The sequence below is a fragment of the Euleptes europaea genome, chromosome 15 (genome assembly GCF_029931775.1).
Source record: "Euleptes europaea isolate rEulEur1 chromosome 15, rEulEur1.hap1, whole genome shotgun sequence".
Lineage (NCBI taxonomy): Eukaryota > Metazoa > Chordata > Lepidosauria > Squamata > Sphaerodactylidae > Euleptes > Euleptes europaea.
This window is the reverse complement of record NC_079326.1, coordinates 54236435-54308523: the sequence shown is the minus strand read 5'-3', so window position 1 is coordinate 54308523 and position 72089 is coordinate 54236435. Positions and strand designations below refer to the sequence as shown.

The window sequence follows — 72089 nt, the reverse complement described above, 5'->3', positions numbered from 1 at the left end:
CGGAAACACACCTTTAATCACCCTCATCCTTACTTTTAATAGACTTTTTTAAAAAATAGACAGGGTGTTTTGCATAGTAACATAAAAATCAGGAGCTTGCAATGTAAATCAGAGATAATAGTCAACTTTTATGTGTGTGTAAAGTACTGTCAAGTCACAACTAACTTATGGCGACTCCAGAATGGGGCTTTCAAGGCAAGTGAGAAGCAGAGTTGGTTGGCCATTGCCTTCCTCTGCAGAGCCTTCCTTGGTGGTCTGCCTCTCAAGTACTGACCCTGCTTAGCTTCCAAGTTCTGAGAAGCAGAGGTGGTTGGCCATTGCCTTCCTCTGCAGAGCCTTCCTTGGTGGTCTCCCATCCAAGTACCGACCCTGCTTAGCTTCCAAGATCTGAGAAGCAGAGGTGGATGGCCATTGGATTCCTCTGCAGAGCCTTCCTTGGTGGTCTTCCATCCAAGTACCAACCCTGCTTAACTTCCAAGATCTGAGAAGCTGAGGTGGATGGCCATCGCATTCCTCTGCAGAGCCTTCCTTGGTGGTCTTCCATCCAAGTACCGACCCTGCTTAGCTTCCAAGATCTGAGAAGCAGAGGTGGATAGCCATTGCATTCCTCTGCAGAGCCTTCCTTGGTGGTCTTCCATCCAAGTACCAACCCTGCTTAGCTTCCAAGATCTGAGAAGCAGAGGTGGATGGCCATTGCATTCCTCTGCAGAGCCTTCCTTGGTGGTCTTCCATCCAAGTACCGACCCTGCTTAGCTTCCAAGATCTGAGAAGCAGAGGTGGTTCGCCATTGCCTTCCTCTGCAGATCCTTCCTTGGTGGTCTTCCATCCAAGTACTGACCCTACATGAATCTCATCTTCTCATAACGCCTAAACAAATGTAATTGTGGAGATCGCAGGGTACAGTTTCTGAGTTAAAAAAAAACCCTAGAAGAAGTGTCAAAAACACAAAGACATAAATGAAAATTTTTAAAAGCTTCTCAAAGTCTTTCCTTTACATTTTTACAAACAAGATTTCCCAAAACCAAAGCCCAGTTCGTAATGTGAAATCTGAAAACCACAGAGAAACGGCACGGAAGGCAAACTGTTCCCTAGAAGATTCTATTCATGAAACATGCTAATGAGAATAACATTCTCACCGAACATTGGAAGATCCTTGAGCTGTGGTGGCACCTACTGCCAAAGCAATGTTTTTAAAAATCTGCTCATTCAAACAGAAGCCTTGCTGGGCAAAAGCCTTACCTGGTCCCTCCCTGTGGGGACCACGAGGGGGACCCATGGCCTACAGGGTCCCCATAGGTCAGCTGCGACTGGACAGCACTTCCCACCCCCAAACTGTTTTCTGTTCTCTTGGCAGAGTTGCCAGCTCTGGGTTGGGAAATACCTGGAGATTGTTGGGGTGGAGCCTGAAGAGGGTGGGAGGGAGTCGGGACTTCAATGGGGCATAATGCCATAGAGTCCACCTTCCAAAGCGGCCATTTCTCCAGGGGAATTGATCTCTGTCGCCTGGAGATCAGTTGTAATAGCGGGAGATCTCCAGCCACCACCTGGAGGTTGGCAGCCCTGTCAACCTTCAGGTGGGGCCTGGAGATCTCCAAGAATTAGAACTGACTACAGAGATCAATTTCCCTGGAGACAATGGCAGCTTTGGAGGGTGAACTCAATGGCATGGTGTCCCCTTGAGGTTCCTCTCCTCCCCCAAATTCCACCCTCACCAGGTTCTAATCCCAAATCTCCAGGAATTTCCCAGCCCAGAGTTGGCAACCGTAGTTCTTGCTCTTTATGTTCACAAGATTTAGGGTTTTCACATTGGCCAGAAACATGCAGTGAAATGGCAAAGGGGACAAAATCAGCTGCGTTCGTGAGCCTTGAAACACCTTGGCTGGGAGCATAAAAGTTAAAAGATGATGAAATTAAGAGATCTGGAGCATGCACCCTAAAACAGCATGGCATGCACCACCCGTATCAGAAAGGGTCCGTCATGTGTCAGCTCTTTAGTACAGTGATGAATTCGGCCCTAAGTAAAGACGGTCAAAGGGTTTGCAGCTGAAGGGCTTGAAAAAACTGGGGAAACAAGAAAGGTAAAGCAGGACACGCTTTATGCATCAGGTAATAGCCCGTGTTACTCCTGGTGTGGTCGTTGTTCCTCCTGAGTTTTTTTACTTCCTTACATGTTTATGGCGCCAACGAACTGAAAGAAGCACGACGCTCTGCTAATCGTGAGGAAATGTCCATTCTCTTCTTCAGCAAGTTTTACTAGCAGGAGACAAGGAAGCCGAACTGATGCGATTCTGGTTAGGTAAGTATTTCTGTTTACAAAGTGTAAGGGGGAGAGAGAGAGAGAGGGAGAGGGAGAGATGAGGGAGTCTCTCAAGGCGATCACGGTGAGTCAGTGGTAGAGCCGGGATTACATTTTGGGTTTGGGCAGGGAGTGGCCAGTTGAGTGTCCCTTGGCCTGTCATTAGGCCAAACCTCCCAAGTGCCTTTTTCCTGTTTCTCGGTGTTCCCAGGACCATCCCTTCTCCACCTTTCAGTGGTTCTGGGGAGAGGCTGTGGCTCAGTGGTAGAGCATCTGCTTCCCATGCAGAAGGTCCCATGTTCAATCCCCGGCATCTCCAGTGAAAGGGACTAGACAGGTAGGTGATGTGAAAGACCCCTTGTCTGAGACCCCTGGAGAGCCGCTGCCGGTCTGAGTACACAATACTGACTTTGATGGACCAAGGGTCGGATTCAGTATACGGCAGCTTCATGTGTGTTCATGTGTGTTCTTCAGTCAATTCCAGTCCGGTTCTTGCCTTTGCTATACTACACTTTTCCTTCTTTCCTTAACGTTTGCTTTCCCAATGATTTGTTTGATTTCTTTGCATTCTCCTCTATGGTCATCTATGCGTGGGAGTTTTACTTGGGGTTCAATGCTCGCTCGACCCACACTTTCCTGTTGTGAATCCAAAAATTGCTATGCCAGCAAAAAGTCACCACCAAGCTCAAATCTGGAAGTGTCCCCCACCTCTTGAAAATGCTGCTTTGTAATTGGATGATGATGATGAAGAAGAAGAAGAAGAAGAGGAGGAGGAGCAGGAACAGGAGCAGGAGGAGTTGGTTTTTATATGCTGACTTTCTCTACCACTTAAGGGAGACTCAAACTGGCTTACAATCACCTTCCCTTCCCCTCCCCACAACAGACTCCCTGTGAGGTAGGTGGGGCTGAGAGAGCTCTAAGAGAGCTGTGACTAGCCCAAGGTCACCCAGCTGGCTTCATGTGGAGGAGTGGGGAAACCAACCTGGTTCACCAGATTAGCCTCCACCGTTCATGTGGAGGAGTGGGAAATCAAACCCAGTTTTCCAGATCAGAGTCCACTGCTCCAAACCACTGTTCTTATCCAGTACACCATGCTGTAGGGCTTACTGTGAGAATAACGTCCATTTCCCCTCCCCTGTGGAAACCCAAGTGCCGTGGTAAAATCCATTTCACAAAAAGGAGCTCTTTTAAAGAACAGAATGAGGGGTGGGAGAAAGCCATTTTAAAACCCATTTAAAACCCGTTTTAAAACCCATTTTTTATGTGACAAAGAACTCTGACTGGGAGACGAAAGATCAGGAAGCATTTGAGTCCCTGCCCCTTGAAACACTGCATTATAATTGGCTGTAGTGCTTACTGTAAAAAAAGTCACCCCTCACCCCAGCTCCACTCTCCTGCGCTTTGGATTATACATGGAGAGGAGGATGATTTGACCTGGGCTGATCTCAGGAGAGATCGAAGAATCGCGATTTCACAGCAATGGGGAGACCCAGGATTTGTGAGGGATGGGTGTGAAGTCATCTCTGAGGGACAGAAAACCCATGTATAACTCCAAGGAACAACCAAGTCAGTCTTGGGGGCAAACGTGAGTCCAAGTACCCATGCATAAAGGACCTATCTGTCCCTAACACCAGGTGCTGATTCTTATGGGACGATTGTTACTCTGACTTCTCCGACCCTTCCTATGTGATTTCCTTAACGGTAACAAAGGTTATTGTGCTTCGCCCGCAAGGAAATGAACTGGGTTTTGTATAATTAATTTGGTTATTCACAGTGTTGGTTTAAATTGGACGCTCTTTTTAAGTGTTTGCTATTATCATTTGGAAGATGACTGAAAGAGCATAACAAAATAATATCATAGTATGCATATGGATAAGGTTAAAATTGGGGGCAATTAGTTGAGCTGCTGTAATGTCACGGGATATTCACAAACATCCTGAGGGAACGAGCTCAGTGTGACAGAAACAGGATGCCGATAATTGGGAAGGGTATCTAGGAGATCAGAGAGGAGGAGGAGAAGAAGAAGAGGAGGGGGGAGGGGGGGAGGAGAAGTCGGTTTTTATCCCCTGATTTTCTATATTTTAAGGAGTCTGAAAGTGGCTTACAATCACCTTCCTCACCCCGCAACAGACACCTTGTGAGAGAGACTGAGAGAGCTCTAAGAGAACTGTGACTAGCCCAAGGTCTCCCAGCAGGATTCATGTGGAGGAGTGGGGAAACCAGCCCGGTTCACCGGATTAGAGTCTGCCGCTCTGAACCACTACACCTATGACGGCGCTCCCATTTTTCACTGTAGAACAGCTTGTGGTCAGGTTTAGTGTGGAACAACGGGATCCTGGTTCAAGTGTCGTTGGATAGAATAATAGAATCATAGAGTTGGAAGGGACCACCAGGGTCATCTAGTCCAACCCCTTGCACAATGCAGGAAATTCACAACTACCTCCCCACCACATCTCCAGTGACCCCTACCCCATGCCCAATAGAAAGATGTCAGTGATATGGTAGGTTGTTGCTGTAGACCACGCAGCAGAAAATATTATACCATGTTGGTAATATTGTTTGAGACCCAAGATGTCCCCCAAGAATTTGAACCAATATGTGAGATTCAGCTCCCCTATTACATCGCCAACCACTGCAACTGTCGTAGCTTCCACATGGTAACAACCAGCAGAGGAGAGCGACGAGGGTGACCATGGGCCTGGAGAGCAAGCCCTATGAGGAAAGGTTGAGGGAGTTGGGAATGTTTAGTCTGGAGAAAAGGAGGTTGAGGGGGACAGGATCTCTCTCTTTAAGTATTTGAAGGGCTGTCCCTTAGAGGAGGGCAGGGAGCTGTTCCTGTTGGCAGCAGAGGGGAGGACTCACAATAATGGGCTTAAATTGAGGACAGAAAGGTACCAGCTGGATATTAGGGAAAACATTTTTACAGGAAGAGTACGGGGGTCACAGTGGGCTGCAAGGGGAAGGAAGGTGAGGAAGATAGACAAATGGACCATAAAATCCAATCGATATTTTCAGTGGTCTTAAGCATGCTGCTCTCTCTGTTGGATTGTGACTAACACATTTAATTGCCGTGGCTAGTATGACGTCCTCAATTCTCAGTAACACCCCATGAGTTTCAGGGAGGGGATTTTCATCCTGCTCTAATCTGGTGAACTAGGTTGGTTCTTCCACTCCTCCACATGAGCGACGGACTCTAATCTGGGAGAACCGGGTTTGATTCCCCACTCCTCCACATGAGTGGCAGACTCTAATCTGGTGAACTGGGTTGGTCCTCCCACTCCTCAGCATGAGCGGCGAACTCCAATCTGGAGAACCTCCACATGCAGCTGGGTGACCTTGGGCTGGTCACAGTTCTCTCTGAGCTCTCTCAGCCTCACCTACCTCACAAGGTGTCTGCTGCAGGGACAGGAAGGGTTTGTAAACTGGTTTGATTCTCTTTAAAAGGTAGAGAAAGTCGGCATATAAAAACCAACTCTTCTTCTTCGTTGGGACTTTAGGTAAGACAGAGTTGGATCTGAACAGTTTTACACTGATAAGATCCAGAATATCCCCCATTGAAGCAAACCATTGACTTGCTTTACACATGAAGCTGCCTTATACTGAATAAGACCTTCGGTCCATCAAAGTCAGTGTTGTCTACTCAGACCGGCAGTGGCTCTCCGGGGTCTCAGGTCTTTCACATCGCCTACTTGCCTGGACCCTTTAACTGGCGATGCCGGGGATTGAACCTGGGACCTTCTGCACGCCAAGCAGGTGCTCTACCACTCAGCTGCTAGAGCTGAGGACTGCCTTGCGACACCCCTGTTAAACATCCAAATGGAGAAATGTCATTTCTCCCCATGAACCAACTGACCTGGCAGCCTCCAGTTCCTGCCTGTGAAAAGCGAGCAGGCTGCCAGGTCGAGCCTGCAAACAGACACACCTCATTCGACTGAGTGGGAAAACCTAGGTGTTTACAGCCGTTCACGTGCAACATCGCGGTGCGCTCCGGCCCGTGGCGAGGGCGAGGAACCGATCCCGGCCGAACACAAACAGGGGATGTTTATCAGGTTTTTCTACAACCGGCACGCCAGGCTCGAAGCCGGGGCCCTGTGATGCATTTAACCTCAGGCAAACACCAAGCTTCCAGCAACGTGTAATTAAAAGAGAAAATATTTTCTCGACTGATTTCCCCACTAATTCCCCACTCGGCTGCCGATGCAAATCCATCCTGAAGCACTGAGTTGCATCATTCATTAATTTCCTCCCTTTCCTCTAACCGCTCTGGAATAGGGCCTTCCTTTTTGGGAGCAACCCTGTAATAATCCACCAGAGTGACGGATAGTGTCTATGTATTAGTAATTTCAAAGCGATAACTAACTGCTTTAATAGCTGCTCAAATTACGGTCTGCCTGCGTATCTCAATGTCTGCGGAAGACCTTATCTCATACCCCTTTGCCTCTATTATACGTTTTATAGTGCTGCGGATGGGTCGTCGCAATCATTAAAGCACAGTTAAGTACTATGCGCACCACTTAGGCAGAAATATTAATGGCCCTGCATTCATCATTCCTGGTATATTGTAGTTTGCGGGCGAGGAAATTGAAAGACGGAGAAGTTAACGCTGCAATCCTATGCCCTCATTCCTGGGACCTTTGGCCGAGGCAGACGTTCAGAAGAATCACTGGGCAGAGATTTTCCAGGCCGGATTATCTGTATGAATGCTGACCCATCTCAAGGGAACACGAGACATCCAGAATAAACTAGGGTTGCCAACCACTAGGTAGTAAAAATGCAAATGTTAATAAGACCAAAACATCAAAGACAGCAGTGTGAGACAAATAGACCTAACAGTAGTGACTATACAATGTACACTAACAGCAGTGACTAAACAATGTACAATATATACATGGATTATAGAATAACCAGGCAAAAAAGTCCTCTTCTTAAGTCTATCAAAGTTGGTTAGTTCCAATTGTATAATATGTTCATCTGGTGTGAATCCAGTGAATATAAATCCAAAGATGGGGGACGGCCGTTTCACCTTGGTTTCTTCAGCCCCATATTATCTCATCCATGTAATGGTAATTCCAGAATATAACAAAGTCCACAAAAGTACACTATTAAGCCACAGCAATGTCCACAGGTTCCCAAGTGGGATACTAGCTTAGCGAAGAGGGACCTGGCAACCCTGAGAATAAACACATAGGCCATTTATGCACGGCTGTTTCCTCGCGGTCACCCCACTGACTACTTCGGGGCTTTGCTTTGATTATGCATGCCTTTTCCGACCGTCAGCGGTCGCCTCGCTCTCCCCGCGCATTTCTGTGCGTTTCCCCTGCGTTTTCTGGATGCTGGCTAAACACAAATCTAGAAAACGCGGGCAAGACACGTGGAAATGCGCGGGGAGAGCGAGGCGACCTCTGACCGTGGGAAAATGCAAGCATAATCAAAGCAAAGCCTCGAAGTAGTTGGCGGGGTGACCGCGAGGAAACAGCCATGCATACATGGCCATAGAGCTTAGTCTATCATGAACAGTGAGGTTAAAAGGCTATAAAATGTGGTAATTTCTAGACATGTGTATGCAAATTTAAAAGCGGGCAAGATAAGCGCTGCACCTGTAATTGGTGATAACGAGTTAATTTACTCATGTTAAACAGTTTAGCAAATATGATATGGTATGAGATATGATATGAAGATTTAGACAGGGCCGGTTCCAGGTTTTGGGGTAGGGTTGCCAACCTCCAGGTACTAGCTGGAGATCTCCGGATATTACAGCTGATCTCCAGCCGATAGAGATCAGTTCCCCTGGGGTAAATGGCCGCTTTGGCAATTGGACTCTATGGCATTGAAGTCCCTCCCCTCCCCAAACCCCACCCTCCTCAGGCTCCGCCTCAAAAACCTCCCGCCGGTTGAGAAGAGGGACCTGGCAACCCTAATTTGGGGGCCCCTGGGTAGACAGTGCCCAATGGCCCCCACCCACCCATCACAAAGGCCCCCTCATGTAGGGTTGCCAACCTCCAGTTGGGACCTGTAGATCTCCTGGAATTACAGCTGATCTCCAGACGACAGAGATCAGTTCCTCTGGAGAAAATGGCTGCTTCGGAGGGTGGGCTCTGTGGTATTACGGATGGAGGACCACCAGGAACAGGATATTATGGGGGTACTTCAGGCTACTGCAGGAGAGGAAAGGTGAGAAAGCTGCACTCTGTAACCAAATCCCTCTGCCCATGGAAAACCTCTGGGGGATCTAAGCCATAATATATTATACAATGGTAAAAACCAGTGTCTACTCTGTGTGCGTGTAAAGTGCCGTCAAGTCATAGAATCATAGAGTTGGAAGGGACCACCAGGGCCATCAAGTCCAACCCCCTGCACAATGCAGGAAATTCACCACTACCTCCCCCCTCCACACCCCTAGTGGCCAGAAGATGGCCAAGATGCCCTCTCGCACACAGCCGACTTATGGCGACCCCTTGTGGGGTTTTCATGGCAGGAGACTAACAGAGGTGGTTTGCCAGGGCCTTCCTCTGCACAGCAACCCTGGACTTCCTTGGTGGTCTCCCATCCAAATACTAACCAGGGCTGACCCTGCTTAGCTTCTGAGATCTGACGAGATCAGGCTTGCCTGGGCCATCCAGGTCAGGGCCTACTCTGTTTAGTCCCTGAATAATACAGCCAAACCCAGTGAAGAACACAGAATCCTGAAAAATCTCAGTTTTTTTGTTTTTTTAAAGGAGTCTGTTAATGCTAAGCTTTAAAAATGTGCATTGAACGCCTGGTGCAATCTCAGCAGCCTGAGGGTGACTGAGCAGAATTTCCAGACTTGCTGGAGAACAAGGTCTTCTTTGCATGGCTGTTTCACTTGCCATCACCGCTCTGATGACTTCAGGTCTTTGGGTTGATTATGCAGGCCGTTTCCGACCGTCAGGGGTCGCCTCCCTCTCCCCCTGCCTTTCCTTGCATTTTGTCTGTGTTTTCAAATCTGACATAAAACAGGTCTCTGAAAACGTGGGGAAACGCAGGGGGAGAGCGAGGCGACCCCTGACCGTCAGAAACTGCCTGCATAATCAACACATACACCTGAAGGCGTCGGAGGGGTGATGGTGAGTGAAACAGCCATGCATAAAAGACCCAAATCTAAATAGACAGAACAGATCTAGACAGACAGACAGACAGCATTTGCAAATGTAATGCAGATAATCCCATTGACTTTGATGCATTCTATACTCAGCCAGTTGTCAAGAATCTTGACTCAGGATGCTACTGTGAGTGCTTCATGCCGTTTCCATGGGGCACATATGCTTGACTGCCAAGGTGAAGTTCCTGATCTCCTCTGGCCATGCGTTGTGGGAATTTGTACAAGAACCACTGCCAGGTCAACAGCATCAGCATATTTCTAAATGCTTAGAAAGATGTCAGGGAAACTGGAACTCACAAATGGATCAGTGAGGAAGGATCTCTGGTTATTGCTTTTATTTTTAATGTTTTGGAAAGCCGAGGCACAGGGCTTCTAGCAGATCCAAGGGTAGGCCAGGCCCAGAGCTGCTGGACTTCCATACCGTTTCTGCATCATATGCTTTCTAATTATACCTTGCCTGTGTCTTGCAATATGGAGATTCTTTGGTGGCTTTCAAAGGGGATCGCGCATGTTCTCAGAGGGTAGCTCCATCAGTCATTCCATTTGCTGTTCAGGTGAAATGGAACCTCCATGTCCAGAGGCAGTATAAACCCCTCAAACCCCGCCCTCCTCAGGCTCCGCCCCCTCAATCTCCAGGTATTTCTCAACCCAGAGCTGGCCACCCTAGTCAAGGAGCACTCAATATTTCATGGGTAGGCTTTGTTGGCTGGCTGTCCACGCTTAGGAACACGCCTCGTGGCCGCGTCCTCTTTTGGGTCAGCCTGACAGGTAATGACAGGGTACATAAACACCACAGCTGGGCAGCATAAAGCAGATTATTATATCTGGTTTGGAGAATACACTAGCAAATTAGCAGGTCTCTGCACAACTCATGGAACAATTGACCCCTATTAATGTCATAGCCCAGGCTGCCGGCTTTGGCTGCGCAGTTCTTGCTGAGAACCCAAAGTACAGAGGGTCAGGTTGCCAACTCTGTGTTGGGAAATATCGGGAGATTTTGGGAGATTTTGGGAGTGAATATCTGGAGATTTTGGGATTTTGGGGAAGGTAGAGTTTGGGGAGGGGAGGGATCCGCGCAGGTATTGCCAGATTCTACCCTCCAAAGCAGCCATTTTCTCCAGGGGAACAGATTTCTGTAGTCTGGAGATCAGTTATAATTCTGGGCGATCTCCAGGCCCCGCCTGGAAGTTGGCAACACTAGTAAGGAGATTACCTTTAGGACCTCCCCAATAAAATGTCAGCCAGGCATTACTTATCCTCAGAACCCATCCTCTTGGTACAATGTGCCGTCAAGTTGCAGCCAATTTATAGCACCCCCATAGGGGGGAAATCCTACACTGGTAGGATTGCCAACTTCCAGGTGGTAGCTGGAGATCTCCCGCTATTACAACTGATCTTCAGGTGACAGAGATCAGTTCACCTGGAGAAAATGGCATCTTTGGAAGGTGGAATCTATGGCATTATACCCCATTGAAGTCCCTCCCCAAATCCTGCCCTCCTCAGGCTCCACCCCCCAAAATCTCCAGGTATTTCCCAACCAGGAGCTGGCAACCTTATACCCCGGGCTAATTTCAAGAAGTATTTTGCAGAAATAAACAGCCCCAAACCAACCCTCTCAGCAGCAATTCACACATCCAACATGCCCTATGCTTGTGCAAAATAAGATGTTGATGCCATTTGTTTGTTACTGGATATAGTTCAAGGACTCCCCATAAGAACCTTCATCATTACTACATTGAAACCTTTGATTATTTTTATTCTAAAAGTGATCCAAAAATTTAATGTATTTTTTCAAAGTACTAAAATATTTATACTCTACCTCATCAACCCCACCGGTCCTCAAGAATACAATAAAATCGCAGTATTCACAATACGGGGGAGGGGGCTGAGAAAGCCAACAAAAGCATTAATTATATGAAGTCACAGCTACAAAAAGAAATCTCTTAGAAATCCATTGAAAGAAAAATAATGTTGATCTTTTCCCTGGACGCTATCGATCACATGGTCCTCCTATGGATCAAGAAAATCCCAATAAGGAAATTTAATTTCATTGGCATAAAAATAATGAATATAGATTATTTTTAATCCCCACGGAAAATGGGAAGTATTACATGTTGAAAGTTACAAATAACCGTGGGCTCTGTGTGTGTGTGTGTGTGTGTGTGTGTGTAGGGTTGCCAACTTCCAGGTGGTTTAAGCAAGGTAATATTGCCTTGCTTAATCTACTTTATAGTATTGGTGTATTCTTACCAACTTCCAGGTGGTGGCTGGAGATCTCCTGCTATTACAACTGGTCTCCATATGATAGAGACCAGTTCACCTGGAGAAAATTGCCGCTTTGGCCATTGGACTCTATGGCATTGAAGTCCCTCCCCTCCCCAAACCCCGCCCTCCTCAGCCTCCACCCCAAAAACCTCCCGTCAGTGGCGAAGAGGGACCCGACAACCCTACGTGTGGATGTGTGCTGGAACTAGATAACCAGGAAGGGAATCCTTCTTTATGCTTGAGTACTCAGAAACTACTGGAAGAAGTAGAACAATATCTCTTGATTCCCGACAGCTAGTATGGGGTAATGGTTCACGACTTGCACTGCCCTGGGGAGACCCAGGTTTGAATCCCCACTCAGCCGTGGAAACTTGCATCAATAATCTTGCTTCGCTGTGGGCCAGAAAGAAAAACTCAGATGCTGAAGTTGAGCAATTGGCGTCTAAATGACTGGTTTTGGCTGGGAAAGTACATTTATGAGAAGAATTCCGGACAGGTAGCAATGTTCGTCAACAGCAGCAAAATTAAACTGGAGTCCAGTGGTCATTTATAAGGGCACCTTTTATTTTCAAATAAAACATGTTAATTGTTGCGTGGGCACTTTTTTTTTTTTTGCTGAATTGAAAAGTGGTTCCAGTGTGGTGTGGAGAGCTAGTGTGGTGTAGTGGTTAGGGCGTTGGATTGGGTCTGAGAAGACCCAGGTTCGAATCCTCACTTTGCCACGGAAGCTTGCCGGGTGACCTTGGGCCAGTCACACACTCTTGGCCTAACCTATCTCATAGGGTTGTTGTGAGAATATATGGAGGAGAGGAGAACCACTTTGGTTCCCCTTTGAATTAAATTAAGTAAATAAATAAATGTCAACAAACGCTTTGTGTGTTGCTAATAGAAATGATAGATAGGACATTTTGGAGGACTTTCATTCATAGGGTCGCCATGAGTCGGAAGCGACTTGACGGCACTCAACACACACAATAGAAATGAGCAGATGTTTTGCTGACAAATAACCACAATAACCCCTTTTGCACGTGGGCCGTTTTCTCAAAGCCAGAAAAGTAACATGAATCATAAACACGATGTCCTTGGGACTCCACTCAACTTTCTTTCGAATGGTGATGGGAGTCCAGGTGCACTTTGTTTTTTAATCCTCTTTATTCAGCGTTACTGCAGTTTGTTCTCTCAAGGGCGCAATTGCTTCATAGCGCTGAATGGCACAAAATAAGTTTGGAGAAAAAGCCCCGTGTTTAAAGGCTTTTTCTTTTTTTTACCTGACGAAAGCTCCTAAAAAGGCAACAGAAATGTTGTCAAGATTCTGAGTGAAACTTTTAAAATAGCTGATGAGGAGATTTGAATCTACAATGTAAAAACAGAGAAGCTGTCGCCCCCCTCCCACACTTTGAATGAAGAGACAACACTTCCCCACTTCCCCACCTCCATCCCTCCATCAACTGCACAACTATTCTGTGCGGTAGGTTAGAAGGAGAGTAAGAAGTAGGAGGAGCAGGGGAAACATTTGCCCTGGAAGAAAAGCGGAGTCAAAATGTATAGGTAGGTAAACTGGCTCCAGTTCACCCCAGTTTGTCTCATGGCTGGGGCAGGATTTGAATCTGGGTCTCCCAGGTCCTAGTCTAGCAACCTAGGCACTACACCACACTAGATACCTAGCTTCTTCTTGCTAAATTTGTAAGTGAAAAGGTCCTTTCAAAAAACTTCAGATCAAAAGTTGGCCCCTTGGGGCTTTTGAAACAGCCCATCCTGTGCTAGATACAGTGTGTGTTTATTGGCAAACAGGGGCTGTGGCTCAGTGGTAGAGCATCTGTTTGGCATGCAGAAGGTCCCAGGTTCAATCCCCGGCATCTCCAGTTAAAGGGACTAGGCAAGGAGGTGATGGGAAAGACCCCTGCTTGAGACCCTGGAGAGCTGCTGCCGGTCTGAATAGACAATACTGACTTTGATGGACCCAAGGGTCTGATTCAGTATAAGGCAGCTTCATGTGTTCATGTGTACCTACCTTCATGCTGAACATATGTGCGTATACAAATGAGTTCCTTGTCACTACCACCACACCTAACTGGATTAAATAAGAGGTTTGGGAATGATTGCTTGATTGCTTTGTTTAACACGATTTAATTTTATGCAGTTTTGTCATAGCAGATCGACTGCCACCCAAAGGAATAAAACATTGGGCTATGTAGGATTGCCAACCTCCAGGTGGTTACAATCAACGAAATAATGTATGCTGAACTAGTACAGACTACAGAGAACAAACAGAACGGAGGCTCAACTGTTATGTCACTTATATACTAAAGTGTAACTAAATAAATGATAAACAATATATGAATTCTTAATCAAGCTGTGTGCGCATTATTTTCATAACCCAATATTTAATATGCAATTTAATTTAGAAAGACATTATATGCATGTCTAAGCATAATATTCATGTCCATGTGTCCAGAATCGTATATAATCCATACAAAACAAACAACTTTAAAAATTATACAAACAACAATGTTTAGCCTGCATGGGCTTTAAATATGAACAGGACAAATCAACTCTGTAATCTGGAGCGTCGCTAATGTAGTCTTTAACTATAGAAGGTCCATGAACGTTGCAGTAAAGCACAAAATGCAGTATAGTAGGCTCAACAGTGGAGCAAGGCAAGAAGGCAAGAACGTGGGGTCGATCCAGCGCACGTTTCGATCCTATTACTTCATCAGCTTGCCGATGTTTCAGCGGAATTGACTAGCAATTTCCCAGTGCTTTATAATTCAGGCCTATGAACAACAACTTCTTATCAAGGATAGCGTAGGAAACCCTCCCGGTGGCTGGAGATCTCCCGCTGTTACAACTGATCTCCAGGCGACAGAGATCAGTCCCCCTGGAGAAAACAACCACTTTGGCAATTGGACTCTGTGGCATTGAAGTCCTCCCCTCTCCAAGCCCCACCTTCCTCAGGCTCCACCCCCAAAATCTCCTGGTATTTTCCAACCTGGAGCTGGCAACCCTAGGGATATTGGGGGGGGGGGGTTGAAGAAAAATTGACTTGTGAGGCTGCGTTCACGCACTGCAGTTTATCTGTACTCTTGATTCTTCCTGCAGCCTTTTTTTAAAAATCCAAAATATGTTACGGCATCACGTGGAAGCCACACAAGCGAAAATGCCTGGGGAGGGTGGAAGGGGGATTGCGACAGTGAAGTCATTTATAGCGAGTGGCCCAGTTGTACTAAGCAAATTATGAGCAGCAATAGGAATGAGATCGCTGATGATAAGGCAGTGAAATAAGATCCTGAACAGGAGTCTTCGAACGACGAGCGGGAAAAACAACCTTATTGTTGTCCGGTGCGAAGGAAACGGGAGCTCACGGCGACTTCAGTGCTGATCCAACAAATTAGTCCCTTTAACACAACAGTTTCGTGGCGTTTCCTAGATGTTTACCGCTGTAACTTGTTATGATGGTGCTCGGCCAAATCTAGCAAATGGAAAGAAAAAGGGATTTGGGTTCAAAGCCAGCCCTGACTAACAGAGGCGTGAGAATTAAATAGGGATTCCAAGAGGATGTTGTTCGCCGTTGGAAAACACCAACGCCGTTGGAGCTGTGGTCCTTGGCTTTTTGGCCATGAATCAGAGAACAACAGGAAAAGACAAGCAGCCCTGCTTAAGAGAAAATCCAGAAAATGGTACCAAAGAGGCAGGATCTCCCAAGTGTTTTGTTACCCGATGGGGACTCACTCAAAAAAAAACCATGTCACTGTTGGTTGTTATTCTGTCTGGGATGTCTGTTTTGTATCTTCGTGTGTTTGGGTTGCAAAAGAAGTAATGATTATGTCATTTCCTAGGTTCCATTTAGGTGTTTAAAAAGGCACTGCTAGGGTTGCCAACCTCCAGGTACTAGCTGGAGATCTCCTGCTATTACAACTGATCTCCAGCCGATAGAGATCAGTTCACCTGGAGAAAATGGCCGCTTTGGCAATTGGACTCTATGGCCTTGAAGTCCCTCCCTTCCCCGAACCCCGCCCTTTTCAGGCTCCGCCCCAAAAACACTCCTGCTGGTGGCGACCTGGCATCCTTTAGTCCCTTGGAGGAAACGGCTGCTTTGGAGGGTGGGGCTCTATGGAATCAAATCCCTGCTGAGTTCCTTCCCTTCCCGAAACTCTACCCTCCATAAGCCCCACACCCAAATTTCTAGGAATTTCCCAAGCTGGAGTTAGCAACCCGCCGGCCCTGTACACATGAGTGCTGTTTCCTTTCCACCCGCCCTTTGGGGGGCTCCATTTTCCCTTCTGCTCCACCAGAGGGTTTTCTTAGGGCCTTTTAAAAAATTGGTAATTGCTATTTTACAATAGTGCAAGAACATTATAATGATCTGTTGCCACAGGTTAATTCCTCTGAATTCCCACCTTTTTTTTTTTTTTTTAAGAATAAAAGCTAGAAGTCAAGCAGCAGGTTCCCCTACTCAGGAGATTTCTCTCACTGGCAAACTTCGGGATTCCTTCTCTGTTTCATTCCCCTGGCTGAGATCAGACGTACAATGGAAGCCCTGAGGCTCTCGCACACAGATCCTGCCTGTCACCTGATGCTGTGGCCTCCGAAAACTGTGCAGTGATTATTGCAAGGCTTCTCGGCCTAGGTGGTGCCTAGCAAAACAGGAAGTTCATCTTGCATAACTTCCAGCTATTCAGTTTTCTTCGCGGATGCAACATCGTTTGCAAAGATGATGTTCTACAAGGGACATTGAACGAATGACCCTGTGCATGGGAGCGCTGCAGTGAAAATATTTGCCGTAACTCGACAATTAATGCGCTGTGTTGACTTGGCACTTTTGTTCGAAGGCGACCGGCTAGGATTGCCAACCTCCAGGTACTGATTCAAAAAATTCCTCGTGCTTAAATTGGAGTTGATAAACACGAACAAGCACTGATGGCGTTCTGAATATATATAATTCAATTTTCAATAGACAATGACATAAATCACATGTTTGCAAACTGCAAATATCAATATACAAGTACAAAGTCCCGAAAGTAGCAAGAACTTGAAACAAAAAAGCCGGGCATTCCAGCTGCAGCAATGTTGCAAGAGTCCGGGAAACGGTATGATAGAAAACCCGGAAACTGTGGCGCTGGAGTGAAACACGAATTAGGCCAAATGAATCTTAAAGACGTGGTAATTGCCGTGACTCGACAATTAATGCGCTGTGTTGACTTGGCACTTTTGTTCAAAGGCGACCAGCTAGGATTGCCAACCTCCAGGTACTTGTTGTGGAAATATAGTACTAGGCTCAAGCCAAATAATATAAATAATACACAAGCAAACTATGCAAACATATATTGTGAACAACGTGTAACATCTACAAACAAGTGTTGTAACATACAAACGTGTAACATCTACAAATGAGTGTTGTTTTGACTTGTTTGTAGATGTTACACGTTGTTCACAATATATGTTTGCATAGTTTGCTTGTGTATTATTTATATTATTTGGCTTGAGCCTAGTATTATATTTCCACAACTATCCCAGTAGTACTTGTGCATATTTTTCTCAACCTCCAGGTACTAGCTTGAGATCTCCTGCTATTACAACTGAACTCCAGCCGACAGAGATCCGTTCACCTGGAGAAAAATGGCTGCTTTGGCAATTGGACTCTATGGCATTGAAGTCCCTCCCCTCCCCAAACTTCACCCCCTCAAGCTCCGCCCCAAAAACCTTCCGCCGGTAGTGAAGAGGGCACTTGCAACCTGCAGACTTACCCAGATTTCAATGGGTTTAAGACTGTCTTCATGATGTATAGGATTACACGACAGGGGTAGAGTAATTTAGTATCATTTTCTGTTTAATTTCCCAGGCATCATCCTGAATAATGGAGAGCTTGGTCCTGCGCTGGGAGTTCCCTCCTTTGTGAAAAAAGGTCACAAAGGCCTTTTATGCATGGCTGTTTCCCTCGTGGTCACCCCTCCAACGCCTTTGGGTCTTTGTTTTGATTATTCATGCCATTTCCGACTGTCAGAGGTCGCCGCGCTCTCCCCCTGCATTTCCCCACGTTTTACCCGTGTTTTTCAGGAACCTGTTTTATCTCGAATTTGAAAATGCGGGAAAAACACGGGGAAACGCAGGGGTTGCCAGGTCTCTCTTTGCCACTGGCGAGAGGTTTTTGGGGTGGAGACGGAGGAGGGCGGGGTTTGGGGAGGGGAGGGACTTCAATGCCACAGAGTCCAATTGCCAAAGCGGCCGTTTCCTCCAGGGGAGCTGATCTCTATCAGCTGGAGATCCGTTGTAATAGCAGATCTCCAGCTACTACCTGGAGGTTGACAACCCTAACCACTGCTATAGAATAGTATCCCAGAAGAGTTGAGATAGGTGTCTACCCTCACGGCCTTCCGGCAAGGCTATAAGACATAATGAATTCAAGAGTTTATGGGGCATCTTGAATGGGCACGGGCTTAACTCTTGGAATTATCTGTCTTAATAGCCTGTTTTTAATTATGTATTTTAATGAAGTGTGAAGAGGATTGTTTTGTGCATTACATCTGTGGTTGTTACCCGCCCTAGGTCCTGACTGTGTTGGGAGAACAGTGGGGGACATAAATGCTCTCAATCAATTAAATTAAATGTTGTTTCTATGACTCTGTGCAAATCAACGCACTCCACTGATTCATACAAAGAAAAACGGCCACCCCGCAATGGGACAGGCACATTTACAGGGCAACTCCAGGCAGAGTTACACCCTTCCAAGTCCATTGAAGTCAATGGTCTTACACCAGTGTAACTCTGGATGGGATTGCCCTTCAGGGCTTTTAGAGGACACTCAACATTGTTCTTTTGGTATCGTGCCCCCTCAAACCTTTCCATTTTATTTTAATCAATGGATAGGGTTGCATAGTGGTTAATAGGGTTGCCAGCTCCGGGTTGAGAAATACCTGGATATTTTGGGGATGGAGCATGAGGAGTGTGGGGTTTGGGGAGGGGAGGGACCTCAGTAACTTTGCCAGGTCTCTCTTCGCTACTGGCGGGATGTTTTTTGGGTGGAGCCTGAGCAGGGTGGGGTTTGGGGAGGGACTTCAATGCCACAGAGTCCAATTGCCAAAGCGGCCGTTTTCTCCAGGGGAACTGATTTATGTCGCCTGGAGATCAGCAGGAGATCTCCAGCCACCACCTGGAGGCTGGCAACCCTATCAATGGATTGTCTCCAAATATCAGAGGGCTTTTCTTTTGGCTAGGCTGAATGCTTCCTCCTCTGCTGGTTTGGTGGGCAGATTCCAAGGAGCGCGCTGGTTGGATAGATTATGTGCAGGTGGGTGTGGGGAAATTAAAACTTTATCCCATATTTTCTTGGCTTGTGTGTTGACTGTCCCTTGGGAAGATCTGTGGATACAGCATAAGAACATAAGAAAAGCCCTGCTAGATCAGACCAAGGCCCATCAAGTCCAGCAGTCTGTTCACACAGTGGCCAACTCCTCTGATCCTGGAGAGAATAGGGATGCATCATCATGAGTAGTATCCATTTCGACTAGTAGCTCTTCTCTGCACCTTCTCAAGCTCTTTCTTTAGATCAGAAAGAGCTCCGAGGAAGCCGGAAGCATTTGAATCCCCACCTCTTTACACGCTGCTTTGTGATTGGCTGTGAGAGATGCCAATCTTCCTGTGGCCCGTGCTTTGCCTTCTGCACAGAGATTTCAGCCGGGCTGAGCTCAGGGGAGAGGGAAGAGTCGGGTTAACAGAGGAACGGGAAGACCCGGACATTGCGAGGGCTGGCAGCGAGGTCATCTCTAATGGACGGAAAACTCATGCAGAACTCCAAGCAACAACCGAGTCAGACGGGGGCGAATGTGAGTCCAAGTACCCATGCGTAAATGACCACGGTATCGTTTGCTTCTCCCTTTTGATATGAGCTGTCAGAAAGGGAACGTGCTGTCGGTTTGCCAGTGCAGCCTCATTAGAAAAGAATGTCTGGAAAAGAATGGCAGAGAAAGTCCTATGCGGGCAAGATCCCCAGAATGCCAGCTATGCTTTGTTGGCCAATGATACCAATTAAAGGAACATGGTGAAAATACAGAGGAAACTCTCTGATAAACTGCAGTGCAATACTTGCAGCTCCAGCCACCGTATGCGATTCCATAATTTCCAGACACATGGCTTGATGCAGATAATTTAAATGCTCACACACTGGATTTTTGGAAACTGTTTTACATGCAGATCCAAAATGTATAATCCCTATGTGTCCCACAGAGATGAGACAGGGAAGCGCTGGGTTATCCTTCAGTTTGTTCGGCTCTGTTTTTCTCAGTCAAGTAGCCAAGAAAAAGCTTTGTTTAATCATTGTCTAAATCAGGGCAGAATTAAATGTTAGGTCTCCCACGAGTCGGGTCAGGGTTCCCTGACCCCATTTGACAGAAAGGCGTGACCAAATGTTCCCAAACTGAATCGGGCCCTGGAGCAATTGGGAACCCTGGCCTGGCATGTGGCAGACTCCCCCCCACCCCCAAGGATCAAATATCCCCAATCGGTGGCAACCCAGGAAGAGAACTGAGCAGGGCCTCCAGGTGGAGATGGGAGCTATCCTAGAATTACAACTGATCTCCAGACTGCAGAGAGCAATTCCACTGGAGGAAATAGCTGCTTTGGAGAGTGCCTTCTATGGCATTATACTAGGGCTGCCAACCTCCAGGTGGTTCTACGATTCAGCCAGCATGGTGTAGTGGTTCAGAGCGGTGGTTTGGAGCGGTGGAGTCTGATCTGGAGAACCGGGTTTGATTCCCCACTCCTCCACATAAGCGGTGGAGGCTAATCTGGTGAACCAGGTTTGTTTCCCCACTCCTCCACATGAAGCCTGTTGGGTGACCTTGGGGCTAGTCACAGTTCTCTTAGAGCTCTCTCAGCCTCACCCACCTCACAGGGTGTCTGTTGTGGGGAGGGGAAGGCGATTGTAAGCCAGTTTGATTCTGTCTTAAGTGGTAGAGAAAGTCAGCATATAAAAAACCAACTCTTCTTCAAAGAAGGGGGGGAAAGCTGTAATACGAAGGTGTACTGAAATGAACAGCCGTTCAGGCTATCTCACAAATAAATGCTAATTACTGTATTCACAGTGATGAAATAAATTCCAGAGCACAAAATCAGGAAGGGGACATCGAACATAGTGATTAATTTGTCGGAACGAGCGCTTACAGGGAACGTAGGGTCCTCGATCTAGGTTTGGGGTTTGTCCCCGCTCCGAGATACTCTGCATTTCAAACCAGGATAGATATTTTTTAATTGATTAGATTAATAAAATTAAGAGATTTTTTTTTTTTGGTACTCAGAATCAACAACATAGGGATCATCTTTTGAAACCTAAATCATCCTTTATACCCCCGACGCAAAATCACTTAGTTCATTCCAATATTTGGTATTCAGGGGTATAGAAACACTTGAAAATAAAAGAAAATTCAGGCTTAACAACTTTAGTCAACGTGATTATCCAAATATCATTATTCAGCAAGAGGACAAAGGAGGTGCCACAGTAATACTAAACACTAGATGAGGTGGCTGGGACCCTCTCCTCCGGAAGGGGGAGAGGGCAAGTCCTGAGTTTAGGGTTGCCAACCTCCAGGTACTAGCTGGACATCTCCAGCTATTACAACTGATCTCCGGCCGATAGAGATCAGTTCCCCTGGAGAAAGTGGCCGCTTGGTAGGACTGACAGATGTTTTCACGGGATTGCCATTCTGCTGATAAAACTCATTTATGCACGGGAGGTTTCGCCTTGGATTTGCTGCTTTCTAGATGCACATTTTCCCCACCTGAATTCTCAGAACTCTGCACGGAGGCTTATTGTTTTGAGAATTTGGTTGGGGAAAATGTGCATCTAGAGAGCGGCAAATCCAAGGCAAAACCTCCCATGCATAATCAGGAAAGGTGTCTGTTTTGGAAATTTGTCATGTAGTACAATGTGAGCATTCGTGAATTTGATCCCAAGCTCTGGGGGAAAGATTTGGTGTGTTAAATAAAATGAGAATTATGCACCTAACTCTGTTTGATGGGACATCTGTATTAATAGAGTAATTTGTTGTTTAACCGGCGTTCTTACTGATGTTTAACTTCAGGAAGGACAACCTGTGTGATTCACAGAGTCAAAATGTAGGCATCACATTGATGCCAGAAATATTTTAAACTAGAGCATCCACAACAGAGTAAATTACTGGTCCACAGGTTGGTATGTTGGCCTCTAGCAATAGCCTACATACCAAATTTTGCAGAAGATGCTCTACAATAAATGATGTCACCTGAGCAATATCACAAAGTGGAAATATAATGCCGTATCTGACATTGCTAAGAGTTGTTTGCTGGAACACTGAAAAGTTGTGTTAATTGGAAAACTGGTAGAGTATCCCTTATCCGGACATCACATATCCGGATTGATCCGAAAACTGGACCCTTCGATCTGGCATGCAGTCAGATCCATGCTGCCTGTTTTCAATGTTTCCTCTCACCTAAAAAAATAAAATACCATGCACATGGGAAACTGAAAGCCTGCTGTTGTTAGTTTGTTTGTTGTTGCTCTTGTTTAACAGCTGATACAGGTATTGTGGTGTGACAGTTACACCTTTGCTTTCTAATGGTCCAATGCACACAAAATTATTAAAAATATTGTTTAAAATCATAGAATCATAGAGTTGGAAGGGACCACCAGGGTCATCTAGTCCAACCCCTGACCAATGCAGGAAATTCACAACTAGCCTCCCCACACACCCCAGTGACCCTACTCAATGCCCAGAAGATGGCCAAGATGCCCTCCCTCTCATGATCTGCCTAAGGTCATAGAATCAGCATTGCTGACAGATGGCCATCCAACCTCTGCTTAAAAACCTCCAGGGAAGGAGAGCTTACCACCTCCTGAGGAAGCCTGTTCCGGAGGAGCTGCCTCTGTGCCAGCAGCCAACAGTAGGTGCGTGCACAGAGAATGCATTATTTAGTACTGGGGGGATTTAAAACCCCCATTTTTAAAGTTTCAGATTTATACAGTTGCACTGTATATTTTTGTCATTCAATGGTAAAGATAAGAATTCATATAAGTATGCCATGAAGTCTCACAAATAATACTCAAGAGCAGGAAAATTCCTGGAGATTTGGGGATGGAGTCCTGGGGACAGCAGGAATAATGCCACAGAGTTCACCCCCCAAAGCCGTCATTTTCTCCAAGGGGATTGATCTTTGTAGTCTGGAGAACAATTGTAATGCCAGGAGATCGCGTAGGGTTGCCAACTTCCAGGCACTGGAGAAAGAAGGAACCTATGCTGAAAATAGTGGTAACTGTACAAAGAGGCAGCACGTGGCTCAAAATAATAAACATCAATGTTACAATCACAATAGTAACAAAACAAAACAACAATGCGGTCCAAGGTGGGTCCGTCGCAAAGACGCGTTTCGAATCTTCTTCAGTTTGCCGACCCAACCACTTTTAGAGAAGGAATTAGAATTTAGTAGAATAGTTCATCACATGTATAACCCCATCTGATACTATAAGATGTTGAGGTTTTTTCATGAAAATTTTCAATCCAGCCTCGGTCTTTGCTATTTGTGAACTTCCAGGCACTAGCTGGAGATCTCCCGCTATTATAACTGATCTCCAGCTGATAGAGATCAGTTCACCTGGAGAAAATGGCTGCTTTGGCAATTGAACTCTATGGCATTGAAGCCCCCTCCCCAAACCTTGCACTCCTTAGGCTCCGCCCCCCAAATCTCCAGCTATTTCCCAACCTGGAGCTTGCAACCCTCTTTCCAGGCCCCACCTGGACGTAGGCAACCCTATCTAAAGGACTTCCTGAAACACCAGCTCCTCCCCACCCTTAATTTAATGATTCTGAGTCGTTCTTAGACATTGGCATCGAGGAAATTGGACAAATCAAGAGAGAATCATACGGGCAGTCTCTTGCAACCCACTTCCTGCGATCATTTTTTACCTCTTGACCTAGGTTGAAATTCGTTTCTCCTCCTTTACTCGGACTACACCTACGCTACTCACTCTCAAACACTGCAGGAAACATAGATCATACCCGTGCCCAGCCTGCCCCGTCTGAGGTGTATCCTGGCCTCCACCTCACAACTTCCCGTTTGATTCAAAGTGAACTCTGCCGGACAGGAGATGAAATCTCAACACACGGCACCCTGCCCCATCTGGGGTGGACGGAAATTGTGGCAGAGATGGGCAGTCTGTACTTTCTTTAAAAATAGGGTTGCCAACCTCCAGGTAATAGCTGGAGATCTCCTGCTATTACAACTGATCTCCAACCGACAGAGATCAGATCACCTGGAGAAATTGGCCACTTTGGCAATTGGATTCTATGGCATTGAAGTCCCTCCCCTCCCCAAACCCCGCCTTCCTCCGTCTCCACCCCAAAAACCTCCCGCTGGTGGCGAAGAGGGACCTGGGAACCTTATTTAAAAAGGAAGACTGACTGAAAGGCCAGGCTCTGAATCCCGAATAAGCAGAGCAGATAATTTCCCCTCGGGAGTCAGGACACTTTGCACATGCTCCGAAGAACTTTTTCATCATTTTGGCTTCTCTTATTTCAGGCCTGATATGAGATTCTGTTCATGGAGGAGAGGGCTATTCATGGTTACCAGTAAAAATGGATACTAATCATGATGCATACCTGTTCTCTCCAGGATCAGAGGACCATGCCTATTATATGAGGTGCTGTGGAACACAGGCAGGATGCTGTTGCTGCAGTTGTCTTGTTTGGGGGCTTCCTAGAGGCACCTGGTTGGCCACTGGGTGAACAGACTGCTGGACTCAGTGGGCGTTGGTCTGATCCAGCAGGGCCTTTCTTATGTTTTTATGAATACTAGTCATGATGCATACCTATTTTCTCTCCAGTATCAGAGGAGCATGCCCATAATATTCGGTGCTGCGGAACACAGGCAGGATAATGCCGCTGCAGTCGTCTTGTTTCGGGGCTTCCTGGAGGCACCTGGTTGGCCACGGTGTGAACAGACTGCTGGACTTGGTGGATCTTGTTCTGATCCAGCATGGCCTTTCCTTTGTTCTTACCTCTCATCCCAGCTTGCTCCTGGCCTCCAGGAGCCCCTTCAGGGCAGTGCCCCACTGTGACCTCTCCTGTTAAGATAAACGGCCGATCCACCCCCTGTTCAGAACACGCAAAAAAGATGTCAAAGGGAGAAAATGCATGGTTGCTTTATCCTCCTTTAATCCCTGTTTCAGCCAGGATTCAGCCTGGATTGAACGCATGCGTTTTGCCTAATGTGCGTTCGATCCTGGCTAAAACAGGGATTAAAGGAGGATAAAGCAACCATGCGTTCCATAGTTCCATAGGATGCAGTTGGTCTTGTTGGGTCCTGCACACATGTGATCCGTTCCGATGTCAACCAAGCATACTATTTTAATCAAATGTTCTCTTGCATTCGCTCAAGAGCCATAACAAACAGGCACACTCTGGAGTTTTGTGAGGTGGAGAGAAAGTCGTTTGCTGTGCATTTCCCTGATGGATGATGGATGATCACAAGGGAAAAGAGTAGGCAGATTGGGAACAACCGGTGAACACCGTGGGAGGAAGGAGCCTTCAGAGATGACTGCAGCCACCCACCGTTTCGGTGCCAAGTTAAGAGGGCTGAACTGCACTCCTGTTAGCGGACTAAGAGTGCTCAGCCCTGGGCCAGGCTGTGTTGAATTGGCTCAAGGGGGTTCTTCAAGCATTGAGTCTCTGTCCCTTTTCCAGGGGGGGGGGGATTCAAATCAGTTAATGTTTCTCCGGGGGAATTGAGGCATTGCAGGAGAAGGAAATCAGTGCAAAGAGGAGATCCTGCGTGGCACGTTGCCACAATTTGGTGTACAAGTTTTCAAAAACTTCACCCCAGTGTGGTGTATGGTTAAGAGGTAAAAAGGTAAAGGTTCCCTGTGCAAGCACCGGGTCATTCCTGACCCATGGGGTGACATCACATCCCGACATTTTCTAGGCAGACTCTTTTTGTGGGGTGGTTTGCCAGTGCCTTCCCCAGTCATCTTCCCTTTACCCCCAGCAAGCCGGGTACTCATTTTACCAACTTGGGAAGAATGGAAGGCTGAAACAACCTTGAGCCGGCTACCTGAAACCGACTTCTGTTGTGATCGAACTCAGGTCGTGAGCAGAGCTTGGACTGCAGTACTGCAGCTTACCACTCTGCACCACAGGGCTCTTATATGGTTAAGAGAGGTGGACTCTAATCTGGGGAACCAGGTTTGATTCCCCACTCCTCCCCATGAGCTGCGGACGCTAATCTGGTGAACCGGGTTGGTTTCCCCACTCCTCCACATGAAGCCAGCTGGATGACCTTGGGCTAGTCACACTCTCTCAGCCTCACCTACCTCAGAGGGTGCCTGTTGTGGGGAGGGGAAGGGAAGGCAAATGTAAGCCGCTTTAAGACTGCCCCACTCCTCCACGTGAAGCCTGCAGGGTGACCTTGGGTTAGTCACAGTTCTCTCCGAACTCTCTCAGCCCCACCTACCTCACAGGGTGTCTGTTGTGGGGAGAGGAAGGGAAGGAGTTTGTAAGCCGCTTTGAGACCTCTTAAAGGCAGAGAAAAGTGGGTTATAAAAACCAGCTCGCCTTGTTTTTCTTCTTCTCTCTGCCGTACAAGGGAACAGTGTTGGAAGGTCTCTGATTAGGGGCTACCATCTATATTTTCAACAAGTAATAATTTTTTGCCACTGAATCCCAGTAGTCTCTGGTGTCATCTTGAACTTGGTACGCATCATGCCCTGAAACATTTTAAATGTTTGGTACTGAACATGCAGCCTGATGAAGAGGCCCGGGGGTCTTAAAAAAACTTGCCTGGTTGTAAGAACATCATAAGAGCCCTGCTGGATCAGACCAGCGGTCCATTTAGTTCAGCCTCCTGCCCATAGGCGTAAACTATGGGGTGGGGGGGCTGAGGGGCTCGAGCCCCCCTGAACTTGGCCAGGTGGGGCTGAGCCCCCCTGCCCCGGGCAACCAGTGCCCAAATGAGGGGCTCAGTTCCAATGGTAGCTGAAGCACAGTCCTGTCCTGCCTCCCTGTTGTATCATATTACAATTCACATGATTATTTGAGGCTTTGTTCCTGTTTGCTAGTAGGAGCAGCAGAAGGGGTTATAGGGAATAGGAGACTATTTGGTTTTACTGTAATTTTAAAAATGTAAATAATTAATTAAATGTTAAAGTTGTATTTCAGCTGTCTGGAGATAATGTGTTGAAGCCCCCCTAAATTTCTTCATCGGGTGCCCCCGAGTATTGTGGGAAACGGAGAATAGGGCCATTTATGCATGGCTGTTTCCTCGTGGTCTCCCCGCTGACTACTTCGGGGCTTTGCTTTGATTATGCTTGCATTTTCCGATTGTCAGAGGTCACCTTGTTCCCCCACCCCCGCATGTCTTGCCCACATTTTCTGGATTCCTTTTTAGCCAGCTTCCAGAAAACACAGAGGAAATGTGCAGGGAGAGCGATGTGACCTGACGGTCGGAAAATGCATCTGGCCCCCAGACCATATGTTTGACACCCCTGCTCTTCAGTATCTGAGGAGCATGCCTATTATATAAGGTGCTGTGGAACACAGGCAGGATAATGCTGCTGAGTCGTCTGGTTTGTAGGCTTCCTAGAGGCACCTGGTTGGCCACTGTGTGAACAGACTGCTGGACTTGATGGGCCTTGGTCTGATCCAGCAGGGCTTTTCTGATGTTCTTATTAATACTAGTCATGCTCCATCCTTACTCTCTCCAGGATCAGAGGAGCATGCCTCTTATATTAGGTGCTGTGAAATGCAGATAGGACAATGCTGCTGAAGTCGTCTTGTTATGGGGCTTCCTAGACGCACCTGGATGGCTACTGTGTGAACAGACTGCTGGACTCGACAGGCCTGTACGGGGAGGGGCTGTGGCTTGGTGGTAGAGCCTCTGCTTGGCATGCAGAAGGTCCCAGGCTCAATCCCCAGCATCTCCCTGAGACCCTGGAGAGCTGCTGCCGGTCTGAGTAGAGAATACTTTGATGGACCAAGGCAGCTTCATGTGTAATTTGTGTTTCTGGGGAGGGGCTGTGGCTCAGTGGTAGAGCCTCTGCTTGGCATGCAAAAGGTCCCAACTTCAATCCCCAGCATCTCCAGTTAAAGGGACTAGGCAAGTAGGTGATGGGAAAGACCTCCACCTGAGACCCTGAAGAGCTGCTACCTGTCTGAGCAGACCATACTGACTTTGATGGACCGAGGGTCTGATTCAGTAGAAGGCAGCTTCATGTGTTCATGGTTTGACTTATGTTCTGGGGAGGGGCCATGGTTGAGTGGCGGAGCATCTCTGCTTGGCATGCAGAAGGTCCCAGGTTCAATTCCCGGCAGCATCTCCAGTTCAAGGGACTAGGTGAGTAGGGGATGTGAAAGACCTCTGCCTGGGACCCTGGAGAGCCTTGGAGAGGGGCCGTGGCTCAGTGGTGGAGCATCTGCTTGGCATGTTGAAGGTCCCAGGTTCAATCCCTGGAATCTCCAGTTGAAGGGACTAGGCAAGTAGGTGATGTGAAAGACCTCCACCTGAGACCCTGGAGAGCCTTGGAGAGGGGCTGTGGCTCAGTGGTAGAGCATCAGCTCGGCATGCAGAAGGTCCCAGGTTCAATCCCTGGCATCTCCAGTTAAAGGGACTAGGCAAGTAGGTGATGTGAGGGTAGAGCATCTAACCTAGGGTTAAGGGTCTGATTCAGTAGAAGGCAGCTTCATGTTACACAGCCCGGATAACCTACAAGAACCAATGAACTGTGACCGTGAAAGCCTTTGACAATATTTTGCAGCTTCATGTGTTCATGGCTTGACTTATGTTCTGGGGAGGGGCCTAGTTCAGTGGCAGAGCATCTCTGCTTGGCACGCAGAAGGGACTAGGCGAGTAGGTGATGTGAAAGACCTCCACCTGAGACCCTGGAGAGCCTTGGAGAGGGGCTGTGGCTCAGTGGTAGAGCGTCTGCTTGGCATGCAGAAGGTCCCAGGTTCAATCCCTGGCATCTCCTGTTAAAGGGACTAGGCAAGTAGGTAATGTGAGGGTAGAGCATCTAACCTAGGGTTAAGGGTCTGATTCAGTAGAAGGCAGCTTCATGTGTTCATGGCTTGACTTATGTTCTGGGGAGGGGCCTAGTTCAGTGGCAGAGCATCTCTGCTTGGCACGCAGAAGGGACTAGGCGAGTAGGTGATGTGAAAGACCTCCACCTGAGACCCTGGAGAGCCTTGGAGAGGGACTGTGGCTCAGTGGTAGAGCGTCTGCTTGGCATGCAGAAGGTCCCAGGTTCAATCCCTGGCATCTCCTGTTAAAGGGACTAGGCAAGTAGGTAATGTGAGGGTAGAGCATCTAACCTAGGGTTAAGGGTCTGATTCAGTAGAAGGCAGCTTCATGTGTTCATGGCTTGACTTATGTTCTGGGGAGGGGCCTAGTTCAGTGGCAGAGCATCTCTGCTTGGCACGCAGAAGGGACTAGGCGAGTAGGTGATGTGAAAGACCTCCACCTGAGACCCTGGAGAGCCTTGGAGAGGGGCTGTGGCTCAGTGGTAGAGCGTCTGCTTGGCATGCAGAAGGTCCCAGGTTCAATCCCTGGCATCTCCTGTTAAAGGGACTAGGCAAGTAGGTAATGTGAGGGTAGAGCATCTAACCTAGGGTTAAGGGTCTGATTCAGTAGAAGGCAGCTTCATGTGTTCATGGCTTGACTTATGTTCTGGGGAGGGGCCTAGTTCAGTGGCAGAGCATCTCTGCTTGGCACGCAGAAGGGACTAGGCGAGTAGGTGATGTGAAAGACCTCCACCTGAGACCCTGGAGAGCCTTGGAGAGGGGCTGTGGCTCAGTGGTAGAGCGTCTGCTTGGCATGCAGAAGGTCCCAGGTTCAATCCCTGGCATCTCCTGTTAAAGGGACTAGGCAAGTAGGTAATGTGAGGGTAGAGCATCTAACCTAGGGTTAAGGGTCTGATTCAGTAGAAGGCAGCTTCATGTGTTCATGGCTTGACTTATGTTCTGGGGAGGGGCCTAGTTCAGTGGCAGAGCATCTCTGCTTGGCACGCAGAAGGGACTAGGCGAGTGGGTGATGTGAAAGACCCTGGGCAGCAGCTGCCGGTCTGAGCAGCCCATACCGACTTTGCTGGACCAAGGCTCGGCTTCACTGCAAGGCAGCTTGGGGCGCCCGTGACCCAGCAGGGCCGGTGCGTTCTCACGCCCCGGCGTTCCCGGGCGCACGCCAAGGCGGAGATCCCGAGCCAGGCCGAGGGCGGCCCCGCATGCCGGGCCGCGGAGTCCGCCCAGCCCCGCAGGGCAGCGGGGCGGAGATCCCGGGGCCGCCCTGCAAGACGCCCCCCGCCCAGCGGCCGCGCGCCACGCACCGGGCCAGGAGCGCAGCGGCCGGCCGGCCGGGCTGGGCTGGACGGGACGGGAGGGGCTATGCAGATGAGCCGGGCGCTGATAGGCGACCCCGGGACTCTCCCCCCCCCACGCGCACCCCCCCCCCCCGCAGCCTGGCTATAAAGGGCGGCCCGGGCGGCCGGAGCTGGCCAGAGGTCGCCTTGCAGCGGAGCGGGCGGAGCGGCGGCCAGAGTCCGGCGCCTGGCCGAGGAGCCCCCCCCCTCCGCCGCCCATAAGGCCATCGCTTCCCCGCTTCAGCTACAGTGCTAGCTAAGTGGGGGGAGACCCACCGGGAGGGAAGCCCCTTTGCGCGCCGCTGCCGTCCTCCTCCTCCTCCTCCTCGCCCGCCCGCCTGCCGGAGAAGAGCCGCCGTGCGCAAGAGCCATGGCCCGCGCCCACGCCGACGCGCAGCCCGCCGGCCGGGGATGCTGCGGTGAGCCGGGCGGGGGGCGCTGGCGGGGGGGGGGGCTCGGGAGCGGCCCGGGCGGACAGCCGCGTCCCTGCGGAAGAGAGGGCCTCTGCTCTTGTGCAGAGTGCATTGTTTCCACTAGCTGACAACCGTGTCCCTGCGGAAGAGAGTGCCTCTGCTCCTGTGCAGAGGGCGTTGCTTCCACTGGCTGACAGCCGCGTCCCTGTGGAAGAGAGAACCTCTGCTCCTGTGCAGAGTGCATTGTTTCCACTGGCTGACAACCGTCTCCCTGCGGAAGAGAGGGCCTCTGCTCTTGTGCAGAGTGCATTGTTTCCACTAGCTGACAACCGTGTCCCTGCGGAAGAGAGTGCCTCTGCTCCTGTGCAGAGGGCGTTGCTTCCACTGGCTGACAGCCGCGTCCCTGTGGAAGAGAGAACCTCTGCTCCTGTGCAGAGTGCATTGTTTCCACTGGCTGACAACCGTCTCCCTGCGGAAGAGAGGGCCTCTGCTCTTGTGCAGAGGGCATTGTTTCCACTGGCGGACAACCGTGTCCCTGTGGAAGAGAGTGCCTCTGCTCTTGTGCAGAGTGCATTGTTTCCACTTTAGTCCCCATGACCCCCCAGCCTCCCCCAGCCACCAGGTCAGTCTGAACCTTGGCACAAATCTATTTGGCTCAAATCTACCTTCCTCACCTGTCTGTGAAAAGGAAGCCGGCAAGGTGGATGGGGTATTGAAGGAGGCAGGTTGCCTCCTGGAACGTGGACAGCAGTAGAGAGAGCACCTTGTGGGCACTCGGAGGCCAGTCTGGTCCAGGATCTGGGGCCTTTGGTGCCCATTTCTTCCACTGCAATATCCATAGAGTCCTATGTGCCAGAAGAGTCACCTGTGTGGATTTGGGCGCTCGGTTTTTGCGTGTCGAAGCACTTGTGTTGGCATTTAGCTTCTGTATAAAAGAACAGATGGGATTCGACTGAACCGCCCAAGGGTCGTCCCCCTCCCAGATCGCATGTGTCTGGACTGCGGCGCACTCATGTGTGGGTAGTGCATGAACAATCTCCAACAGTTTGCCAAGTGGAACTGAGGCAGTGGATAGCAAAATAGGGGGCTGTGTGTTAAATGTGCACATGATGGAATGTAAATAGGCTGCAAAGCTGTAGATATCTTGACAGTATGGCCTTATGCTGAGAACAGCTGTTGGTCCATCTAGCTCAGCTACCAGCTGGGTAGGGCCTTGAGCAGAGAAGGTCTTCCTTCATTTCTGTCCCTTGAGGCTCTTTACCTGGAGATACCCAAGGACCTGGAGATACCGTAGGATTTTCTGCATGCCAGGTTAGCACCCTGCTAGACACCAGCGCCATTTCAACAGAGTTCTCAGTGTTAACCTAGAAAGGTGTCTTACATATTAATTTTTATAACCCGCCTTGAGTCTGTTTGGAAAAAGGTGTGGGGGGTAGCCAGGGGCAGAAAATACAATAGTTTGTCTCACTTGTATTTGTTACTTTGAAGACGTGCTAAATTATTAACTTTTTAAAAAAAAGTCTGCTTTGCAGTTGAATAAGAAAAATGACGAGACGCAAATGTGCAAAGTGTAGGTACTTGAATTACTTATAGCATTCCTTTCGTTATTTCCATCTTAGGATCCTGTGGCAACTACTTAAGATCTGCCAAATTCCTCCTCTACGTCGGGCATGCCCTGTCCACTTGGGTAAGTAAAGGGTCACTAAAACCATTTACCTTTGGCTGATCTGCTTACTACAACTTGCTGACAATTACTTTTTTTGTTGTGTATAACGTCAGGTGAGATTTAAAAATAGTGCAATGTGCCGTGATGTTGTAGAGCATGTAAAATGTGCAATGGTGTACTAGCAAAATTGTACTCTGGTGCACTGATTGTGGCTTCTTAACATGAAAGCAAGTCCCATAGGTCTATATATCTCTCGGTCATACGTGGCTGAATCAATGGGTGACGAAATTTTAAGTTGAGAGGTAAATTATCACTGTCATTATACGAGGAAATCTCAAATGAATCAACAAATTGAGTAAAATATTTGGATCTCAGGGGGAAGTTCACATTCTGAGGTACCATGGTGTGGCAATGAAATTCTCAGCTGAGTTATGCTCTTGTAAGTCAATGGTCTTAGAAGGACACTCCAAATAAATAAAGGAAGTGAAGTTGAGTCTAGAAAAAGTACATTTTATTCTTCGGCTTGGGACTAACTGAACAATCTGCCTGGTTTCCCAATGATATGTGAAGCCTACAAACATCTTGTTCTAAAATCACTGGGTGTGAAATTCAAGAGTCAGCATTGTAAAGAATATAGAAATGATTTATGGGAAGTAGTTATCGAATAAGCTTCTTTTCTGTTTTTCATTCATTGGTATATGAGGACATAGACTAAAATCTTATTCCGTTTGTTAGGGGGAGGTGGATTCCGGGTAGGAGGGAGCTCTTACTTTTTGAAGCCACAACAAAATTTGATTTTGGGAGCCTTTGAGGTCAAATCGAAGTTTACCAATCATACGTGTATGTTTGTAAAGAAAGTTAAAATAAATTGTATAGGTTCTAGTGAGTTATTTTTAATCAGAATGTTACATGTTATATTAAACCTGTGGCTTGAATAGAACACCCACCAAAATTAATGTCTGGCATACCTTCTAATTCTCCACTTACCTTACTGGTATAGTAGTTCAACCCAGCTTCTAGTTTTGTTTCTTCCACCATAGTGGCAGTTAACCAATGTAGTTCCCATTAATGTAAATAGGGGAATTACTGTTCGTTTAACTATGCTACCTTGAACTCAAAAGACCTTAAAAGGGCTCTTCTGGAAATCTAGACGGTTACATTTTGGGTGAGCCCTGATCTGAAATTCCCAGGCTAGCCCAATCTCATCACATTTCAGAAGTTGGCTGTGAAGCTCTTTCCTCCACCACATTTTGGGGGAAGTATTCTGGTTTCTGAGATATTTTCCTGTAGCTGATAGAACTGGCGTCCTGTCTGTCCATTTAACACTGGCTAGCACATTCAATTGCTTGATAACACTTCTATTCTAGGATCACAACCCTTAATTTAGGAGGATTGCGCCCCTGGTCCTTAACTTACATGAACAGCCCTGAAAAGATTTTTATCGTATATTCCTACAAAAATGCGTCTCTGTACCCTAACATACTGCAGGAATGGGGGATAAACGTTTGATCTAATGGACTGGGAGACTAAAGTTTTAATCCCAACTGCATTTACTTGGAATTGCCTTATTGATTCCAGCAGGACTTGTTTCCAAAGTAAATGTGTTTAGGATCACGTTAGAATGATGTCAAGTGGTTGTGGAATTTGTGCAGCAGCAAAATCTGGCAACTGAGTTTCCTGGTCTGGTTAATATTCTAGTTAATAATTGTTTGAGCTCTTCTGGCAAGAAGTGTAGATATCTAACTCCCTGCATCTTTCCCCGTAACTGGAAAAGAAACAGGCAAATAAATACACTTCTTAAAATAGCACCTTCATGCAAAAGCAAATATTTCTGTGGTCAATAGAAAGTTTCAGAGTTAAATAAATCTGTACAGTGAAAAATGCCAATACTCCGTTCAACTTCTAGTAGCAACACTAAGTTGTGTCTCTTATTTTGCACATTACGGAGAGGCAAACCCAGGTTAATCACTGAGCGTGCACGCAAAAAGAACATTCCTGTGTAATAAACACCTTTTACGTTCCCAGTTTTACAGGCATACCTGCAAAACCCTGTATGCACTCTTCCTAAACATGTAGAGTGTGAAGCTACCCTTCCCTTTGGGAAGGAGATAGATACGCACAAAATAAATTTGTAGAGAGCCACTGTGGTGTAGTGGTTAAGAGTGTCAGACTAGTATCTGGAAGACCCAGGTTCGAATCCCCGGTTGTGCCATGGAAGCTCGCTGGGTGACCTTGGGCCAGCTACTCTTTCAGCATAACCCACCTCACAGGGTTGTTGTGAGAACAAACCCTCCCATTGGGGAGAAAGGCGGTGTATAAATGAATTAAATAAGTTTGGTCTCTTTTATTGCATTTGAACACACGAAGCTGCCTTATACTGAATCAGACCCTCTGTCCATCAATGTCAGTATTGTCTACTCAGACTGGCAGCAGCTCTCCAGGGTCTCAGGCAGAGGTTTTTCACATCACCTACTTGCCTAGTCCCTTTAACTGAAGACGCTGGGGATTGAACCTGGGACTTTCTGCATGCCAAGCAGATGCTTTGCCACTGAGCCACAGCCCCTCCCCAATTTCAAAAAAAATATTGACTCTTGTGTAGATTGTAAATTTTGTTTTGTTTTTTTGAAGTGCAAAGCTACCTTTAGATAGGCTGTTCCACACGTTCTGTTGAATGGTTTTTATAAACCATTTATAAGGCTTGGCTTCCTATCCTAAAAAACCTCCAGACTAACAAAGACTATAGTCAACAATAGCCATGCAGATTAGCTTTGGACTTCACACATTAACAGATCACTTCAGGATACAATGGTTCCATGTTAACATACCACACCGTCATTAGCACATTATCTTGATACTTATAGGACAATGACTAGCACATTACTTTTGCAGGACAATGACTCAGCTCAAACCCAACCCCTTTCTGACTATATCTTCCTACACACTTGACACTGAGAGACCCTGTCCTTCAGTGTTACTCCTCTGAAGATGCCGGCCACAGTTGCTGGCGAAACGTCAGGAAAGAAAATTCCAAGACCACGGTCACACAGCCCGGATAACCTACAAGAACCAATGAACTCTGACCGTGAAAGCCTTCGACAAGGTTTTTATAAACCTTGGTTGAATTATATCATCAGGATTTTTTTTAAAAAATGTGTTTACATATTTTCAAGCGTTTTAAAAGGGCCGTGTTGTGTATTATCTTCTCGTCTGCTGCTTAGTAAATACAAAGTCTGCCTGCCAACGCACTTGCGTGCTGGTCTCTTGTGATAAGGAAGACTCTTGACATGAGCGTTGTGAAACCGCGGGATCTTCCACTTGGCCGATGCGTCTGGCCGATTATATTCATTCAGTGGCCAGAATCAGTACCCCTCCCTCTAGAACAGCTCCATTGCCTGCATTAAAACTGGTCTGAAGGAAATTATGGTCATTTCTGCACGGGAGTTTGACCTGAGGTTCCTTGCTAGCTGGGCCCGCACTTTCCAGTTGGGAATTTCTGCACTGTCAGTCTCCAAGCTCAGATCAAGCCCCCGCCTCTTGAAATGTTGCTTTGTAATTGGCTTGCCTCGCAGTGCTCACTGTGAGAGAAAATCCCCCCCCCCAAAAATCAATTGCCACATAAAAAAGCATTTTAAGAACAAAAAAAATGGGGCAATCTGAAGGGGGGGGGAGAAATCCAAGCTTTGGTTTTAAACGCTTGGGGAGGGGCTGTGGCCCAGTGGTAGAGCATCTGCTTGGCATGCAGAAGGTCCTAGGTTCAATCCCCGGCATCTCCAGTTAAAGGGACTAGGCAAGTAGGAGATGTGAAAGACCTCTGCCTGAGACCCTGGAGAGCTGCTGCCGGTTAGAATAGACAATACTGACTTCGATGGACCAAGGGTCTGATTCAGTATAAGGCAGCTTCATGTGTTCAACAAGCCTTTTTTTGCTCAGAAAGAGCTTCGAGAAAGCAGGAAGTATTTCATTCCCCGCCTCTTTACACGCTGCTTTGTGGTTGACTGTGAGTGAAGCCAAGCTTGCGTGTCCAGTGCTTTGCCTTCTGCACGGAGATTTCAGCCGGGCTGAGCTCAGGGGAGAGGGAAGAGTCAGCTTAACAGAGGAATGGGAAGACCCGGACAGTGCGAGGGCTGGCAGCGAGGTCATCTCTAATGGACGGAAAACTCATGCAGAACTCCAAGCAACAACCGAGTCAGACGGGGCGAATGTGAGTCCAAGTACCTATGCATAAATGACCTATAGGTCAAAGCAGGAGTTGTTTATTCAGCAAACCAGAGGCCTGGTAGCCCGCTGAACACGTTTTGTGGCCATACACTTGCCAGCAAGTTCGTTGGGAGGAAAGAGAAAACTCTGTTTATGTACTCTCCTGTGCCTGATAGCAAGCTTGTAGTAGCTAGATAGCAGCCGGCTACGGGCCTGTATACAAGCATACCTCGGAGAGATTGCGGGTTCGATTCCAGACCATTGCAATAAAGTGAATATTGCAATAAGTCACACAAATTTTTTGGTTTCCCAGTGCATATAAAAGTTATGTTTACACTATACTGTAATCTGTAATTATTACGAATGCAATAGCATTACGTATAAAAAAACCAATGTACTGTAATAATAATGGAAAAGTTTGAAATAGTGCTAGAATTACCAAAATATGACACAGAGACACTAAGTGAACACATGCTGTTAGAAAAACACCGCCAATAGATGTGCTCAAAAACGCAATATTGGCGCGGAGCGATATCTGCGAGGCGCAATAAAGCAAGGTGTGCCTCGTTTTTGAACAACAATAAAATAATTATTCATTTTTGAATAACAGTAAAATAATTATAGTTGCCTTTGACCCCTCAGCATTTTGTTTTTCTACTCAGAGTTTACATACTATCTCAGTTGCTAGGATAATATCAGTTTCCATTGCTCCCGTCACTTCCTTTGGAGCATGCATGAGCCAAATTAGTTTATAAGTATACTTAAGCTGAAATCGAGTTTATTTCAGGCTCCACGCCTTTCTTTCTGCCCACCTGGAAGGTTTTGCAGGTTCATAAAAAATGCATTTTTTCCTTTTCCTCCCCCCCCTTTTTGGCTTCATGCAAGCTTTTACATTAATGTTAAGAGGCTGTACCACTTACATGAAAGTACTGCGTGAGGAAGTACTGTTAAGGATAGACCTTACCATTGGGAACACCTCACATGGACCCATGAAGCGGCCTTCTGCTGAATCAGACCCTTGGCCCATCAAAGTCAGTACTGTCTGCTCAGACCGGCAGCAGCTCTCCAGGGTCTCAGGCAGAGAAGGTCTTTCACATCACCTACTTGCCTAGTCCCTTTAACTGGAGATGCCAGGGATTGAACCGGGGACCATCTGCATGCCTAGCAGATGCTCTACCACTGAGCCACAGCCTCTCTCCAAGGCTCTCCAGGGTCTCAGGTGGAGGTCTTTCACATCACCTAGTCCCTTTAACTGGAGATGCCAGGGATTGAACCTGGGACCTTCTGCATGCCTAGCAGATGCTCTACCACTGAGCCATGGCCCCTGTCCAAGGCTCTCCAGGGTCTCAGGCAGGAGTCTTTCACATCAACTACTTGCCTAGTCCCTTTAACTGGAGATGCCAGGGATTGAACCTGGGACCTTCTGCATTCCTAGCAGATGCTCTACCACTGAGCCACGGCCCTTCCCCACAGGTACCTCCTTGATACCTGTGGTGGGACACAGCCATGAACAGCTGAGAGAAACAGAGAGGAAAGTGAGAAACCTCAGCCCAAGGACGACAAGAGGGGTTAATGGAGGGGGGGATTAGAAGAAGAAGAGTTGGTTTTTATACCCAATTTTCTCTCTGTTTAAGGAGTCTCAAAGCGGCATATAATTGCCTTCCTTCCCCCCCACAACAGACACCCTGTGAGGTTAGGTGAGGCTGAGAGAGCTCTGAGAGAACTGTGACTGGCCCAAGGTCACCCAGCTGGCTTCATGTGGAGGAGTGGAGAATTGAACCCGTGTCTCCAGAGTCCACTGCTCATGTGGAGGAGGGGGGAATCGAACCCGGTTCTCCGACGCTCTTGTGGAGGAGTGGGGAATCGAACCCGGTTCTCCAGGTTAGAGTCTATTGCTCCTAACCACCACACTGGGAACACACTGTTTTGGTGATGGGCTGGAGATGTGTGGGACCTAAGTACACAGTAAGCCAGTGTGATGTAGTGGTTTGTGTGTCTTGCTATAACGGAGGAGACGAGGGTTCAAATCCCTCCTCTGCTATGAAGCTCACCGGCAATGCTGTTTATGCCTAGCCACAAACATATCCCAAATATTCAGCAGGACTGTGATGGATTTACTTCCAGGCGAGAATGCAGCCTAGTTGACCTTGGACCATAGGGTTGTTGTGAGGATAAAACAGAGGCAGGGTGACCCCTGTACGACGCTTTATCTTCCTGGATAAAGATGGAATAGTATAAGCCTACACGGTCTGCTATCTTTGTGGAGGATGAAAAGCGGCGGCAATGATTTGCCTCAAACGCAAAGCCTGAGGCTGCCCATGAGAAGGGCAGCACTATGGGCACAAACGTTGGGTCATGATATACTATTGGATAGATGGGAAAGACGTTGGTCTCGAGACATGAAGCTTATTCTTGCCCAATCATTAAGAGAAAATATCTACAAAATGATATATAGGTGGTATTTAACACCTAAAAAGATGGCAACGATTTACAAATCAATGTCCCCAAAATGTTGGAAATGTAATATGGAAATAGGTTCATTCCACCAGATGTGGTGGACCTGTGACAAAGCAAAAAACTTTTGGGACATGATTTACAATGAAATAAGATTGATTATGCAGAACAATATACCTAAAACACCTGAGATGATGCTACTTAGTATGATACCAGACTATTTTAACTCAGAGATCATTTTTAATCTATGCCACCACTGCTGCAAGACTGATTTAAGCAGCTAAATGGAAATCATTGGACATTCCAGACAAAAGAGATTGGATACAAAAAATGATGGAACTGGTGGAAATGGCAAAACTTACGGCATTGGTAAATCAAAAAGACAATGTGCAATTTATGGGTGAATGGGAGGCATGGAGAATCCAAATAGGGGAACTTAAGGGTTATTCATTGATCTAATCCGCTTTTTACTGTGATTAAGGATGTTCTTTTTATGATTAAAATATATAGTTACTGTAATTAAGTTGATCTGAAGAAAGGTAACAATCACATACGATTTTAAATAATAATAAAATATATTTTATTTGACTTTTGGATAAAGAATTATATCTACATATATGTAACAATATTAGGATGAGAATTTAATACAAAAGAGTATACAAATTTATAATGAGATAGAAAGAGATGAAGGGGAAGTCTTCATATTTTATTTTAGTATATTTGTATTTTCAACAATAACTCATTGCTTTTTACTTTTTTTGATGATTTTTATCAATTGTTGAACTGTTTATATATTTGAAAAAATAATAAAAATTATTACTGGTGTATATATATATAAAAAAGAGAAGGGCAGCACTAAATTTGTGTTTAGCCAGAATCCAGAAAACATGTGGGAAACTCGTGGGGAGAGCGAGGCGACAGTCGACAAAGCCAAGCCCCCAAAGTAGTTGGTGGGGTGACCTTGAGGAAACAGCCATGCGTAAATGGCCCTCAAGTGCAATCCTACGAATGTTCACTTTATTCAGTGTGGGGCTTACTATCATGTACGTTCACATAATAGTCTATAATCTAGAGCTATTAACATTATTCGCACGAGTTTCTTTATGAATGTCAATGGAGTGTAGCCTGGCTGTTTGTGATCCGGTGCTTCTAGCCTGCTGTCTCTGCAGGGGCAGAATGTCCCTTCCATAGCAGCATCTCTTTGTGGTAGCTGGGAGCAGAATAGCACAGGATTTACGGGACTGACCGATGCCTACATGGCACATATTAAATTGTGGAACTCCCTGCCCCAGGATGTGGAGATGGCTGCCAACTTGGAAGGCTTGAAGAAGGGAGTGGATATGTTCAAGGAGGAGAGGGCTATTCATGACGACTAGTCAAAATGAATGCTAGTCATGATGCACACATTCTCTCCAGGATCAGAGGAGCATGCCAAATATATTGGGTGCTGTGTAACACAGGCAGGACAATGCTGCTGCAGCCGTCTTTTGGGGGGCTTCCTAGAGGCCCCTGGTTAGCCACTGTGTGAACAGACTGCTGGACTTGATGGACCTTGGTCTGATCCTTTCTTATGTTCATGTTCCGTATAATTAATATGGAAATGCATTTTATTCCAGGGCGATCGCATGTGGCACTTCGCAGTATCCCTCTTCCTGGTCGAACTGTATGGCAACAGCCTGCTTTTGACAGCTGTTTATGGATTAGTGGTGGCAGGGTCGGTTCTCCTTCTGGGAGCTATCATTGGAGACTGGGTGGACAAGAACCCGAGGCTCAAAGGTGAGTGATGTTTGTTTCAGTTTTCCCGGAGAGCCTGTTTGCGCATTGAGGGCAGTCGAAGTCGCCCGTAAGATGGAGCAGAGGGGTTGAAGCAGGCCAAAAAAGGCCCAGCTTCTCTCTGTAAAATGGGCGAGAGAGATTCTTGCAAACTTACAGTTCCTTTGAGAAACACTGGTTGTGCTGCTGACACAGACGCGTTGTCCAACTGAACGGCGTTTCGCCCAGAGGTGAAAGCCACCCGGAAGATTAATTTAGTGCTTCATCAGCTCCGAATGCAAAAGCAATTGTAGCTCAGCCGCCTTCTGCTCTCTGAGTTTGCCCTGAAGCGAGCCTTCGGAGTTCAATGGAATGTACTGCCAAGACAGTGTGCGCTGGAGTATTCCCCCCCAAAAAACTGTAATTTGATCTCTGAAATATAAAACACACATTTGCACTTCAATAATAATTGACACTTGCTATGCGCCTTTTCTACTTGATGCATCATGTAATTACCTGCTTCGAGCCAATTTTAAGTCATTAGTGCCATTAGAAGAAAGCATCAGCTACCCAAGCTGGGCGTTTCCTCCAAATGCCGCCTTGGCCTTAAAAAAAGAAAAGAAATTACACCTTTGTTTTGGAGACGGAACAAATGGTTGAACATCTGTTCTTGTTGGTGGTGGTTGAACAGGAGCCCAGCGGAGTCGCTGCAGGAATTAACTTGCGTCCAATTAGTTAGCAGAGCACGGCGGATGGCTGCAGCTGGCAGTTTAGTGTGTTGCCTCAATTGTACACAAATGTGTGTTTAATTTATACCCGTAATTAAAAATACATGGGATGAAGTTTTGCCCCAGTCTTCAACTCAAATTCTTGTACGAGTCCCTACCATTTGGGGGCTCCCACCGAAAAGGCCCTCTCTCGCATACTGACCAGATGAGCTTCTTTGGTCGACGGGAAAATCAAGGGGGCCTCTGCCTGTGATCTTAGTTCTTGGGAAGGAATGTATGGGAGAAGACGGTCCTTCAGATTCCCGGTCCCAAGCCAAGTAGGGCTTTATCTTTAGAATAATAGAATCGTAGAGTTGGAAGGGACCACCAGGGTCATCTAGTCCAACCCCCCTGCACAACACAGGAAAATCACAACTACCTCCCCCCGCCACACCCCCAGTGACCCCTACTCCATGCCCAGAAAATGGCCAGGATGCCCTCCCTCTCATGATCTGCCTAAGGTCATAGAATCAGCATTGCTGACAGATGGCCACCTACCCTCTGCTTAAAAATCTCCAGGGAAGGAGAGCTCACCACCTCCCGAGGAATCCTTTTCCACTGAGGAACCCCTCTAACTGTTAGAAAGTTCTTCCTAATGTCTAGTCGGAAACTCTTTTGATTTAATTTCAACCCGTTGGCTCTGGTCCGACCTTCTGGGGCAACAGAAAACAACTCTGTGCCATCTTCTATATGACAGCCCTTCAAGTACTTGAAGATGGTTCTTGAAGGGCTGTCCTATAGAGGATGGTGCCGAGTTGTTTTTAGTACCGGAATGCTGGCTGAAATAGAACTGGATTAAATTGACATGTATATATTTACCTAAATCTGACGTAAGGCACGATCCTCAATGTAACCGGGTATTCTTCTCTAAACCGTTTCCCCTTTATTCCAAACAGTGGCCCAGACGTCCTTAATAGTGCAGAACGCGTGTGTCATTGTATGCGGCATTCTCCTGATGATGATATTCTTGTTCAAATCCGAGTTGGTGGCCTTGTATCAAGGCTGGATGCTGGTAAGTATGCCACCTGTAAGACTTGGGGTTTTCTAAAAGGCATCTGTAAGGGCTCTTGTTCTTAGGCCGTTTCCTTTGTTTTAATGGGCCTGGAAAGTCAGCCTAATGCTTTTCTGTGTTCAATGGACACTGGACTCAGTGGATGAACCAGCGTGGTGTAGTGGTTAAAAGCGGGGGTTAGGAGCAGTGGACTCTACTCTGGAGAACCGGGTTTGATTCCCCACTCCTACACATGAGTGGTGGAGGCTCATCTGGTGAACCGGGTTGCACCCTAAACGGGGATATCTTCTCCTTATTACAGGCCCCGTCCCACATGGCTTTTGCCCATGCAGGTCCCATAACCTCCCAGAGTAGAGGCTTCTAGGGAACTTTCTGCTTCCCTTTCCCACCAAAGGAAATCCAATGCCTTTTGAGAAATCTAAGGTCATTTATGCAGGGCTCTTTCACCCCTGCCGACTGCTCCGGTGCTTCGTTTTGATAACGCGTGCCTTTCCTGACCGTCAGAGGTGGCCTCGCTCTCCCCGCGCATTTCCATGCGATTTGCCCACGTTTTCTGGATTCTTGCTAAAACAGCATCCATAAAACACAGGCAAAATGTGTGGGTACGCGCGGGGAGAGCGAGGTGACCTCTGACGGTCGGGAAAGGCGCGCGTTATCAAAACGAAGCACCGAAGCAGTCGGCAAGGTGACCGCAAGGGAAACCGCCCTGGATAAATGGCCTAAGAATGCCTCCCTCAAGAGGGAAAAGTTGTTAGCTCAACGAGAGGTGAAGTTTTTTGAATACCCGGTTTTATGTCCGAACAGTGCCCTTGGCCAGGTTTGGACTAAATAATTATAGCGTATGACTGAAATTTCCATTTAAAGTGCAGGGCAGAACAATAGTTGTTGTTTTTTTACTCCTTTAATGCTTGCTTTCGTCATGCTGGAAAATGTCTTTCCGTTCCCACAGACCCTGTGCTATATCCTGGTCATCACGATCGCCAACATCGCCAATTTGGCCAGCACGGCCACCGCCATTACCATCCAGAGGGACTGGGTGGTTGTCGTGGCGGGGGACAACAGGAGCAAACTGGCAGGTGAGGCATGACCGGCTCTCGGCTGTCTCGACCCGCTTTTATCGTGCGAATTTAAACACGCTGAGATCAGCACATTTTTTCCCCTCCTGGGTTGCAGAAGTTGTTAGCCAGTAATGGTTATAAAGGGCAGATTATTTTCCCCGTCTTGCCTCTGTTCAGAGAGAGATAACAGCAACTGCTGCACAGTTTAGATTACCGGGCTGCTAGAGAGTCCTTCACTTCTTTCAGCCCTTGTTAGAATTCAACTGTTTCACCAATGAGGTTCAGCAAATATTTCTGTTTAGCTCCATGCACTTAGAAGCTACACTTTACTGCTCTAATTTTTTTTGCTCTTAAAACATCCTTTTTTTAAAAAGTGTTTTATTAATTTTTCACAAGAAGAACACATAACACACAAAAAGACTAACAGAAAAACACATACACAATACAAGCTAACATCTCATCCTAGGCTGACAAAACAATAAATCAGCGCTCATTTTTAACTGGGTGAGCACGCAAACCCTAACTACCCTCTCATTATCATGCCTGCGCTCCATTTTTCCGATGCACTATCATCAATTTTGCTATTTTTCATTTAGGAAATCCTTTCCCACAAAACGTAATGAATTATTCTTAAAGAGCCATGATTAAGTCATACTAAATTATCATATCTTCATACACTGACTTGTTTAGATTCACTAGGTTCTACTATAGTCTGTATCTATCTGTTGGTTGGACAATTTCAGTTCAGCTTAAACATAAACTAAACAGCATAAACATTGTATAACTTCCATTTCTTCTTGAACTCTTCAGAGGATCTTTTCACGTAATTTGTCGGCTTGGCCATCACCGCATAATCTGCTAGTTGATCTTTCTTGTCCTCTAGATAGAGGACAAGATCTTGACGGTGTGATGTGGGGGCTAATGGCCGTATTATTTGTACAAAACTGTTCCACAGATTGTGCAAAACTGAATTATTCAGGAGGGACTTTTGCACAGGAAATAGGGTTGCATCCAGATTTCTACAAGTCCAATCCTGTTGCACTGTCTATTGGAGGTTCTACCCTGTTGATTGTGCCAGCTTATTGTGTGTAGCCTGCCTTGACTCCCGGTGAGAAAGGAGGACTATAAATAACTTCGATAAAAAATAAACCATAAACAGTTCATGCCATCATCCTCTGAAACAAGAGGTGAGGATTATGTTGCAGTGTAGCTGGCCTTAAACCGCAGCTTAGGCATGTTTACTCAGAAGTAAGTTCTATTGTTTGCGGAAGGGCTGACTGCCAACTAAGTATGGTTAGGAATATAGCCTGCAGACATTTTCTCATCTGAAACACAAGGTCAAAACGGCACACAAACACACACTGCGCTGCAGCATGTTTATCTGCCATTTAAATGAGATGTCTTAATAGTGTTCCGCATTTTTTCATGGTATTATGATTTGCATTTCCCAAAAGCTTTAATTAAGGATAGTTTAAAAATTTACCAGGTCTGTCGCTCAGTTAAAGAAATCTTGGTCTATTGATCGTATGCATTTTAGTTGATTGACTTCTGTAAATTTGCGTGAGAAACAAGTTGCCCCAAAGCAAGATGCACACTTTGTTTTAGGTGACACAAATTTGTTCTAGTGTGTATTACCTTAGGCATTCCCTCCAGTTTCACAAAGGAGACGATGCTTCCTTTGAGCCTTTATAACTTCTTATTTAAATGCATTTATTTCACTTGTATCCTGTCTTTCTCCCCAGTGGGGATCCGACAGTGGGCTTACGACAAAATTGTTCTTCCCTCCTCTATTTCATCCTCACAACAACCCTGTGAGGTAGAATAGGCAGAGAGTTTGTTTCTGGCCCACAGTCACCCAGCAAGATTCCGTGGCAGAGTGGGGATTTGAACCTGGGTCTCCCAGATCATATTCTGACACTAACTACTACTCAGCGTATAGTATTTTTCCTTTTTTTAAAAAAAAAATTATTTTTAAATGCCACTCAATTAAACATGACACTTTATTTAATGTTTCAAAAGTTTTTCAGAAACTCAGACCTATGTGGAGAGAATGTTTGTGGGCATAATCATGTATACAGCAAGGGGGAATCTGCAAAAATTCCTGGTGGATGGGACATGCTATTTTCTTCTCTTCACCTCCTGCTGTTGAATCACTTACAGTCCTCCAGTAACCATGTGCCATTTTCAGTTTATATAGCACCCCAGAATGCAACTGAACTGTGACAGGGGTGTTTTTTTGTGTATGTGTCTTATGTGCATGCTCAGATGTTGCTATAAATGTGGGGGGAGCTATCCCCAAATTAGGTTTTTAGGTCAGATTTTTATGCAGACTTTAGGGGGTTCCTCTGGGATTGTAGAAACCCTAAATCATAGCTGTGCCAAACCTCAAATTTACCTACCCTTGCAGAGGTCTGTCCTTGGCTATTAGTGATGGGGATATTCATTTTTTACTTCCAGTTTGAAAGACTCTTTACCTCAACACTGGATCTTAAAAATAGTTTGACGTCTGTATTTTGGAACAGAATGGGCAGACAGCATGGTGTAGTGGTTAGGAGCGGCGGACTCTAATCTGGAGAACTGGGTTTGATTCCCCGCTCCTCCACATGAAGCCTGCTGGTTGACCTTGGGCTAGTCACAGTTCTCTCCGAACTCTCTCAGCCCCACCTACCTCGCAAGGTGTCTGTTGTGGGGAGGGGAAGGAAAGGTGATTGTAAGCCGCTTTTAGACTCCATAATGGTAGAGAAAAGCGGGGTGTAAAAACCAACTCTTTTTCTTCTTCTTCTGTCACTGGACTTTAGGCTGCATTTTAGATTGGCAGGCTAACGTGGTATAGTCTCATCACAGGTACCTCGTAAAAGTCTGCTCTCTCAGCCCCACCTACCTCACAGGGGGTCTGATTATAAGCCGGTTTGATTCTTCCTTAAGTGGGAGAGAAAGTCGGCATACAAAAACCAACTCTTCTCCTCCTTCTCCCACAAATCCCATCAAAGGATCGATGCACTGTGTAGTCCCCAGTAATTAGGGGGTGGCATTATGGAAGAGGGGAGGCACCAAGAATATAGGGTGGCATTGTTCTGCAATTGAAGTGTGTCATCAGATATATTCAGAGGGTGTGAGCCAGGGATTCTTTGCATGGGACGCTTGCATAAATTTCAAGGGTCTGTTCTGTGTATAGCCATTTAGAACCAAGTCAAGGGTGTAGGGCAGCATTCCGGGGATTGATTTAATTGCTGCTTAAGAATCCAGAATAACCTCGATGGGTTGATAGGTCCTAGAGATCCCGCCCTTCCTCCAAAGCATGTAGCACCTCGGGGTACTAGCCTGTGAATCTTAGCACATTTGCAATGAATGGCATTAATTTTTTTTAGAAATCCATGTGTACAGTATAAGTGAGTTTATAAATGGGGTTAGCAGGTACTAAATTATCCAGTACCCACCTTGTCTTTTCAAATGTCACCTGATAGATATGAACGCCACGATACGAAGAATCGATCAGCTGACCAATATTTTGGCCCCAATGGCTGTCGGGCAGATCATGACCTTTGGTTCGCCGGTGATTGGCTGCGGGTTCATTTCGGGCTGGAATTTGGTTTCCATGTGCATGGAATATCTGCTCCTCTGGAAAGTGTACCAGAAAACGCCCGCCTTGGCCCACAAAGCCAGCGGCAAGATCGAGGAGGCGGAATTGAAGCAATTGAACAATCAGAAAGGTATCAGTATTGCAGAGAGCGTCTTCGACCAAGTAAAAAGGACCCAGTTTCTCCCCACCCTTTACGAGTCTTCCAGCATTTATGGCACTATTTTTGCTTTAAATAATCACCATTTTCAGAGTCTGAGATCTTGTGGAGAAAATAATACTTTGCTTGTCTTTTATTAACATTAATAAACTTATTAACTGATACCCTTAAGGGGCACCCCAGTAAAATTGGTAACCTTTATTTGCACATGTTTCATGAGATCAGGATCTAAGGCCCTCAGTAGCACATAGGCATGTTTTCCACTCCCGGGTTAAAGCCAGCTGTTTTGAATCTGGGTAAAATCGAATTTCCCACTGAGCCAAAGAAAACTGGCTCTGCTGGGTTGCAAGGTCACTTTGCTCCTTGAACATTTAGTTAAACGGTACAGGAAAAGATTGGCTTAGAAATAAGTATGCCATAAATGCAATTTTTTAAGCTAAACGTGGGACAACTGAGACTTCTTTCGGTAGAGAAAAGCGGGGGTATAGAAACCAACTCTTCTTCTTCTTGTCTGCAGAGGGTGAATCGAAGCCCAACGAAGGAGTCCAGTTAATCGGGAAAGCCGTGTCCGCCTTCGAGCCGCCGCAGGAGGTCTCTTGGTGCTCTCGGATGGCGGAGCCGTTCAGCACCTTCCGGGACGGATGGGTCGCTTACTACAACCAGCCGGTGTTCCTTGCGGGCCTGGGCCTTGCATTCCTCTACATGACCGTTTTGGGCTTTGACTGCATCACCACGGGCTATGCCTACACTCAGGGACTGAGCGGCTCCACTCTCAGCCTCCTAATGGGGGCTTCAGCTATAACAGGAATCCTGGGTACCATCGCTTTCACCTGGCTGCGCCGCAGGTGCGGGCTGGTGCGCACGGGCATCATTTCCGGAATCGCCCAGTTCGCCTCTCTGGCCTTCTGCGTGATTTCAGTCTTCATGCCGGGGAGCCCGTTGGACCTGTCCGTTTCCCCTTTTGCGGACATTAGCGCCAGACTGTTCGAAAGCAGCCCCCTGCCCACGATGGAGCCCGAAGCTGTGATACCCGAAATGCCCTTTACAACCATCATGCCTGTCTTGGCGAACGGGTCTGCTTCTGTCAACGGGACGGATCCGGGGATGACTCCCGACTCTGTGCCTCTTCTCTCTGTTAGCCTCCTGTTTGCGGGAGTCATCGCCGCTAGAATTGGTAAGTCCACAGAATCATAGAATCGTAGAGTTGGAAGGGACCACCAGGGTCATCTAGTCCAACCCCCTGCACAATGCAGGAAATTCACAACTACCTCCCCCCACACCCCCAGTGACCCTTACTCCATGCCCAGAAGATGGCAAAACAAACGAACAAACAGGATCCCCGGCCAATCTAGCTTGGAGGAGAATTGCTTCCTGACCCCAAAGTGGCGATCGGCATTATCCCGGGCATGCAAGAACCGACCAAACACCGACACAACCCTTCCTGCCCTCCTTCTCACGATCTGCCTAAGTTCACAGAATCAGCATTGCTGACAGGTGGCCATCTAGCCTCCGCTTAAAAATCTCCAAGGAAGGACAGCCCGCCATCTCCTTCCCTTGGAGGTTTTTAAGCAGAGGCTGGATGGCCATCTGTCAGCAATGTGGATTCTGTGAAGTTGACATCCCTGGCTGCACAGCTGTTATTCTGTTGCACTAAAGAAAAATCGATGCCCCAGCACAGGATATAGAGTTCAGGTTCTCTCCCCCTTAGGTTGCCTTCCTACCTCTGGTGTTCAGAGGTCTTCTGCCTCTGGGCATAGAGGTTCCCTTTAGGCTTTTTATGCAAGGTTATCTCCCTCGGGGTCATGCATAAACAGCCATGCATAAAAGGCCTTAGTCCAACATAAGGCCAGGGGGCCGGATCTGGCCCCTTGAGAGCTCTTATCCGGCCCGCGAGCCAGCTGAGGAAGCCACCCCCCTCCCAGTCCTGATCTGGGCTGGCGAGGCATGGCCTCGCCCGACCAAGTGACGTTTATGTCAGATCCGGCCCTCGTAACAAACGAGTTCGACACCCCTGCCTTAGTCATTTTGGCCAGTAGCCATTGAGAACGAGCATGGTGTAGTGGTTAAAGAGAGGCTGGCTTTAATCTGGTGAACCCGGTTCAATTCCCCACTCCTCCACGCGAAGCCTGCTGGGTGACTTTGGGTCAGTCACAGTTCTCTCAGAACTCTCTCAGCCCCACCTACCTCAAGTGTCTGGTGGGTGGGTGGGTAGGGAACACAATTGTAAGCCACTTTGAGACTCCTTAAAGGTAGGGAAAAGCAGGGTATAAAAACCAATTATTCTTGTCCTCCATGAATCTGTCTAATCCCCCTTTTCAAGATGTCTATGCCATTGCTACATCCATTCTCTGCATAGGTGGCTTTAAGAGAGGATTCGATGGATTATTTTGCTTAAACCAGTTATTAATTGCCTCCGATATGTTCTGGTTCTTGACTACTCCGATCTGGCTGCGGACTTGTTTACCCAGAAACGGCTTGCTCATGTTCCACGAGCGCAGAGTGTTGCACAATATGGGAAGCAAAAAATAGCAGCCATGGGAGCGATGCTGCTTCAGCGATATTATCTTGACATTTGGTCTGGAAGGCCTGTTTACAGTGAGGCAGGACTGTTTATCACTGCGGAGCCCTTGCCAAGAAAGTGATGATCCAGGCAGTGTTTTGGAAATGTTGTTTTCCTTTTAAAAAAGAAACCCAACCGTTTCGACAGTTCACATCCCTTCTTAACAATTACCCAGCAAATAGACTCAACAGGCGATATACCAGCGTGGTGTAGTGGTTAAGAGCGATGGTTTGGAGCAGAGGAGTCTGATCTGGAGAACCGGGTTTGATTCCCCACTCCTCCTCCCCATGAGCAGCAGAGGCTAATCTGGGGAACTGGGTTGGTTTCCCCACTCCTACACATGAAGCCAGCTTGGTGACCTTGGGATAGTCACAGCTCTCTCAGCCCCACCTATCTCACAAGGTGTCTGTTGGGGGGAGGGGAGGGGAAGGTGATTGTAAGCTGGTTTGATTCTCAAGTGGTCGAGAAAGTCGGCGTATAAAAACCAACTCTTCTTCTACCTGTTTTTAGCAGGTGGATAAGTTGATATAGTTGACTTAGAAGAAACAATTTCAAGTAAAGGGGAAAAAACTTCCGTCCTGGTTAGTTTAACTACGACAGGTTTCCCTGTTTTGTTGCAGAAATTGGGAGGTGGCTCTTTGTCAGATCAGAAAAAAACTTCTCCCTTTAGCTTTAAGAGATCAGTCCGCATTTAACAGTGAACAAGGAATGTGTTCTGCCTTTTCCTGCGGCAGTCTGTTTTTGGTGGTGATGGTGGTGGAAACTGCCATCAAGTCACAGCTGACTTGAACACATGAAGCTGCCTTAAACTGAACCAGACCCTCGGTCCATCAAAGTCAGTATTGTCTACTCAGATAGGCAGTGGGTCTCCAGGGTCTCAGGCAGGGGTCTTTCACATCACCTACTTACCTAGCCCCTTTAACTGGAGATGCTGGGGATTGAAACTGGGACCTTCTGCATGCCAAGCAGATGCTGTACCACTGAGCCACAGCCCCTCCACGAGGGTTTTCAAGCCAAGAGACTAACAGACGTGGTTTGCCATTGCCTGCCTCTGCATAGCAACCCTGGCTTTCCTTGGTGGTCTCCCATCCAAGTATTAACCAGGGCCAACCCTGCTTAGCTTCTGAGATCAGATGAGATCGGGCTAGCCTGGCCCATCCAGGCCAGGGCTAGTCTGTTTTTTATGAAGCAGGAATTCAATTGCTTCTCTTCCTGTCTGTCCTCACAGGCCTGTGGTCCTTCGATCTGACCGTCACGCAGCTGCTCCAGGAAAACGTGATAGAGTCCGAAAGAGGGATCATCAACGGTGTCCAGAACTCCATGAATTATCTTCTGGACCTGCTGCATTTCATCATGGTCATCCTAGCCCCCAACCCGGAAGCTTTCGGATTGCTGGTTCTTATTTCGGTCTCCTTTGTCGCCATGGGACACATCATGTACTTCCGCTTTGCTCAGAAAACTCTGGGGAGTAGCGTCTTCCGGTGCTGTTCCCGTGAGCCAAAGGCAGGCGCCGACGACCCGTCTTCTCCTTCTGATGCTTCTGTCGCCTAGAGCGCGTCTGTTCTTGCCCGCTCTTGTTTTCACAATCCGTGTCAAATGGCGTTCTGTGTTATGGTCCGAGGCGACTGGCTCTCCTCAAGAGTAGGGGTGCGCAGTCTCGCAACCAATCCTGCCTCCACACACCCCCACCCATTACCGTTTGCCCTTGGCCGGTTGTCCAAGTATGGCCGTTTTCCAGGGAGCTTATTTATTCGCAGGGAGATTTCAGGAAGAGCTTAAAAATTAACTACCAATTAAAATGAGATGAGGAAGAAGGAACTCCTTCTGAATTCTCTTAAATCCTAGCAATCGTGTTTGGGGTGGGGGGTGGGTAGGAAGATAAAGACCAAGGTATTGCGTTATGTGTAATATGACCAGGGTTTGTTTTTCCCTATGTAACATAGATGAACTATGTTTTGCCTCTGAAAGAAAAGGGATTGCTGATAAGCATGACCAAGACGTTACACAAATGGAATGAAAAGGTTATGTGCTTTATAAATGGCTAAAGCTCTGACATGTGCCTGGGGGGGAAATACAGGAAGCCTTTTCTGTTCTGTTTAACTTTGGAGAAGCATCTTTCGTTGCTTGAATAAGAAATAGTGCACAATATCATGCGTATTCATGTAGCACTTTTTAGGAACTGAGAATATAGCAGAAGCTAAACGTGTATCATAGCATTGTTAAGCATAGTGCTTTTTTTCTGTAGGAGCACCGTATTTACTATACTTTGGATTTCATAGTGTTAAGAACCAGATAATTTGAATTCAGGGCATGAGGATATAGGACACAGAGACAGAACTGGAGTTCTAAGGAAGCCTTTTTTTCCTTCCAAAATACAAACAGGTACTAAAAATATCAAACCACTTACTTCAGGGTAACCCCACTAATGTTGCAAAGGGCGTCCAGAACTATTTGAGGATTGCAGCGGAGGTATATAGTCCGTTGGTACCTTCTCTGCACAGGCCTTTTTGAAACAAATAGAATTCATTCCAAGAGCATGTTCATTTCGGTTGGGTCACATTTCTGAACGGATTGTACCCGTTCTCTTTTTCTGTGTTGTTTTTTTAAAAGCGATTAAGATTTTGAGAAACCCGAGAGGCGAACGTAGCACGTTAGCACACGATAATCCAAATGTAATGAAATGCAAAAAGAAGAAGAAATAGCTGCCCCCCCCCGACTGAATAGGGGGTTGGCACCTTTGCCTTTGACAATGCAAAAAGTGTAAGCCGATTGCACCTATGGCCTTTTCGGTGGCGTGCTTGCACGTTAGGAGCACCGCTTACACGTCCTTGGATGCTGGGGGCATACCCCCACCCACCCCGTGACCCCCCTCTTCAGCAAGCACAGATTGTATTGTCAACAGAACCTTTTTACAGTGCCCTTGCTGGGTTGGGGCACGCACGGACAACTTTACCTGTTTTACAAAGCCGATGTGTCTTACATGTTTCTCTTTTGTAAAAAAAAAAAAAGGAAAATCTTTTACATCTTTGAAGTAGAAGTTGTATTTTAATTTCTTTTTTTAAAGAACAAGCTTGTTACTGCATGATCCTGTAAAAGCAACCTTGAAGATCTGTGGTGATTGAGAACGCCGTGTGTGTGTTTTGAATGCTTCTGGAGTCCTTTCGCAGCGTACAGACATGGGTACCGTGCTTTTACATTAACCATGTATGCACTTTTGTGGAATTTGCAGTAACATTGCTATGAGCACTTTGCTTTCTAGTGTAGCCGGGCCCTCTTTACTGTTCTCTGGAAGTTTTTCTAAAGTGTAAAAGTGATTTTTAAACCGCTGTTGGGAAATATTTGTAAAATATTTGTTTGCATAAATATGAACTATTTTTCACATTTTGCTTTTCCTGTGTTTTTTCTCCCCCTTCCCCATACCAACATACAAACTGATGCTAACAAATACCCCCAAGGGGCGTTTCAGAGGCAGGGCTTACGGTTGATTTTTTTTTCCCTCCCAGAGCAATAAAAATCGACTCTTAACTTTATACAGAGTTAAAAGCAACAACAGCAACACCGTTATTGGCATATGTTCGCAATAAGTACAAAGACTACCGAGTGCAAAACTATGACTAAACAAAGTCAAAATTTAAATTCTCAGAGCCTCCTAGCCAGTTGCAAAAATTTTGCTGCCCTGTCTATCATGTCGGGATTTTGTCTGGAAAGAAATAGTTGTACCTTGCACCTGTCCGAAGCTCCATTACAATTAACTAAGAGTGGGTTAAGGAGTTTAGCTCTAATGTCAGCATAAAAAGAGCAATATAGGAAAAACAGGCTGTAATGATTCCAAACATCTCAGTCTGCAAGGAGAAAGTCTATTTATGTCACATAGTACTTGAAGGACTGTCACATAGAGGAGGGTGCCGAGTTGTTTTCTGTTGCCCCAGAAGGTCGGACCAGAATCAGCATTGCTGACAGATGGCCATCTAACCTCTTCTTAAAAACCTCCAGGGAAGGAGAGCTCACCCCCTCCCGAGGAAGCCTGTTCCACTGAGGAACCGCTCTGTTAGAAAATTCTTCCTAATGTCTAGACGGAAACTCTTTTGATTTAATTTCAACCCATTGATTCTATAACCTTAAGTAGATGATGAGAGGGAACGCATCTTGGTCATCTTCTGGGCATGTAGTGGGGGGGGGCCTGGGGGTGTGGGGGAGGAGGTAGTTGTAAATTTCCTGCATTGTGCAGGGGGTTGGACTAGATGACCCTGGAGGTCCCTTCCAACGCTATGATTCTATGGGGTTTTCTGAAACTCCCCTAATAGCACAGCTGAAGAAGAATTAATAGCAAGAAACTTCCATAATGGAAGTGGCCCTAGAAAGATTTAGGCCATTTATGCAGGGTCAGTTTTGATGCTCGCTCAAAGCTCTTCTTTTAAAGGCGACCTTTAAAATGCCTATTCACAGTCCCGATGCAAAAGGAGAAATTACACCACCCCCACTCGCCTGCTCCAGATTAGAGCCCACTGCTCTTAAGCACTACACTATGCTGGCTCTCAGGTTCTCTTGTATTCCAGGTTCTCTTGTGGAACGCCAGGCACAATTCAGAAGGTCCCAGCCCAGCACTAACCAGAACCGGGCCAGATATAGCAAAACAACCTTCTAACCTTACTTTGGGACAGAAATCGGCTTCCGAAACAGCTGCAGATGCCTTGTGGGTTTGCAGCTCCATGCCTCAGGAGAACAGTTTAACTCTTGCACATGTCAAAGAGTGAGGGGGGGGGGAACCATACAGTTGTGTTTACCCAAAAGTCTTGCAAAGGGTGAGGACAAAGAGCATGCTGTCCCGTTAACGGATTTATCCAAATACTTAAAACTGTCCAAGTCAATATTTCTTCCTAGTTAAACTTTTCCTTTTTGGCCTTTTGCAAGACAAAGAGTACACAACAAAGAACACAGAGCAATCTGACTCCAGATACATATAAGAAAATCGGTGCCCACAGAGATACGCGTTAACTTGGAACTTAAATGATAAAGGAGTTAAAGGTAGCGATTGGGCTGAAATCTAAGAGAAGCATATGGATCGGGACCATCCCATAAAATGTAATGGTAGTGTCACTGTAGGATTACGAGGTCCCCCCAATCGCTGATGGTGGATGAAGGGGTAGGGTTGCCATATCCAGCTTGGAAAACTGGATATTTGGGGAGGACGGAGACCTCAGTGCAGTACAATGATATAGAGTACATCTTCCAGAGCGACCATGTTCTCCAGGTGAATTGATCTCTGTCGGCTGGAGATAAGTTGTAAGTCAGGTTGCCCCCCCCCCAGCTACTGGAGGGGGATTAGGGTTGCCAGGTCCAATTGCCAAAGCGGCCATTTTCTCCAGGGGAACTGATATCTGTCGGCTGGAGATCTCCAGCTAGTACCTGGAGGTTGGCAACCCTAATTTGGGAAGAGCAGGGGACGGACCTCAGAAGTGTATAATGCCGTAGTATCTACCCTCCAAAGCAGCCATTTTATCCCGGGTAACTAGGGTTTCCAGGTCCTTCTAGAGGGCGGGGTTTGGGGAGGGACTTCATTGTCATAGAGTCCAATGACCAAAGCAGCCATTTTATCCAGGGGAACTGATCTCTATCGGCTGGAGATCAGTTGTAACAGCAGGAGATCTCCAGCTAGTACCTGGAGGTTGGCACCCCTAGGAATCTTTTTCAAAAGTTAGATATTAGCAAACGGGCTGTTCTCCAATACAAAAACCATCTAGTTACAGCTTTGACAGGTGTAAGGAAACTTATTTCTGTGTCGTAAAGCTGGAGCAATAGATGCAATACAGTTTGGAAGACAATCTTATTTTTTTTAGGGAAGAAAAAAAAACCCCAACAGCCAATTTTTCCCCAGATGTTAATTCAGGTTAGTGGGGAAGCGGGGGGGGGGGAGAGAAATACAGTTAAGCAAGCAAAGATGACACTTATACGGAGCCATAAATCTATGAAGGGACTATGCAAAAGCAAACCGTTGTTCTGCGATTATTGCTCATGGGTCTGAAAACCTACATATGTTACCTGCACTGTTAACTAACCCAAACCAGGGAACACAGGAAAATGCTGAACAAATTCATAAAAGAAGGGCAGTGGGGTCAAACACTGTGATCTCATGTAGCTATCCTTAAGGATGACAATGAGCTTAACTGTGCCTACACCTGGGTTGCAGCGGGATGAAAAGATATTGTAGTACAAGTACAATATTCCTAACACCCCACAACTCAGCACATTCCTTGGATAGAAGTCCCATATAACTAGAGGTAAGCAAGAAGAAGAAGAAGAAGAAGAAGAAGAGTGGATTTTCATATGTCGATTTTCTCTACCATTTTAAGGAGAATCAAACTGGCTCACAATCTCCGTCCCTTCCTCTCCCAACAACAGACACCTTGTGAGGTCGGTGGGGCTGAGAGAGTTCGGGGACTAGCCCAAGGACCCTGTTATCAGAGTTCCCAAGATGCCCACAGGTTCAAAAACTCAGTTACCCCTGACTTACAGGGTTGTTTGGAACCTCATATCCCTTCCTTCTATACACCCACAGGCAGAATACTTGGGGGGGAAAGAGACGTGGTTTTCAAGTATCGACTGAAAACTTTACTTTTCAAAATTCGATTGCAGCTTGATAGTCTGCCAACACCTGAGATGTTTGTTCAGCTGTTGCCTGGCAGAATCCAGCCAGAGTTACTGCTTGTACATAAAACGCTCCCCGGTCACGTCACCTGCTGAAGTCTAAAGTAGCGGCCAGAGACGAGTATCGATGTTTTGGTGAAATTTTGACCAAAGATTGCACAACGCTGAAAACCAGTCGGGTTTTATTTCGTTTTTTAAATCTAGAGTTGTTTTAGAGCGGTGATTCTGTCATCCTAGGGAACCTTAGAAATCTGGAAACTTTAGTGGTCTTCAGTTTCATCAGTAGGGTTGCCAGGTCCCTCTTCATCACTGGCAGGAGGTTTTTGGGGCAGAACCTGAGGAGGGCAGGGTTTGGGGAGGGGAGGGACTTCAATGCCATAGAGTCCAGTTGCCAAAGTGGCCATTTTCTCCAGGGGCACTTATCTCTGTCGGCTGGAAATCAGTTGCAATAGCAGGAGTTCTCCAGCTAGTACCTGAAGGTTGGTAACTGTCAGCTAAGGCTTCCTGGCTTTCTGCCTCTGCCCATCCCTCCCCCGGCATCTACACTTCAATGGAGATCTGCCTGGCTAATCGTTAGTGTGTTACCAGGCCCCGCGGAACAATGCCTGGGAGCCCTGGCAATCACCTAGCTATGTCACGCATTAGTTTCATGTATGGTTTTGCCAGTGAGTAGTTACCGGCTGTTACCTTCTGTATTGTTTCCTTATACCTAAGCCATCAAGACAACTCTGCCTCAACTCGTCCCTTTTGTATTATGTCCTGAAACTAATCAATCCTATTGTATGTACCCTTTAAATGTACTGGTGTTTCCCCATGTCTGCATTCTAGCCTTATGTCTCAATGGACCTACTGAACTCGCTGGCTTTAAAACTTTTTAATTCGCGATTATGTCTGGAGTAAAGTTCCTTATGAGAGAAATGCAACGAGGTGCTGGCTAGTCATCAATAATGGTGGCGTTTTACAGGGTTGCCAGCTTCCTGCTACTAGCGGGAGATCTCCTGCACTAAGCTCTGGTTGCCTGCCACCGCTCAGCTGGGCGGTGGGAGGAAATTCACTGAGGGAAGGGGGAGCTCAATCAGCATCTCCAACATGATAAGGTAGCTTTTGGAATTACCCAGAAGTGACATCCTCATGCCAGGTGACTCTCTAGCGTTTGCATAGAATTGGGTGGTTAAACTATGCTTGAGTGTCATACACACACACTTGGTTCAATGACATTACTTCTTGGTCGTGCTGGCAGGGATGTCAACGCACCAGGGACACCAATCCCACCCTAGGCCCTCACCTGGATGGCCCAGGCTAGCCTGACCTTGTAGGATCTCGGAAGCTAAGAATGGTTGGTCCTGGTTAGTATTTGGATGGGAGGCCACCAAGGAAGTCGAGGGTTGCTATACAGAGGCAAGCAATGGCAGACCACCTTCCAACATCTCTTGACTTGAAAACCTGATGGGATCATCATAAGTCTTGCTGGAAGTGATGTCATCATTCCATGGACACCAATTGATCTCCCAAAAACAACGTCCCCACCTCCACCATCTGTTGCTGGTTGGCAGGCCCTCCCCAAACCCCGCCTTCCCCAAGCTCTACCCCCAAATCTCCAGGAATTTCCCAAACCAGAGTTGGTAACCCTAAGAGGAACTGATCTGTGTAGTCTAGAGACAAGTTGTAATTCTGGGAGATCTCCAGGTCCCACCTGGAGTTTGGCTACCTTAATAGGAAGGACTTTCGAAACGAGCTTATTTTTAAGACCTCCCTTTCTGAAGAAGACTCTCAGGAAAGTCTCCCCAAAGGTAATAAGTTTTCATCATTTTATTCTCAGTTTCATTATTGTAGTGTTTCTCCTCAGTTCTGAGAACTGTAGAGTCTAAAGGTCCACGCCATACGGGTGGTGTCAAATTTATCATTTAGAAGCATTTCCTTATATTGAACAGTGTTAGGGAACTGGTACTTTGAGGACTGGACCTAAGTTAACATGACAGTTCTAGAACAAGGATCGAAGCTTGCTGCACCAGACGTTCATATTAAAATTGTTTTACGCCAGTAAAGGAAAACAGAAACAAAGCTGAAAATTCAACGCAAGCCAAGCTTCCAAAATTACAGACAAAAGAGAAATTAAAAAATAGCCAAATACTGAACTTGCTACGTAGCAAAACTGCAAAATTGCTGTAAGCAGTTTTCTCTTTCCTGCGGTTAATAATTAAAATAAAATACACTGGTCTTTTTCTTTTTTGCTACTTGTCAAACTCGTTTAACTCCAATATGACTCAGCAATTCATGACTTGGCAGTTTCCTAGTCAGCCAAAGCTCGAAGACTAGCTTCCCGTTGTCGTGATTTATTGCTGCATAATCACTGGCACAATTTGCCCCCTTTATCTTATCTATGCTCACCTTACATGACTACTGTTCTTCATGACATAAGGACAGAAGAAATATTTTATGGACAGGAACGACTGCGCTGGATAGGGTTTAGGGTTGCCAACCCCCAGGTACCAGCTGGAGATCTCCGGCTATGACAACTGACCTCCAGCCGATAGAGATCAGTTCACCTGGAGAAAATGCCCGCTTGGGCAATTGGACTCTATGGCATTGAAGTCCCTCCCCTCCCCAAACCCCACCCTCCTCAGGCTCCACCCCCAAAACCTCCCGCCAGTGGTAAAGAGGGACCTGGCAGCCCTAATAGGGTTGCCAGTTCTGGATGGGGAAATACCTGGAGATTTTGTGGGTGGAGCCTGGGGAGGGTGGGGCTTGGAGAGGGGAGGGACTTCAGCATGATACAATGCTTTACAGTCCACCTTCCAAAGCAGCCATTTTCTCCAAGGGAACTGATCTCTATTGCCTAGAGATCAACTGAAATAGCAGATCTGCAGGCCCCACCTGGAGGTTGGCAACCCTAATTGGCTGAGACCCGTCAGCGGCAACGTTGGTTGGTGTCAGCTCACCAATTGCCTCCTCCTGCATCACTGCCAGTTTTGGGGAAAAGGTAGTGAACCAATACCTGCTGTTAGAGCCTCTGAGCAGAGTGGCATATGGGTACTCCCAATGCGCCGGTCCATTTGTCTGCATTTCCAAGGAAAAGGTATTTCTGCTGAGCAAGGTTCTGCTCCAGGTTCCTGGGGCTAGGAACACATGAACACATGAAGCTGCCTTCTACTGAATCAGACCCTTGGTCCATCAAAGTCAGTATGGTCTACTCAGACCAGCAGCGGCTCTCCAGGGTTTCAGGCAGAGGTCTTTCACATCACCTACTCACCCAGTCCCTTTAACTGGAGATAATGGGGACTGAACCTGGGACCTTCTGCATGCCAAGCAGAGGCTCTACCACTGAGCCACAGCCCCTCCCAAAGAAGGAAGAAGCATCAAACAAACCATGATAGTTCAGGTAAGACACACTGTGGGTTATGGAGGTAGGTTCCCATCCTTTGGGAGGAACAGGGGTTCATAGGGTCTGCACTTGTAAATGAAAGCAAGCAAGGGGGACTTGGAACATGGTTACAGGAGTGAAATTAAAAGTATCATGAAGTCATATGACAGACATTTCAGCACTTTATAGAAGCTTCCTTTTTCATAATGCAGCAAATTCCACATACTTGCATCAGCTGACAGATGCCGGTCACTTATTCCGTTGTCCTGGAGGAGAACAGCCATTTTCTCCAGGGGAACTCAGTTGTAATAAGGGTTTCCAGCTTCGGATTGGGAAAGACCTGGGGATTTTCGGGGTGGAGCCCAAGGAAGGCGTGTTTTGGGGAGGGGAGGGACTTCAATGGGGTATAATGCCATAGAACCCCCCTGCCAAAGTGGCCATTTTCTCCAAGTGAACTCATCTATGTCACCTGAAGAACAGTTGTAATCCCAGGAGATCTCCAGCCACCACCTGGAGGTTGGCAACCCAGATTTCCAGGCCCAGATTTCCAGGCCCCACTGGGAGGGTGGTCACCCTGGTTGCTTGCTAATGCTGTTAACAGAGGGCAACGGCAGAAAACTTTCTTTTAACAGTTGCAAAACATACAAACATATAAATATACACATCAAATTCTTACATTATAATGGAATTTACTCTATAACTTCTATTCTATTATACCTTCTTTGAATATTACAATTGCATATTAGATGGCATATTTCTTACTTACTTAAATGTTAACATTCTATTATTTTTTATCAGTTAACACCAGTATACTCCAGAAATACTTTCCATTTTTCATAAAAATCAGAGGTTGATCTATTATTCACTAAAGACGTTAACCTAGCCATAGCTGCATATTCTGCAACCTTATTTGTCCATTCAGTTACATCTGGGTAGTCTTCCTTTTCCACTTTCTTGCAAATTCCACGGCAGAAAACTGTTTTAAACTGAATGTATGTTCTGACAAATGAAGGCTTTCAAGATTCATTTTACAGATTCAAGGAATACCAAAACAAAAAAAACACACCTAATTTAAACGTAGCTTTGGAAAACAGCCTATGGTTGTTAAGTGGGTTTAGGTTTGTAATGGAGATGTTCCCAAAAGTGTCTTTTAGAAGATGGGGAATATTTTCCTCGAATGAGTAACTGCTTCTTTGTCAATAGCAGCAGCAATTACACCAAGAACACTGCCAGTCTAGAGACAGCACGGAGCAATCTGGGTGCTACTGCTCACACAAATCCTTGAGCAATTGTCTGCACAACAGATGGTTGGTGGTGCTGCCCACTAAAATCCAGAAGGAAACATATTTTAATTAAATAATTAAAATAGTCATTAGCAAACGAACAAATAAGTTTGCTTCAGTTCCAGCTAATGGTGTATTTGGCATATATGGTTAATAACTTTGTGATATGGTTAATAACTTTGTGATATGGGCAACATATCAGTGCATGTTCGATGGTTTCAATGTCCCCTGTCCCACATGGACATAACCTCTCTGATCTAGGGACCTTATATTTCCCTTCTGGGAGTGCTTTGATTATGGGATCCTTCATGGCGGGGGGAGGGTTGGGGTCACTGGGGATGTGGTGGGGAGGTAGCTGTTAATTTCCTGCATTGTGCAGGGGGTTGGACTAGATGACCCTGGTGGTCCCTTCCAACTCTATGATTCTATGATTCTATGAAAACAGCCGATGGTAGGGCCTGGCATCTGGCAAGGGTAAAGCCCTTCCTATAATTAATAGACTCAAGATGATAAAAATAAGCTACAGAATTTGCTTTTGTTATACGAAGCAACTAGATTTTATTGCCTTGATAAGAAATCTGCAACAGGAAAAAATGTATGAAGGCCCCTGAGAAATTTTGGTGTTGAAATTATCTCAAGATTCCTGCAGATTCCACCTGACCCCCCCTACCCCATTAAACCCAAATTCTATTTTGGGTGCAAATCAGAGGTAACCATGATTTGCCCTCTTCTTTGCCCTCTTCTTCCTTGAGAGAAAGGCACACCACCTCCTGGAGCAGTCCTACTCAGGTCTACTCAAAAGTAAGTACCCTTGTATTCACTGAGGCTTACTGTCAGGAAAGCGTTTTTAAGACTGCAGTTTTAAGACTCCAGAATTAGCTAATCTTACAGGGTATTTTTAAAATTTATGCAATTCCTATGAATGTTCCACTGAAACAAGAGTGTCCATATTGACCCCAAATTTCCATTTTGGTAAAATGTGGGAAAGACTCTAATGTCTGAAAAACTAGCCTTTTCATTGAATGCCTTCTCCACACAGGCACTGAGGTTCTGAGATATCACTCACGTTTGCTTTATCAAAGTCTGACGCAAACTGTATACTCTTTCCAGCTTCACATGCAGGCAATACATATCGATGCATGAAAAATACTTGATAAGGAAAGTGCTAGGAACCGGAAAGCACCGTTAGGAAGAAATATATTATGTTTTGCATTCAGATGTAACGGTCAGTCAGCCACCGATCCATCACTAGAATAGCTGACCTGTTGTCTCCGTAGCAAAGGGCTTCACCGTGCCTGTAGGAAGAAATTAAGAGTGAATAAAATATATATTGCGTGTAATAGTAACGCACAAATAATCTGTCAAGAAGAACAGAATATGGCAGAAAGTTACCGTGAGGAAACTGGGTGTGAAAGTTGGACAATGAAGAAAGCTTCTAAGGGTCTTTTATGCCCGGCTGTTTCCCTCGCGGTCCCCCTTCCGACTATTTCGGGGCTTTGGTTTGATTATGTTTGCATTTTCCAACCGTCAAAGGCCGCCTCATTCTCCTCACATGTTTCCCCCGTGTTTTCTGGATGCTGTTTAGCATCCAGAAAACGTGGACAAAACACGCGGGGACACCCTCTCCGCCTAACCTACCTCACAAGGTTGTTGTGGGGATAAAACGGAGGAGAGGAGAACGACATAAGCCCGTTTGGATTCCTACTGGGGAGAAAGGCAGGGTATAAATAAAGTAAGTAAATAAATAAAAATAAAATGAATATCATATGCTACCTAAGATGCTTTGTCTAAACTTGGGGACCTTCTGCATACAAAACGTGAGCTCTGTCACTAATAGGGTTGCCAGTTCCATCTTTGCCACTGGTGGGAGGTTTTTGGGGTGGAGCCTGAGGAGGGCGGGGTTTGGGGAGGGGCTTCAATGCCATAGAGTCCAACTGAACGCCAGTATTACAGGGTTTACGGTAGACTCTATTAGGAACGCGGCTTGAGTGATCTCTTATCTTCAGCTGTGATTACGGGTTGGCTTTAAACAAGCTAAGCTGTTGCCTACACTTGGGAGTATCCAGTTCCTACGGGAACTGGTGAACTGACTTCATGATGATATATAGAATTTAATTAAGCTTGGATACTTGATTGGAAATGGGGCTGAAGAAATATTCTTGAAACGGCCGTCCCCCACCCATCATGCTTAATGAAGACTTTGTTATCATTTATACATGTACCTGATGGACTTTTAAAATACTTTTCTATATACTAAGAAGATTCGACTATTTATAGACTGTACTAGTCATAGACTGCATCAAACACGTTTTGTATATTTTGTATATATTGTTTATTGTCACTTGTTGTAGTCCATTGTACTTGTTGAAATGTTTTGAAACACAATATACATATTTTGTATTATTGTACTGATTTCTTCCCGTGCCAGTTTCCAAACCTGACGGTATTAGCACGGAGGTGCTCTTTTCTTGTTTTACTACCTGGAGGTTGGCAGCCCTAACTATGTCTTGGTGCTTCTGCCGGCAACGTTAAAAATGCCTTCTTTCTTTTTGTATCCGCTTCATTGTGTCGGCCTTCCTTAAGTCAAAAGAGCATGCCAGGACGCTTTAGCTACGAGAAGCTTCCTAACAGGCATATGCAGCTAGGTGACATTGAGAATGACTTCTGGAGCTAAGCAGAAAGACGTTTGCCAGAGACATTTCATGGAGGATGTGTGAGACAAAGGACAATTTCCCAGAGTTCGGCTTTCGGGGGATGCAGCATTGAGCCTGCAAGAAGAAAACAGCCATTTTCAAAGAGGCGTAGACTCACACCAGCTAGGTATTGAAACTCAGCCTGTTTGGATAGCATCCAAGGATACCATTTCAGGATTCTGTGTGTGCGCGCGTGGGTGGACTCACAGATATTTCAGGAAGGAAGAAACTGTAAAGGAAGTTTCAGAGCTCTGCTCTGGGATATGTGTTTAAACTGCAAATCAGCGGTGCATTTCACGAGCATTTCTGCTGAGCTTTCAAAGAATATCTCTTGCGGCTGACAACCAGCTGGAGCCGGGTTTCCAGCCTCCAGGTGGTGGCTGGAGATCTCCTGACTTGACAAGTGATCTCCAGGTAGGGTTGCCAACTTCCAGGTGGTGGCTGGAGATCTCCTGCTATTACAACTGATCTCCAGCCGATAGAGATCAGCTCACCTGGAGCCAATGGCTGCTTTGGCAATTGGACTCTATGGCATCACAACCCTGCTGAGCTCCTCCCCTCCCCTCTGTTAGCCAAATTGCTTGGTTATGAATATTTGTATGGGGGGATTAGCAATTCAATAACCAGCAGAGGGCATAACCCCAGGATCTAACCTGTGTCTACGGGAGTCCGTTCCGAGGTTCAAAGGATAAGGCGGAAGCAACGGTTTCTTTTAGAAAGCTTACTTAGTAATATGTGCACAAGCAATCCAATAACATGTACACAACACACAGTCAGAGCCTAGGAAATAAAGGTAGTAGAATAGAGACGTTTGCCAATATGGCAGTTTCCCTTTGCAGAGGGGCAATACTACACCTGATCCAGAAGTGGACGTCCGGGGTTCTGTGCAGCTAGAATACAAGAAAAGCAGGGACAAGGGATTTTCGGGGCTCGGCCAGCGAGACGGGAGGGTATCGTGGTTGGGCTGCGCAAAACCCACACCAGCAGAGTGACAGCGAGTATGAGAGGAAGGGTAGCTTATGGCTGAGAGTGACCCCAGTCATACTCTTTTTGGGTTGGGGGATAATGGGATTATCCCCTTGTGGTTCACATGGTGAACAAAAGGTGAGTGAAACCTTAATGGTCGGCTGCTAAGGTGTGACAGGGGGGCCATTGAGACAGGCTAACTTAAACCCATGGCTTGCGCAATTCCGGGAGGGTCGGGAGACGATCGCTGATGGGATTATCTGGCTGGATCCAAAGGCGCAAACAGCTGCGTCCGGGTGAGTCACTTTCGCAATGCCGGAGGAATGATCGTTCGTTGCTGATCTCACGGAGGCTTCCGATGGGTCGTTCATCATGCAGATGGCTAGGTGGGTGCTGCCTACGTGTCTGGTTGTTCCTTGCGAAATGGCTTCTACTGGACCCTCGAACGGGGTCACAGGAAAATGGATTCCCTCTGGTTCAATCGGAGGGGCCGACCTGACTGTGGTTCCTTCATCCCTGTTTCGTGGGACGGTGCGGGAGTCCTTTCTATAGAGTTTGGGGCTTGCCGCACGTCCGGGACGGTGGCGACACGTAGCTTCTGGGGTTGCCATGTATCCAGTCCGGGAGATGGCAAGCTCGGAGTAACACCAAATCCTGCCCAAATCAGGCACCACCCCCAAATCTTCAGGAATATCCCAACGCAAGAGTTGGCGAGCCTAGTTGGGTGTCTGTAGATTTGATTATTTAACATGGCAGAATAAGAATGAACAAACATCTTTTCCCAAAAGGCACAAAAGCGTTCTAGAGTTCCAGTATTTTCAACTGCAATGTCGGGCAAAGTTCAGCCTCCCTGTCTTCTTTTCTGTTGTTCTTGGTAGGCCTTTCCAGGCTTTAACTGAGCCACAGCTGGCACTCCACCAAGTCTTGCTTTTTTTCCCAGCAGCTTTCGTTTCATAAAGCTGACTGGGAATTTTTAACTTGAAATATGTGAATGCTTTCTAAGCATTTTTTTTCCTTTAAAGGGGTGGGGGAGGAACCTCAAGCTGAAAAACTTTAGTATTTTCAAAGAAGCTTTATTTTATTTGCCAAAGTTTTTGGTTTTGGTGGATTATTATGCGGAGAAACAATCGAGGCGTTCTATGCATCTGTTCTGTTTCTTGAAAGGGACCTGGCAACCCCAGTCGGGTTTGTGGAGGGGAAGGACCTCAGCTAGGGTTTAGGGTTAGGGTTGCCAGGCCCCTCTTTGCCACCAGCGGGAGGTTTTTGGGGTGGAACCTGAGGAGGGTGGGGTTTGGGGAGGGGAGGGAGTTGGGTGCCATAGAGTCCAATTGCCCAAGCAGCCATTTTCTCCAGGAGAACTGATCTCTATCGGCTGGAGATCAGTTGTAATAGCAGGAGATCTCCAGCTAGTACCTGTAAGTTGGCAACCCTATTTAGGGTTGCCAGGTTGTAATATCAGTTGTAATAGCAGGAGATCTCCATCTAGTACCTCGAGGACGGCAACCCTGTTTGTAGTCCAGAGGAGTCATAATTCTGGGAGTAGGGTTGCCAACTTACAGGTACTAGCTGGAGATCTCCTGCTATTACAACTGATTTCCAGCCGATAAGAGATCAGTTCACCTGGAGAAAAGGGCCGCATTGGCAATTGGACTCTATGGCATTGAAGTCCCCCCCTTCCCCAAACCCCGCCCTCCTGAGGCGCCGCCTCCAAAACCTGCCGCTGGTGACAAAGAGGGATCTGGAAACCCGGTCTGGGAGATCTCCAGGCTCCCACCCGGAGGTTGGCAACCCTATGAAACAACCCTGGTCGCTTTCTAGAATGTGTACATTGGAAGCACTGCTGAAGAGAAGAGAAAAACAGCTGCTGTGCTTTGCGCCGGATGGTTTGCAGCTGAGGTCGAGGCCCAGCTCCAGGCAGCGTGAAGCAATCGCCTCAGTTGACCAGAACTTGGAAGCCACTCAAGGGCCGTGGACGGTCACCTATTGCATTATGATGACATTATTTTTTCCCCTCCACCCCGCGCTTGTGTGTCAGCCTGGACTTTTCAGCTCAGTTGCCAAAGTTTCTTCGGCTAGGCCAGCTGTCGCTGCCAAGTTCCACGGCTGGGTTAAAAAAAAATTTTTTTTTTAAAAAAAGATCTATAATCAGGCTCTGTTTTCGATAATAAAGCTCAAACCGCTGCCAGGATTTGGACAACGGAGCAACATCCCTTTCTGTGGTCTTTTCACTTCCCATAAAGCCGGCTCGGCTCGGTCACGGCGGGTGGAAAGAGGAACTGTGAATGGGAAGTCAGACTGCTGATCTACAGAGGCAGTGTTACTCGAGTGCGTCGCTCCAAGCAAAGGACAAGCGTTCTGGTTAGGGTGGCCAGCTGTGGGCTGCAAAATACCTGGGGATTTGGGGGGCGGAGCCTGAGGAGGGGGGTTTGGGGGGAGGGACTTCAATGCCATAGAGTCCAATTGCCCAAGCGGCCATTTTCTCCGGGAGAACTGATCTCTATTGGCTGGAGATCAGTTGTAATAGCAGGAGATCTCCAGCTAGTACCTGGAGGTTGGCAACCCTATTAGTGTGTCAGATTGGGATCAAGGAGACCTGGGTTCAAAACCCTTGTCTTCCCAGGGATGCCAGCTTCCAGGTGGGACTTGAGACCTCCCAAGAATTACAGCTCATCTCCAGACTGCAGAGATCAGTTCCCCTGGAGGAAAGGGATGCTTTGGAGGGTGGACTCTATGGCACTGTATCCTGCTGTGGTTAGGGTTACCAGCTCCAGGTTGGGGAATACCTGGAGGTTTTGGGGGTGGAGCCTGAGGAAGTTGGGGTTTGGAGAGGGCAGGGACTTCAATGCCATAGAGTCCAATGGCCAAAGCAGCCATTTTCTCCAGGGGAACTGACCTCTGTCGCCTGGAGATCCGTTGTAATAGCAGGAGAGTGCCAGCCACCAAGTACTAGGGTTGCCAACCTCCAGGTACTAGCTGGAGATCTCCTGCTATTACAATCGATCTCCAGCCGATAAGAGATCAGTTCCCCTGGATAAAAATGGCCGCTATGGCCATTGGACTCTATGGCATTGAAGTCCCTCCCCTCCTCAAACCCCGCCCTCCTCAGGCTCCACCCCAAAAACCTCCCGCCATTGCTGAAGAGGGACCTGGCAACTCTACCAACTACAGATTGGCAACCCTAGCCTCTGTTCTTTGTCATCAGTAGGGTTGCCAGGTCCCTCTTCACCACCCGTGGGAGATTTTTGGGGCTGAGCCTGAGGAGGGCAGGGTCTGGGGAGGGGCTTCAATGCCATAGAGTCCAATTGCCAAAGCGGCCATTTTCTCCAGGGGAACTCATCTCTATCGGCTGGAATTCAGTTGTAATAGCAGGAGATCGGCTAGTAGCTGGAGGTTGGCAACCCTAGTCATCAGCCCTCCAGAGGAACTGGTTGGCCTCTGTGTGGGGCGGGATGCTGGACTAGATGTGCCACTGGTCTGATCCTGCAGGCTCTTCTTACATTCTTGTGAATTGCTGGGAGAATAAAAGACCTATTTATTACAGCAACAAGGATCTGCAACAGCCAAGGGCCGTGCCTTAATAAGATGTTCAAGCTCAGTGCAGGTACTGGATGAGTCAATGCATCTTTGTAATCTGGGCAAGTCCACCCTGGCTCTGAGCCAAAAGCAGTCCGGCGTGTCCGCCTCTTAGGTGCCTCGTGGCCAAATGTTTATGGCTACTTCAGTGCCGAAGTCTGCCAGCCTCCATCTCCTTTCCCAGAATGCCAGTCTGAAGGGGGCAGTGGCATAACCAGACATAGTCAAGCGGTTTCCATGCGTTTTGCCCGCATTTTCAAATTCGTGATAAAACAGGTCCCTGAAAACGCGGGCGAAACATAGGGAAATGCAGGGGGAGAGCGAGGCGACCTCTGATAGCCGGAAACGGCACTCATAATCAACACAAAGACCTCAAGTTAGGGTTGCCAGTAGGGTTGCCAACCTCCAGGTACTGGAAAGGAAAAAGGCACCACTGTGCATGTACCAGAAGGGTTTGGAAATCAGCACAGGAGCGAATGAGTATAACAAAGTGCAAGTGTTTATATAAATTGCTACAACATATAACATAGAGTCACAACTATACACTTATAACAAACAACTTAAATAATCGATCCTACTATGTACAATGTATTTAACAACAATCGAGTTGGAAAAACCAGACTTGAAAATTCAAAGTACAGGTCCTTAGGTTATATTCACAAGGAAGTCCTTGGTTCCTCTTCAAATTTATAATGGTGTTTCTGACGTTACCATGAGATGATACCAAAAATTGAAGAAGGGATACGGCCGTTTTGAATTCTTTGGCTTTACATTTCTTCATCAGTCCCTCAAAGATCAGTCATCATGTAATATCTCCAGCTTACATACTGCATATTTGCTAAGAATTCAAGCAGGATAAATTTTGACCAGTTCCCACGTAGGGTAACACAACTGTGTAGCAGTCAATTTATATAAACATTTATATAAACTTGTAGGTTATCCAGGCTGTGTAACCGTGGTCTTGGTATTTTCTTTCCTGTCGTTTCACCAGCAGCTGTGGCAGGCATCTTCAGAGGAGTAACACTGAAGGACAGGGTCTCTCAGTGTCAAGTGTGTAGGAAGAGTAATATATAGTCAGAAGGGGGTTGGGTTTGAGCTGAACCATTGTCCTGCAAAGTATTAAAGGTAATGTGCAAACTTTGTCCTGTAAGAATCAAGATAATGTGCTAATTAGAGTCATTAGCACATTATCTTGATTCTTACAGGACAATGATTTGCACATTTCCAGAACCGATGGGTCTGGAACCCTTTGAGGTCTGATTCGAAATTGTGTTGAAGCAATTTGCCTTTAATTCAACTGAAGAAGCAATATGTATGCGAAACGATTACCGATCTAGAGTTATCGTCTTGGAATGTTTTCTGGAATAATTCTACATATCAGCTCTTTGGATCATCTTTGTTTGGAACAATTCTACCAACTACTTTTTCTTTGGACATTTGGTGACGTAACCTCATTTTGTTTACACTTTTGGAATCCTTAGGATACTGGACTTCAGATTTGTTCTTGGACTGTGAATTATTCCCAGGAAGGGAGTTGTAGTTGTGATATTGTGCATTTCGTTGTTGAATATTATTACAAAAATTTAGTTATTTAGAATCTCCAGTTGGTGGCTGGAGATCTCCTGCTATTGCAACTGATCTCCAGCCGATAAAGATCAGTTCCCCTGGTGAAAATGGCTGCGTGGCAATTGGACTCTATGGCATTGAAGTCCCTGCCCTCTCCAAACCCCAACCTCCTCAGGCTCCACCCCCAAAATCTCCAGGTATTCCCCAACCTGGAGCTGGTAACCCTAACCACAGCAGGATACAGTGCCATAGAGTCCACCCTCCAAAGCATCCCTTTCCTCCAGGGGAACTGATCTCTGCAGTCTGTGAGTCCACTATGGCATTGAAGTTAGGGTTGAAACCTCGAGGTACTAGCAGGAGATTAAACCTATTTAGAAGGCCATGGGCCCACAAAAACCTTGACCACAATATACTTCCCCCCCACCCAATTTTTAAGGTGTTATTTTCTGCTATAACTGACCAGCATTACTTTCCTGGAGGAAGGAATCCTTGCATGAATTATATTCCTTGCATGTTGCATGAATTGTTTTGGATGATCCTCATCAGTCTTCAGCAAGAATCATAGTAGCAGAGTTTTTATTTCCTATGAAAATAAACAGCAGGTTTTGGATGATGGTTATTCATGTTTTATTAAGTACTTAAAGTTGTACTCTACCCTGTGTAGGAATTGAGAAAAAAAGGTAATATTTTTTTTTAATTCCTTGTTGAAACAGGTCACCAATCGAGGAGGAGGAGGAGGAGGAAGCAGAAGAAGCAGAAGCAGAAGCAGAAGAAGAAGACTGGCCTGTGGCTGTGACTGGCCTAGGGTCACCCAGCTGGCTTCATGTGTAGGAGTGGGGAAACCAACCTGGTTCACCAGATTAGCATCCGCCGTTCATGTGGAGGAGTGGGGAATCAATCCTGTTTCTCCAGATTAGAGTCCACTGCTCTTAACCACTACACCACACTGGCTCTAGAAACACCAAGTGAACCCTGCTGACCCTGTCATTTCATGGAGTCATCTATGACAGCCAAGGGAGATAGTTCATGTGGAGGACTGGCCACCCTTTCCTTTGCTACCAGAGAAAAAGGTCACACCCCGTGACTTTCCACTAGAGACTGTAATTAATGCTCTGAAAATAATATGAATAATAAACAAGGGAGTATTGTTTTGAATTGCATGGCACCAGGGGTGCGGAACATGGTTTAATAGCACTGTACAAAATATTTTAATGCAGACACCTAGTGCTGGTGATCCATGTGCTTTTCAGGTGCGTCATTTTCAGGATCACCACATCCATGGGGGCCTGACCTGGATGGCTCGGGCCAGCCCGATCTCGTCAGATCTCGGAAGCTAAGCAGGATCGGCCCTGGTTAATACTTGGATGGGAGACCACCAAGGAAGCCCAGGGCTGCTGTGTAGAGGCAAGCAATGGCCAACCACCTCTGAACGTCTCTTGCCTTGAAAACCCTATGGGGCTCACAAGAAATGGGCTGCAGATTGATGGGGGGGAAATCTATGGGGGTGTCATCTTCAAAGCACCCTCACAGTTTCGACTGGCCATACAATTTGCTCCATAATAACGCATAAAAGCAACTGATAGTTTAAGGTTATAGACTAACTAATAAAGGCTTTTAAAATAATGCAGGTCAGAGCAATAAATGGCATAATAAAACATACATTCTTATGAGAGAACAGCTAAATTAGAGTCCAGGAGTACCTCAGAGACCAACAAGATTTTCAGGGTATGAGCTTTCGAGAGTCAAAACTCCCTTAGTTAGAATCTCAAAAGCTCATACCCTGAATTTTTTTTGTTTATTTCTTCGGTGCCACTGGACTTGAAGCGACCCTCCGAAACCAGTTGTGACTGGGACAGGGAGCTGGTGGATTCCCTCCTAGCTCAGCACACCACGCCTAACTCCGTGACCGGGAAGAGCCCCGCGGAACTCCTCATGGGTCGCCGGCCGAAAACTTTGCTCGACCGGCTGCACCCCGACCTGGCGCTTGAGTACCCGGGCTGCAAAGACTCGACTGCCTCTCCAAGGGTCGTGGAACAAGACGACCCCGTGTTCGCCTGAAACTACGGGGCGGGCCCCGCCTGGATCCCAGCCATGGTCCAGGGCGGCACTGGCCCGGTATCCTATTGGGTCGCCATCCCGGAGGGGCGCATCCTGCGGCGCCACACCGATCAGCTACGCCACCGCCCCGCCGACTTGCCGGAAGCAGCCACGGTGCCAGCACCACTGCCGATTCCTGTCACCCGGGAGCCGGAACAACCAGAGCGACCGGAACAAACATTGCCGCTGCCAGCGCCGCACTTCCCCAGCATCCCGGCGGATGACAACTCAGCCACCGAGG

General features: G+C 46.8%; 1 protein-coding gene and 1 non-coding gene across 2 annotated transcripts; both read left to right on the top strand.

The window, feature by feature from the left end:
• Positions 1-2540: 2540 nt before the first annotated feature.
• Positions 2541-2615, top strand: TRNAG-CCC (transfer RNA glycine (anticodon CCC)). The gene has a single exon. It is a non-coding gene; the product is annotated as a tRNA-Gly (tRNA).
• A 29470-nt stretch (positions 2616-32085) lies between these two features.
• SLC40A1 (solute carrier family 40 member 1) lies at positions 32086-71809 on the top strand. Its single transcript, XM_056861228.1, is given in 8 exon segments — positions 32086-32148; positions 40395-40554; positions 42194-42309; positions 43259-43385; positions 46832-47077; positions 47622-48278; positions 50893-51216; positions 71631-71809. Coding segments are annotated over 7 exon segments (1800 nt in total). The 5' UTR covers positions 32086-32148; positions 40395-40403.
• Positions 71810-72089: the final 280 nt, after the last annotated feature.